We start from the raw sequence: 72,089 nt of genomic DNA on the forward strand, positions 1-72,089 counted from the left end.
TGCCTCTTTTCTGAAAAATTACAATGAATAAAATATCTATAAGAATTTCATCATGTTAATTGCTACATTGTTTTAAATTAAAAATAAATAGAAAAACACATTAAAAGTGCAAAGTTAGCAGCATAATTTTATTCTTTTTAGATTTAACATAGAATATTAAATCACTATAATTTGAAATACTTTGAACCTAAACTATATATTTTCAAGTGAATTTTTTATATAAATTGTGCCCTGTCAGCATGGTTTTTCAAAATTCATTTATGCCATGCATACATGTTATCTAACTGAAAAGTAGTAACATACAATTGTCTTTTATTCCACAATGATTTAAGGACTTTCTAATCTTGAGTCATATTTTTTTGACACTGTTCGATTGTGTTTTGGTCTCTTTATTGTTGCCCAACTGTTGATGTGACCGTGATGGATCATTGATATATATATATATATATATATCCCACATCTCCTTTGATCATGTGCATTTACATCCGACTGCAGATTTTTTGTATTTTCTACATAATTATTTTATGTTAAAATTCAATATGTCAGGAAAACATAACAAAACAATCTATCTGTATGCATATTTTTTCATGCTAACATGGGATAAACTTTTTTAAAGTATTTTATAAAGCTCAAATTTTTTTTTATAGATGTAGTATTATCAAGTAAGTTGTCATAAACATTTCTGTGTTAACATGGTTAACTGCATTGTATGTACATGTCTACTAATTTAGTCTAAACATTTCTTTTTATTCAAATTCAAAATAAATAATCAAAATATTTGTATTTACTGAACATGACCATGCAAATGTGACATTAAAATAGGTAATAATCAGGATGTTAACACTGAATAAGTATTATAAATAATCAGAAATTCTTATATACATGATGTAGCTAATATACAAATTAAGACACAATAGTTTATTGCCTTGGGGATGAAATTTAATCTGTCATTAAATATATTATAAAGGTATTTTGAAGATGATTTTTATAATGATGTTCACAAATTATCATGATTATAATTGTCCTCTTCAAAATAATGATAATTTTATCAAAACAAATTATAATCTAGGAAAAATATGAAACCACAAGATAATATATATATATATACTATCATTTTTGATATAAAAATGCATTTTTTAAAAGTTATCTGAATATTGATTTCTTAAAAACAATTTGGATAAAAGACTTAATTAAAAAAGAAAGTGTTGTCTGAGCTGCAAAGCATTATTTAATGCAAACTGTAAGAAGTATAAAGTATACAGGGTAGCACAAAAGATGTAAAATTTATTAAACTCAAGGATTTAAAACATTAACTAGGAGGGTTAAGCCTTGGAACAGTATATTTACATCACAAAGGTTTATTCATTATATGCACTGGACAAAGGGAAAATCAATAGCATTTATATAGTAACAGTGCATTTATTTATTTATTTTACTTTTTCATTCCTTAAACTTTTCTTTGTCATGTTAACTTTGTAGTATCAATATGTTTCATATTAACATGAACAAAAGAAATAACTTGTTGTGTTTAAGAGAGGAATAACTACATGTATGTCCATGTTGTCTGACTTTAAAGAATTGATGACATAAAATGTGGTGTGAGCCTCAATAAGACAGTAACCCTTCAATGAAAGTACACAGTCACATTTAAAAATCATTAATGTAGGGAAAAAGACAACACCATATATACATGATAAATAGAATGTAGACCCCTTAAAAGATTTATTTCTCTTGTTAATAGGGACTTGAAAATAGAATTGTATAAGTGCTAAATTTTTTTTGGTCAATCAATTGAGGATTGCTAATTTTATCTAGGTAAATACAGTTATTGTTATTGACTTTCTTAGTGTACAATGTATATACATGTAGTATTACATTTGTATATATATATTTATTATTAGTTAAAAATTTACTGTACTTCAGTTTACATCTATATCATGTATATTTTTTTTGTAGAATCATACTCAGTATGTATTGGTTTGACCATGATTCCCACTTAGAATATGAAGCCTGCTACATGTGCACTTTGATGCATAGGAAATATAGATGTCACCGAGTCACTCTTAGAGCGGCAAATTGTGAAACAATGGATTAATCCATTATTTTCTGCTAGTTATCTATTGTTTTTGGAAATATAAATGAACATGATGAATAGGGCGTGCAGCATTATTCCATGATGATGATGTGATATTCTGATTCAATTGGACGAGAAGAAAATTGTACCTTGTAAAAATAGGAAACTTACTAATTGTATTAAGGTTCATGTGGACCCTATGGCTAAAATGGCCGTATTTTCACCTCCAAATTTACTCTGAGTACAGACAAACCTGTGCATCTGTAAAAATTTTCAGGCATAGCATGCCCTAGATCAATAAATTTCAAATATGTTTTGTGTTTTAGAAAAATAAAAACTTACCAGGATTTTGCCGTGCACTTTTTTTCATTCCTCCAGAAGGTGCTAAAATAAACTAAGTTGGGAAACAGGTTTGAGAACTTCCCCACAGGTAATTATTGAAGTGAGCTGTTTTGTTTGACATGGACATGAGATGGACAATAGATACCTGACAATAGTTGGTTATTTAAACTGTGTACCTGAGTGGACCATATCAAGGTAAACTCAACTGTTTGTTAATTTTATCATCTTCTGCAGGGACGAAAAAAAGTGTACGGTAAAATTCAGTTAAGTTATGAATTTTCTAAATCATACAATGCATTTAAATTCTATTTATCTAGGGCATGCTAAACCTTAAAACTTCTCAAAATGCACAGGTTTGCCTGTACTCAGATTAAATTTTGAGGTGAAAATACGGCCATTTTAGCCATAGGGTCCACATGAACCTTAAAGGAGGACCACATTACTGGATGATTAAATACCTTGGATAATCATGATAATTATTAATTGCTATATCAATAGTGAATTTGGAATAACAAAATTTCGTAGTTGCAGTGCATATTAATAGTGCAATCATACATGTACATTGTTTCTGAATTCCTTGAATACCCTGGCTAATTATTCATTTGAAATAGCAAATTGGAATTTATGAAAATTCATAGTTTCAGTGAATACTAATAATAATAGTGCATCATATCTGAATTCATGAATACCTTTAATTAGTGGATAATCAGTGATTTTAATATAATAACAATATGGATAATGTGAATTTCTAGTTTCAGTGAAATTTATAAAGCAGTACATGTATATCGAATCTGAAATTTGTGTTGGCATTGCAATTGTTAACTATCGCCAGCATGTCCAGATTGTGTAAAAAGATCTTAACCACCCATGAGGGTCTCGTGCAGTCCGTGTCAATTGTTTAGTGTCAAATGACTGCTTGCTGTACTTAAATTAAGTCTGAATTAGAATTAAATAAAAATCTTAATTAGTGGCCAAGTATTTGAAACAAATAAACCATGCATGTACTTTAAAGTGTAATTTTATTATCCCTCCTGCAACAAAAATTGAAGTAAATGTATGCAAGAAATATGTATTACAATCTGGCCGTGGCTACAGTGTAACCTTTTGTATTTAAGCTTCAGCAGATACATTTTAGAAGCTTAAAGACCTGGATACTTCTTTATGTTATGAAGTTTCTGTTAGTGACTTGTCCATTGCACTTTACCTAGTTTTCATGGTACACTACATGTACATGTAACTATTTGAAAAAAAAATATTACTGTTTGAACAGTCACAGTGAAATTCACTAGAAGTCTTACATGTATAATATGTATATTAATTGAGTTATTGGATACATTTATTTGGTATACATGTATATATAGGTATCTTGAATGGTCTGCATTGTACATGTCTCATTGTCTGTCAGACAGGGTTGGCCTGATCTTGACTTCATTTCATGGATCAGTGTAAATTAAGGTTACTTCAGTTACATGTAATTTGTCAATATTGTTTCACACAAATGTCAAATACTACAATGTACAAGCAGTAGGAATAGTAGGTCAACTATATTTGGTGTATGAAATGAGTGTACGGTGAATATGTCTAATTGCAAGACTAACATCGGACTTTGATCTCAATGAAAATGTCATGGTTCATTGAACAATGCTTACACTACTGGGCGAAAAAACGTCTGTCCATACCAGTAACAGTCGTTCTAAGACTGATAATGTTTGTTAAAGTTGTAACAGTTGTTAAATTTCACTGCTGCAGTTTTTTTGTAACTGTCCCAACTTTAAAAGTGTTTGTCTACAACATAAATCGACTGTAACAACGCAAGAAATAACTGTCACCGTTATTAAAGGACTGATACAACTATTTCAAAGTTGTAACAGTTGATTTACAACTGTCCCAACTCGAAAAACGTTGCAACAGTCATAAATAAACAGATTAAACGCCTAAAGGGTTGTCACAGTCGTAATAAAACTGATGCAACCATTTGAAAGTTGTAACAGTCATTTAATTACTGTACCAACACGGAAAACGTTGAAACAGTCACAAATAAACTGTTTAAACGCAGAAAAAGTTGTAACAGTTAAAATATGATAGCTACAACCATTGTATAGGCATAGCTAATTTATAAGCGTAGCAACTTCCAAACATTGATCTTCATGTACACTTAAAAGTCACGGATACAAAATGTCTAACAGTCAGGGATATAGGTTCAATTATTTGTAAAAAAAAATTACTGTGTGAAATATAAGGTTGTGACAAAGAGAAACAACTATCACTCCAATGTAATACATTAATTTTAGATAGATATTGATTTAAAAAAAAAGTATTTTGAAATATTTGCCGCTGAACACATTTTTGTATTCCTCGGTTAATTAGTGAATGTGCTGAATTTATATATTTTTTTAACACTTCCTCGCCCTTATCTCTTCGAACCAATAAAATCGGAACCAGCACTAGATACCTGCAATTTCACTAGATAAAAGATATATCTACTAACAGAAAAATCGAAAAACGTTACCCAATATATTTGTTACCAAATGTATCTTTATAACTGAATTAAAAGTTGACAACTTTTATATCATCTAAATAACAATTTAATTATTTTTCTATTAAATTAGTTAGGTGTAAAATCATTCATGCATACACGGTTGTTTTCAATACCCGTAGTTTTACGAATCATCACTTCATAATAACGCTGAATATACATGATATACTCTAAACCTAGCGGGGAACTCCTAATACACACACTTGTCAAACTTATCCCCATATAAAACTTCTTTATATTTTTTTGAGGGCTTATTTCACACACTAATTTTTGGGGGGCTACATTTCTTGTAAAATTATAAATATTGCCGTATAATCATTTTGATTTCTATACATGTAAAAAAAAAAAATCAGACATTTAACACATCTTTTGCAGCTATGGAAAACAAATCTTAAATCTATCTGAATTTAATTTATTTTATTTTACCGTATTTTATTTTTGAATAGGTCAATATTAACTCGACTTTGTATTGTACATTGTACGGAATGGTCTATTTGAAGTTCAATTGTAATTGATACACATGATACAGGTAAATAGCACGTCAGCATTCATGATTGAGGTAAAAAAATATTATCACTCGCGAGAAAAATTCATATTTTCACCGGATTTTTCGCAAAGAATTTACCATACATACTTTATGTAAATACTAGTAGATGGACGTACTGTTCAAGACCGGACAAAATAACTAGCGCAAGTGAAAGTTCAAATGTTCAAGACATGAAAACTCGCATTGTTTAAGACAGGGAAATCAAATCTTAATTCTTTTATTTTTTCACATCACTTTTTAGAACTTGATGTATTCTTTAGACTCCGGTCTTATTAAATTCTAAAGACTGACATCGGATTCTCTTGTGTGGTTTCAGTTGATCAGATGTACTAACGTTTATCCAAAATATTTTCCCATTTCAATTGTTCAAATTCAAATTATTTAATCCCATAAATGCTTGTACAATAATGACATATTATTCAATCAGTAAAGAAAACTAACAATGTTACTAGATAGATAGATAGATAATTATGTACAGACAATATTTTGGGTCCCTTTATATTTTTTTGTTCGGTGTGAGCCGAGGCTCCATGTTGAAGGCCAAAGAGCGGATCCAGCCATTTTAAAAGTTGTTACTAACCCAGGACAAAGGGGGGTTCCAATTACATGTACCCATTCAAATGCCTTGATCGTCCAAAAAAGGGGGGTTCAAACCCCCGGAACCCCCCCCCTGGATCCGCGCCTGAGGCTATACATTGACCTATAATGGTTTAGTGCGTTATACATGTATGACTTTGTAATGCTTATTGTGTTTATGGAAAACAATGGGAAAATGTTGCTTAACATCTTGGGATATATATTAAGAAGGCATTTATTCAAAAGCAGATAGAATTGATTTGTAGAAAAACATGAATATTAAAGGGCAGATGATCAACTATTATGGTACAAGTCTTTGATTAACCACAATATTATATTTGTCATCACTGACGTATCAATGTTGCTTTTGTATACATGGTATAAAAATCCAACTTGGGTTTCTCATCTGAACTTGTTTACACAGTGTTACATTATCTAATATAGCTAGGCCTGTTATAGGTTTTTCATTATCAGACTTATGGGGAACTCATTTTGCTCATTGTTGAAGGATGTACAGTTACTAACAATTACATCACTTCACTTGAAGTTCCTCCATCGTTCAATTTTCATCCATGGAGATCCCTGTCTTGGTTTACGGTTGATGGTTGTCTTATTGAAATTCATACCACATCTTCTTATTCTGGATATCATACAGTATACATGTTATACCAATGTCCCAGGTTAGTGGGAGGGTTGGGAACTCGCTAACATGTTTAACCCCGCCACATTATTTATGTATGTGCCTGTCCCAAGTCAGTAGCCTGTAATTCAGTGGTTGTCGTTTGTTTATGTGTTACATATTTGTTTTTCGTTCATTTTTTTAAATAAATAAGGCCGTTAGTTTTCTCGTTTGAATTGTTTTACATTGTCTTATCAGGGCCTTTTATAGCTGACTATGTGGTATGGGCTTTCCTCATTGTTGAAGGCCGTACGGTTACCTTAAATTGTTAATGTTTGTGTCATTTTGGTCTTTTGTGGATAGTTGTCTCATTGGCAATCATACCACATCTTCTTTTTTATATGTTATACAAGGCTAAAATACCTAGTATTATCAAATGAATTATAACAATTGTTAATAGTTGTCAGACTTTTGTTATCAAAAAGCAGCTACTGTACATGTGTATAATCAAGATGTAGACATGATCACTGGTGTCAGATGTAAACAAGAGTGACTGTGCAAATGCTGAAATGTCATCTCTGCTTTGCCTACATGTATGAAGGTTTTACTACATGTACAAGTATCACACAAACTTTCAATTTTCATTAACCTTTGAAAATGAAGTTGCAGTCAAATTAACCATGCCAGACAGATGATGTACACCCTACAAACTGAATATAAACCCATGATACCCAAAATTTAGTGATTTATACTGTGAAATAGATTTAACATTTTTAACATCCAAACCATGAAAACTAACTTATGAATATCCAATAATATGTCAAAAATAGTGATCCTATACATGTCTTGCATGTACATGTAGTTTATACTGTAGCATCTGAGAAACATTTGGAAATAGATCAAACCACAAAAACTAAGCATTGTTCAATGAACCATGACATTTTCATTGGGGTCAAAGTCTGATGTAAGTCTTGCAATTAGACATATTCACCTTACACTCATTTCATAAACCAAATATAGTTGACCTACTTTTCCTACTGCTTGTAGTATTTTTAAACATGTGTGAGAAACAAACTTGACAAATTACATGTAACTGAAGTAACCTTAATCACTGATCCATGAAATGAAGTCAGGATCAGGCCAACCCTGCCTGACAGACACTGAGGCATGTACACCTTTCAAAATACCATAATAATTAATCCAGTAACTCAATTAATATACATACGTTATACATTTAAGACTTCAAGTGTATTTCACTGTGACTGTTCAAACAGTAATATTTTTTTGTAAACAGTTACATGTACATGTAGTGTACCATGAAAATTAGGTGAAGTGCAATGAACAAATCAATAACAGAAACTTCATAACATTTTAAAGGAAGTATCCAGGCATTTCAGCTTCTAAAATGTATCTGGTGAAGCTCAAATACAAAACGGTACGCTGTAGCCACTGCCAGATTGTAATACATATTTCTTGGCTTGCATGCATGTACTTCAACTTTTGTTGCAGGAGGGATAATAAAATTATACTTTAATGTACGTGCATGTTTTATTTGTTTCAAAAACCATGAACACTTGGCCACTAACATGACTAATCATGCTAATTAAGATTTTTATTTAATTCTAATTCAGACATTAATAATTTAAGTACAGCAAGCAGTCATTTGACTCTTAACAATTGACACGGACTGCACGAGACCCTCATAGTTGGATAAGATCTTTTTACACACCCTGGACATGCTGGCGGTAGTTAACAATTGCAATGCCAACATAAACTTCAGATGTGATATACATGTACTGTTTTGTTAATTTCACTGAAACTAGAAATTCACATTATCCATATTGTTATTATATTAAAATGACTGATTATCAACTAATTAAAAGTATTCATGAATTCAGATATGATGCACTATTATTAGTAGTATTCACTGAAACTATGCATTTTCATTATTCCAAATTGCTATTTCAAATGAATAGTTATCCTGGGTATTCATGGAATTCAGAAATAATGTACATGTATGATTGCACTATTAATATTCACTGCAACTACGAAATTTTGTTATTCCAAATTCACAATTGATTATGATAATCCAAGGTAATTAGTCCTCCAGTAATGTGGTCCTCCTTTAATACAATTTGTAATTTTCCTATTTGTACAAGGCACAATTTTCTTCTTGTCCAATTTAATCAGAACATCACATTATCATCATGGAATAATGCTGCACGCCATATTCATAATTTCCAAAAACAATAGATAACTAGCATTAAATAATGAATTAATCCATTGTTTCACAATTTGCAGCTATACAGCGACTCAGTGACATCTATATTTTCTATGCATCAAAGTGCACATGTACTAGCAGGTCAAACCAATACATATTCAGTATGATTCTACAAAATAAAATATACATTTAGACTCAAGTGCAGTAAATGTTTAACTAATAATAAATATATAATACTACATGTATATACATTGTGCAATAATAAGAAAGTTAATTACAATAACTGTATTTACCTAGATAAAAGTAGCACTTCTCATTTGATTGACCAAAAAATTCTAGCACTAATACAATTCTATTTTCAAGTCCCTATTAACAAGAAAAATAAATCTTTTAAGGGGGTCTAAATTCTATATAGTGTTGTCTTTTTTCCTGCATTAATGATTTGTTAAGTGTGATTGTGTACTTTCATTGAAGGGTTACTGTCTCATTGAGGCTCACACCATACTTTTTTTCATCAATTCTTTAAAGTCAGACATCATGGAGATAGTTGTTCCTCTCTAAAACACAACAGGTTATTTCTTTTGTTTATTTTAATTATGTTTATGATTTAATATGAAATATATTGATACTACAAACATGACAAAGAAAAGTTTAAGGAACGAAAAAATAAAATAAATAAATGCCCTGTTACTATATACATGTAGATGATATTGACTTTACCTTTGTCCAGTGCATATAATGAATAAACCTTTGTGATGTAAAAATATTGTTCCAAGACTTAACCATCCCAGTTAATGTTTTAAATCCTTGAGTTTAATAATTTTTACATCTTTTGTGTTACCCTGAATACTTTTTACTTATTCATTTGTTATAACAGCTTGCATTAAATAATGCTTTGCAGCTCACTTTTTTATTTAATTTAGTTATTTACCCAATTTTATTTTAATAAATCAATATTCAGATTACTTTTAAAATTTGCATTTTAATATCCAAAATAATATATATCCTGCTGTTTCATATTTTTCTTAAATTATAATTTGTTTTGAAAAAGTTATCAAAATTTTGAAGAGGACAATTTTAATCATGATAATTTGTGAACATTATTATAAAATTGTATCATTATACCAACATGACCAATGACAGATTAATGACAGATTAAATATCATCCCCCAGGGCAATAAACTATTGTGTCTTAATTTGTATATTAGCTAGATCATGTATATAAGAATTTCTGATTATTACCTATCGCATATCCAGTGTTAACATCCTGATTATTACCTATTTTAATGTCACATTTGCATGGTCATATTCAGTAAATACAAATATTTTAATTGTTAATTTTGAGTTTGAATTAAAAAAATTTGTTTTAGACTAAATTTGTAGATACAACACATACAATGCAGATCTTTAACACAGTAAATTTTATGAGAACTTACTGGATAATACTATATCTATAAAAAATATTTTGAGCTTCATAAAATACTTTAAAAAAGTTTATACCATGTTAACATAAAAAAATATGCATACAGATAGATTTTTTTGTTATGTTTTCCTGACATATTGAATGTTTACATAAAAGAATTATCATGATTATGTAAAAAATGCAAAAAATCTGCAGTCGTATGTGAATGCACATAATCAAAGGAGATGTGGGATATATCAATGATGCATCAACCCAACAGTTTAATCATGTTAATAGGCAACAATAAAGTAACCAAAACACAATTGAATGCGTGTCGAAAAATATATATGAATTATGATTAGAAGGTCCTTAATCATTGCGGAATAAATATAATGACCATTGAATGTTACTACTTGTAAGTTAGATAACATGTATGGCACAAATGAATTTTGAAAAACAATGCTAACAGGGCACAATTTATATAAAAATTTCACATGAAAATATATAGTTTGGGTTCAAAGTATTAACAAATTATAGTGATTTTATATAAATTCTATGTTAAATCTAAAAAGAATAAAATTATGATGCTAGCTTTGCTCTTTTAATATGTGTTTTTTAAACAATATAGTACATGATAAAACAATTACTAATTGAATTAGCACAATTTGTTTAATCAACTGTGTTTAAATGGCAACTGATTATGACTCTGTGCCTTGTTTCAGGAACATTAATTTAATAATATTGTTTTATTTTGATGATTAATGCTATTTTAAACCATTTTTAAAATATTTATTCACTTTCAATGCCTGGCATATGCATGCTATTATCAAATATATTAATGTTTTGTTGTCCATGATTTGAGAATTATTTAAAATCTAAATGAAAATGGACACTTGCTAAATAAGTCACTATTTAATCTTAAAGTTAATAATTTTCTTAACATTTTATGATCAAATCATATGTGTTTGTACTATGCATGTTTTTTTTTATCGAAATCGTGACGTCACAATGCATTCTAAATAGAACAAAAACTATCAGCTGATAAAGCAAAACTAGGGAAATACTAGTAATCCAGCATAAGCATGATAAGAAACACATTTATATGGATACGTACATGTAAAGATCGGTTGGTTGTTGGTTATAAAATGTCCAGTGACAAGTATTTCATGCAAATTTATGACCCGAGTTAGCAATACATTAACATACAATATGTACACTACATGATGTATAGGTCAGCATGGTCAGTGGCAGATCCAGAACTTTTCATAAGGGACAGGGCCCCTGACTGCCCTTAGGGGCACGGATCCAGTCATGCTTGAGTGATTCCCTATATAATCGACCAAATTATTCCCACAAAAAAGGGGAAGATATAGAGTAACCTTTTATGAATTCCACTCAGGGTGATGTATGCAAAATAATTAAGGGAATAAATGACATACACATGATAATTAGGGGGGGGGGGGTACGGTGTCCTTCATGACTTTCAATGATTTATTATGAAGCACAACTTTAACATTGAAGCTTAAAGGTGGCTCAAAGCTTATATTTTCCCTGGAACATGCAACTATGCACGAGTGTGGTAATATAGAACGTCGATTCATAGCTATATATAGCCTATCGGAGTATCTCAATATAGATTTCGTAGGATCAGTGGCGGATCCAGCAATTCTAAAAAGGTGGGGGGTCCAACCCAGAACGAAACAGGGGGAGGGGGGGTCCAACTATATGTCCCCATTTAAATGCATTGAGCGGCCAAAACAAAGGAGGTTCGAACCCTTGGAACCCCCCCCCCCCCCCCTTTTTGGATCCGCCAATGAGAACACATTGTAAGGTCTGTAAGCCGACAAATGTGCACATTTTCACTTCAAAATTATGAATCCATGATTATTCGATAGACATGCTTTAAAATATTGATAATTTCTACTCACCGATTGTATTTTCCAGCTCAGATTATTGAACATGTGGTCTAACATCTGTAGTTACCTGTGTAAAAATATAGTTTGCCGACCTGAGGTCCCGGTTTTTTTGTTTTTTTGCCGACAAGAAATTAAAGTGGATAAATCGTTTACGGTGAAGAATTTTTTTCCGTTTTTAATGAAACTTGACAGATTTTACTAATTATTTTTTTAATCATCGGAAATGTCCCTCTTGGTGTAATTCGAATTAAAACGGGTTTATTATGCTGTACAATATTGGTAACTTAGTCATAATCTTTAAATTTATTTCAGGTACACCCTTGTACATTTTTCTATTGCGCAGAATTTATCAAATATGAATTTGAATGAATCCATAATTATCATCTTCTCATTCTTCTGCAATAATATTAAAACTCTATTTTAAACGAAAGCTTCTGGTTTTTAAAACCAGTTATGAACGAAAATGTTATAAAACAGATATTATAAAATAAAAAGTAAGGATATCAAAAGGATTATTTAAAGTCAAACGCACATGACTGTCAAAAATGAACGGACAATGCTACGGCAATAAATGGAAAACGACAAAAGACAAACAACGATCGCAAAATAAGTGAATAAACAGCAAAACAAGTTTACAATCGCACGATAGACGATAATAGTATAAGTAATGGACTATTTCACAACAAAATCAAATCTTGAGAGCCGGGTGAGACGTGATTTTTTTTTTACACTGATGGACTACCGTTACGCTAAAATATTTGTATTAAAACATTTACCGACTGTATCAACCTATGAAGTGTTTGGTTTAAACATTTAACGACTGTGTCAACCTTTTATAAGTTGTACTAAACATTTAATGACTGTGCCAACCTTTAGAAAGTTGTAACAAACATTTAACGACTGTCCCAACTCTAAAAACGTTGTGACAAACATTTTTTGGCTGCATCAACGTCTGAAAAGTTGACACAAACAAATTTTAACTGTCCCAACTATTAAAAGGTTGGGACGGACATAATGCAACTGCCACAACTATTAGAAAGACTGTAATAAATATATTTTGACTGTGACAACACCGTAAACCACTGCAACAGTTCTGAAATGACTGATGGTAGCATTTTTTGACTTTCACAACCCGTAGAAAAGTTGGGACAGACATAAATGAACTGTTGCAACGAAATATGACAGATTTGACAGTCATTATTTGTCTTTTACAGACTAAGACAGTCGTACAACGACTGTTACTGGTATGGACAGTTGTTTTTTCGTCCAGTAGTGTTAGTTTTTGTGGTTTGATCTACATGTATTTCCAAATGTTTCTCAGATGTCAATGGTTATCGATAATTGATAATGGAAAGTTTGTATGATACTTGTACATGTAGTAAAACCTTCATACATGTAGGCAAAGCAGACATGACATTTCAGCATGTGCACAGTCGCTCTTCTTTACATCTGACGCCATTGATCATGTCTACCATGTTGATTAAACAAATGAAGCAGCTGCTTTTTAATAACAAAAGTCTGACAACTATTAACAGCTGTTATAATTCATTTGATAATACTAGGTATTGTAGTCTTGTATAACATGTATAATGTACGATAACCAGAATAAGGAGATGTGGTATGAGTTTCAATAAGAGGACCATCAACCGTAGACCAAGTGATGTAATTGTAAGAAACTGCACATCTTTCAACAATAAGCAAAGTCAGTAACGCATAAGTGTGATAATGAAAAACCTATAACAGGTCTAGCCATATTGGATGATGTAACTCAATGTAAACAAGTTTAGATAAGAAACCCAAGTTTGATTTTTATACAAAAGCACCATTGACACACCAGTGATGACACATATACATGTATTGTGGTTAACCAAAGACTTTTTTCTACAAATCCATTCTATCTGCTTTTGAATAAATGCCTTCTAAATATATATCCTAAGAATATAAGCAACATTTACCGATTGTTTTCCATAAACACAATAAGCATTACAAAGTCATACATGTATTATGCACTATTAGTGAGTTGTGTGCTATAATTCAATTATAATATTTATGTTTGGAAGCATATTTGTGGGGTTTTAATTTGCTATGGTTATAAAAACTTCCAGCGAAACAAAATAATAAACTGGTGAAATTGAGTAAACTGCAGTGCTATTTGAAAGTGACATTTACACATTGTATATACAACTCGTCACATTGTATATATATACGTTTATTACACTGATACACCATTAGTCTGACACCCCTATGGTCTGACGCCCATTAGTCCGACACCCAAATAGTCTGACACGAAATAATTGAACACTATTTTAAATAAATAGTCTATTTCAAGAGGTTAATCAAATTATTTTGAATTGATCTTCATGAGAGTCTCAAAATAGCCTATGCATTAATTACTTACAATATTATAATTTTGTTTATTGTCCAGTAGCAAATATTACATGCATGTTCAGAACAAGAACAATTTAGTAATAAATACACTTGGTAGGTTCTTTAATAGTTGCCATCCGGGATGAAAAGAGTCATTGAATCTTTCACTGAGACTGGACAATGAAAGTAACTTCTATTCTGAATACGGTCAGAATTTTGCCATTCAGCATGTTCAGCAGGCAGAGAGGCAGGATATAAAGTCACCAATATTAATGTGACTATTTTAAACTTTCCATTACTGTACTGTCATAGATATAGGAAGATGTGGTGTGTGTGTCTATGAGACAACTCTCCATTCAAATAACAATTTATAAAAGTAAATCATTATAGGTCAATGTACGACCTTCAACACGGAGCCTCGGCTCACACTGAACAAAAAACTATGAAGGGACCCAAAATATTATCTGTACATCTCGTAAAATTATTAGTTTTTTTTACTGATTGAAAAATATATCACTATTGGACAAGCATTTATATGATTAAATAATTTGAATTTGAAAATTGAAATGGGGAAAAATATTTTGGATAAACGTTAGTACGGCATATGATCAACTGAAACCACATAAGAAAATCCGATGTCAGTCTATAGAATTTAATAAGACCAGACGTCTAAAGAATACAACAAGTTCTAAACCGTGATGTGAATAAATAAAAGAAGATTTGATTTCCCTGTCTGAAACAATGCAAGTTTTCTTGTTTTGAACATTTGAACTTTCACTGGCGCTAGTTATTTTGTCGGGTCTTGTACAGTACGTCGATCTACTAGTATCAATTAATACTTTTTTTACAAAATGTGTTTGGTAAATTGGTTGCGAAAAATCCGGTGAAAATATGAAGTTTTCTCGCGAGTGATAATATTTTTTACCTCAATCATGAATGCTGAAATGTATTTACATGTATCATGTGTATCAATTACATTTGAACTTTAAATAGATCATTCGGTTCAATATACAGTAAAAAGTCGAGTTGATATCGAAATATTCAAAAATAAAATACGGTAATATAAAATAAATCAAATCAAATTTAGATAGATTTAAGATTTTTTTACATAGCTGCAAACGATGTGTTAAATGTTGAACATAGCTTTGATTTTTTTTATGACTTTTGTATAGAAATCAAAATAGTTAATACGGCAATATTTATAAGCTTACTAGAAAAAAATGTAACCCCAAATAAAAGCTCAGAATAGGTGTGTGAAATCAGCCCTCAAGAAAATATTAAACAGTTTAATATGGGGATAAGTTTGACAAGTGTGTGTATTAGGAGTTCCCCGCTAGGTTTAGAGTATATCATGTATATTGACCGTTATTATGAAGTAGTGTGATTCGTAAAACTACGGGTATTGAAAACAACCTTGTATGCATGAATGATTTCACACCTAACTTATTTAAAAAGAAAATAATTAAATATGTTATTTAGATAATATTGAAAAATTGTCATCTGTTAATACAGTTATAAAGATACATTTGGTTACAAATATATTGGGTAACGTTTTTCGATTTTTCTGTTAGTAGTTATCTATTATCTAGTAAAATTGCAGGTATCTAGTGCTGGTTCCGATTTTATTTGTTCGAAGAGATTAGAGGCGAGGGAGTGTCAAAAAATATAAATTCAGCACATTCACTAAATAACCGAGGAATACAAAAATGTGTTCAGCGACAAATATTTCAGAATACTATTGTTTTTTTTTAATCAATATGTATCTAAAATTAATGTATTAAACATTTGTTAAATGGAAGTGATAGTTGTTTCTCTTTGTCACAACCTTATATTTCACACGGTAAAATTGTTTTACAAATAATTTAACCGTCAGACATTTTGTATCCGTGACTTTAAAGTGTACATGAAGATCAATGTTTGGAAGTTGCTACGCTTATAAATTAGCTATGACCAAACAATGGTTGTAGCTATCATATTTTAACTGTTACAACCTTTTCTGCGTTTAAACAGTTTATTTATGACTGTTTCAACGTTTTCCGTGTTGGGACAGTTATAAAATAACTGTTACAACTTTCAAATGGTTGCATCAGTTTTATTACGACTGTGGCAACCATTTAGGCGTTTAATCAGTTTATTTATGACTGTTGCAACGCTTTTCGAGTTGGGACAGTTGTAAATCAACTGTTACAACTTTGAAATAGTTGTGTTAGTCCTTTAATGACTGTGACAGTTATTTCTTGCGTTGTTGCAGTCGATTTATGTTAAACACTTGTAAAGTTGGGACAGTTACAAAATAACTGCAGCAGTGAAATTTAACAACTGTTACAACTTTAACAAACATTATCAGTCTTAGTACGACTGTTACTGGTATGGACAGTTGTTTTTTCGTCCAGTAGTGATATCTACAAACATGTATTCTGTACCATGATAACAGATTTCGAATTAAATAACACGCATAGCAGATTGGGCCTCGTTGGTAACGCAAGGTATCCTGAAATACATTTATGTTCTAGTAGATATATCAATACATTTACTCACTGGCAATTGAAACGGATATCAAAGAACATTTTAACCATCTGAAATCTCCAAGAAAACATTTTAATTCGTGTGTTAATAACTCTATTGATTTTTTTGTTTTTTTATTCTAACTATTAAACATGATTATCTAAGATAATTAAATATCGTATATCATTGTGTATTCCCATAATGGAATAGTACTGTTTTGTTATTGTTTTATGGTGTCAGCTTATTATATATTTAATTTGTTTGCTGTAATTTTTTTTATGCTTAGTTTAGTACGTCAGGTGTCAACGTTCTGTTAAGAAGTATATGGCTCTTTTGGGATCTGTTTGTCACGTTTCTTTGCAGATATATTTACAGAAACTAATTGCAGTAACTTTTCTCCAATAAATATCAACGTACTTTAATTTTGTTTAGTACACTCCTAACTAGGATTTGTGAATGTCCATACAGTTAACAATGGTTGAATTAGTGTTTTTGTTACTAAAACAATATATTTAAACGCTTTTACGGCGTGCGATATGAGTATCACATATCGAACAGCTGGTGACTGGTCAATTATATTAATATCGTCTTCAACAATTGATATGTGGTCATTGACCATACGTATGGTGTGATTAACTTATATAATCATTTTCATCAGAAGCAAATCTATTCATCAATGCATATTACTGTTCGGGACCACATGTATGGTTTGATATCATTATCTTATATAATCCTCTTTATTAGAATTAGATCTATTCATCAATGCAATAAATCTATTCATCAATGTTAGTCACTGTTCTGGGCCATATGCAAGGTGTGATATCATTATCTTATATAAGTCTATTTATCAGAAATAGAATGATTGATCCATGTAAGTAACTGCTCTAGAAACTCTTTCGTAGATTTTATAAATACATGTAGCACGTATTAAAGCGCTTTGGTGACGAAATTGAAAATCATGTTGGTGAATCGTAACTTCACTTTATAAGCGTTAGAAAATTTAGGGGCGCACGTGAAATGAACATAACTCGAATAATTAGTGAAGGAATAACGGTAGTAATAAAAGTAATACACGATCAAATGTCAAAATAATTTTATAAAAGCGTCAATAGTTCAAATCTTCGCAACTAAAAAGATTAAAAAAAAAAGAAATTAAGGAAACAAATACACACACTGATATTCAATGATCGAAGTCCAAAACTAAATACAACTTTGAAAATAGTCATAGCTATGTTTGAGGGAGACATATTCTAAATCTAATTCTAAATGATTTCAAAATGTTATGAAATCAGCTTTTAATATAAACGAGACCAAGTGGCACCGGAATAAAAAAAATATAGGTCACCGTACGGCCCTCAATAATAAACAAAGACCATACCCCAAAGTCAGCTATAAAAGGCCCCGAAAACGCAAATGCGGAAGACTTCAAAAAAGAAAACTAACGGCCTTATGTTTGTACAATAAATGAACGAAAAACAATTTTGTAACACATCAACAAACGACAACGAATGAATTACAGGCTCCTGACTACGGTCAGGCGCATACGGAATACAAATATTTAGTATATACCATGGTGACATATTTCAAATTAAATGCATGTTATACATATAGCAGACTGAGCCTCGCTGTATACGCAAGGTATCCAACAACACTTGTTTTAATAGATATATCAAAAACAATATTCACTGACCATTTAAACGGATAATTAAGAACATCTTAATCATTTGAAATCTCTAAGAGCACATTTGCACCTTATTTGATACCTTATTAATTTGTTTCTGTTTTTTAATCCGACTATTAAACAAGATTATCTAAGATAATTTAATGTCACATATCATTGACTATTCCCATAATGATAGGATATTGCTTTGTCATTATTTTATGGTGAGCTTATCATGTTATTTTTTGTTATATTTCTTTTTTAAATGCTAAGTTCAATATGTCAGATGTCAACATTCAGTTTATAAAGTGTATAGCGCACGTGAAATGAACATAACTCGAATAATTAGTGAAGGGATAACGGTAGTAATAAAAGTAATACACGATCAAATGTCAAAATAGTTTTATGAAGGCGTCAATAATTCAAATCTCCGCAACTTTAAAGATAAAAAATAAATTAAAGAAACAAATATACACACTGAAATTCAATGATCGAAGTCCAAACCTTAATACAACCTTTGAAAATAATCAGAGATATGTTTAAGGGAGACATATTCTTTAATTCTAAATGATTTCAAAATGTTATGAAATCAATCAACTTTTAATATCAAAAATGTTCCCAATTAAGTTATGTATATACTCATGATAGAGATATTGTTATTTGAAATCTACAAATGTCGCAGTAAAATGCTTAAATTTTTGTATAATAAAGCAAGATCAAATACAAGTACACACATTTGTTTATCATAGAGAAGATTCTGAAATTTTAAAACCTAAAACTGTTTTCATCCTGGTATACTATAAATATTAATTCTAAACATGAAGATGTGGTATAAATGCCAATGAAAAACTCTCCACACGAGACCTAGTGACACAGAAATAAAAAAAAATATAGGTCACCGTACGGCCCTCAATAATAAACAAAGCCCCTACCCCAAAGTCAGCTATAAAAGGCCCCGAGAACACAAATGTGAAAGACTTCAATATAGAAAACTAACGACCTAATATGAAATATGATTCTCTTAGATAAGTTAATGTCACATATCATTGTATATTCCAATAATGCTAGGATATTGCTTTGTCATTGTTTTATGGTGTCAGCTTATTATATATTTAATTGTTTTGCTGTTTTTTTTTTTTTGTTTTTTTTTTGTAATGCTAAGTTTAATGTGTCAGATGTCAACATTCGGTTAAGAAGTGTATGGCTCTTTTGGGAACTGTTAAGTCTGGAAAATCGGTTTGCATATGTCGGACGTTTAATCTTATTACTTTTTGTCATGTTTCTGTGCAGATAAATTTACAGAAACAAATTGCAGTAATTTTCTCCAAAAAATCTCAACTTAAATTATTCTTTTTTTTAGAAATTTACTCCTAAATAGTATTTGTGAAAGTCAATGCAGTTGAAGTGCTATAACAATAGTTGAATTATTGTTTTTGTTAGTACAGATTGCTATTTAAACGTTAAGAAGGCGTGCTATTTGAGTATAATATATCAAATAACTGGTGACGGTGGTCATTTGTATTAATATTGTCCTCAACAATTGATATGTGGTGATTGACCATATGCATGGTGTTATATAATTAATTTATATAATCCTAATTAACAGAAATAAATCAATGCAATAGGTATATTCATCAACGCATTAAGAAATTGTAGACCCTAACTCAAATATGTAGTAAAGGGATAACTATAGTAATGCAAGTAATAAATGCTCAAATACCAAAATAATTAAATAAAGGCGACACTATGCCAAATATCCGCAACCCATAAGAAACGAAACTAGTCAAGGCAACAATCAGAAACTCATGAAATCGCATTAGCTCGAAAGGAAACCGGGACCGAGAGCTTGCTTCTACATATAGTAATATATTGCTAGACATGTGCATCGCCTACCTTGTAAACTGCCATTAGTACATGTACACCATGTCATCTTAAACTAATGTTTCCTGATTTTGATAACCAAACCTGTTTGCAGTTTCTACCAAGACAAAGAATTGCCGATAATTTCTGAAACAGTGTCTGTGTATAAAAGTAGGCTTATTATACTTGGTCCCTGTTTCTTATTTACCTTATTTTACAAGCTTGCAAATGTATATTTGCGTTGCAAATTATAATTCGAATAACTTCATATCACTGAACAATTTTAGAGTAAATATAAATAATACATATTTTGAATATATTGAATAAATTGATATACTCATGGTATTGGCCTAAATTGGGGGTTCGAAATAGTGGGTGTATGAAATGTCTATAATTCACCAAAGGAGGTCTATAATGTAGTCGGAAGTAAACATATCAATGATGAACAAAAAATAATAATAACACGATACCACGCAATGTCGTTTTCAGTTTTTTTTTCTACTAATGAGTTTGAATGTATTTGATGCCTGTCTTTTAAAATGAGAGCAATAGCAAAACGAAATTATTCACAAAAAAAAAGCACCGATAATAAACTAAGATGCTATCAACTTTGATTGATCGGGTGAATGTCCAGACATGTACTAATTATTTCTATTTGTCGATATCAAATTTTACCGGATTGTAGCTGAACGTATTGAGCGTATCGTTGCTTATTTGTGTATATTGTCTACCAAATCATTAAGAGCGTTAGCCCCTTAAATTTAATCACGTTAGACAATTGTTTTTCAAATGAAGCTTTACCTAACGTTAACACCGGACGTGATGAGTTATAATATTTTCTTTGCGTCAATACTTTTTATTGGTATTTTTTGATAGTTTTCTCGTCACTAAACATTTGGGTCTGGTTCTTGTGTACATGATTCTTTTTATATTGTGATCTGCAACACCTGTTTCATGTTGCTTATTATAGTCACCTACATATTGTTCAGGTAAGGGATGGTGATTGGGGTAGTATAAGGTGTTAAAGCAGATCAGTTAGTTATTTTGTACTGATATATAATAATGAGTATTCCATTGCTTATTGTTAAAAACCTTAGTTTTTGTAGTATAGAGTATTATTGTTTATATCTGTGTCATCTAGTCATTTGGTTGTCTCATGTGCATGCATATCTTGTTAATTTTAATAAAGACGTCATATTCTTCGCCTGTATTATTAATTACTTTCTTCTTGTTGCTAATTAACTATCAAATAATATATACACAGACATTTATACATTATCAGACTGACTATACAAGCTTGTACAAATGGAGACAAATCTCAGGAATCTGCTCACACAATGTTATATTCCTCATTGTGTATACTGCAAATATTAGCGAGTAGAATATGTTAAAACTAACTGAACGTAAAGCAGTGTTTAGTTTTATTTACTGATAGTCTAACGGTCAAAGAATCTATATCTTGCAGGTAGACTCTTATTATTTAAGTGACCAAGCTTCGTTTCTGTTTCACGTACACATATGTGTTTATTTTTCCTGGATATAAGAAAAAAATATGACACGTGCTATCTTATAACGTAATTAGAAACTGTTGCCATTTTCCCACATTAAGAACCGTTATCTACATTAAGTGACATTCTTTGTTGGTTTAAATACCACAATTATATGAACTGTAAACATTTTGACCAGATAGTATAACAAATGCCAAAAAGAGTAATTTTGAACGGTCATTTCTGCTTCTCCATCAAAAAGTAATAACTTACATTTTTAAAAAAGAAAATTTTAAGAAAGTCAGAAAATTTAAGCTAATAATTATCGTATGGATGCACGTAATATCCCAATAAACAAATTGTGAGCTTGCAAATCAAATGCATCCGGTATATTTAGCAACTGACAGGTTTTGTTTGCATTTGTCATGACCATGTACGTCTGCTCGTTGAGTATCAACATCATGCGATATCATATAAATTCCGTTGTAGCAAGATATGTGTCATCAATTACATAATTACGAACCTGTCAAATTCAATTTAGAAGAGTCATTACTTTAACTTAGTTTACCATATATATCTTGCTTATAAATGGTAGCTTTGCATTTAGATAAACGAACAGTTGACTTGATAATTCTGCTAGGTTGGCATGTAATATCCTGGTGAACTATTTGTGGACTTTAACTCCTAAACTATCCAGTATTTTTAGCTACAAACAGGTGTTATTTCCATTTGTCATGACTATGTACGTGTGCTCATTTAATAATTGACATTGGTGGTTCTCATTGGGACATCACACAATAGAAAAAAAAACCACAGCATTATATAATTATTTGAAACTGTTGTCAGATAAATATCTTCTTCCTTGGTGTCTAAGTTGTCATATTATACACTTGCGAAATAGAATAGAACACCACACTAACATCGGTTATGTCATTATCTTATGACTAACTGTGTATACTATATCTAATAAGGCTTTAACAATAATAGGTTACTCTTTGAATCAAGAGACCATCAACTTATTTCCGTTTCAGAAAGCTTTGTGTCATCAATGACGCCGATAATATCTTATAGGTTATTTTTATGACATACTTATGAACATTTAAATTGAATTTCGAAGCGGTATCATTTTAACCTAGTTCATAATATATCGATCTTGTTTATTAATGTCAACTTTAAGATAAGGATAATGCATCTACAAATTAACGACCACATTGTGAGGTGTATGTGACATCACATACATAATACACATAATACAGAGTAATGAACGGAAATAAGCTTTGTTGAATTATCTTCAAATGAACTCTTCTGCAGTACCGATGTTGTTTACTATATGGTCAAGTAACAGTGCGGTAAATTTTAAATATTTAATTATTAATAAGTGATTGGTTTGTTTGATGTCAAAGACTTAATTGGACGGTTTGAAATTATATGATTTCTTTTTTGTTGAGAAAATGACGACCTAATTTATGTACAAGTGTTTAAAAAATGAACGAAAAACAAATATGTAACACATCAACAAACGACCACCACTGAATAACAAGCTCTTGACTTGGGACATGCACATACAGTGTCTCACAAATGCAATGCATGTAATACGCATACCAGGCTGAGGTCGTTGTAAACGCGAGGTACAATAATTTTTTTCTTTATATATACAAATGTATATCAATAATTTTACTCACTGGCCATTGCAATTAATAATAAAGTACATTTTAACCACCTAAAATATCAAAAAGAACATTTTCTGTTCTTTTTTTATTTTTTCATATCTTGATTTATTTATTTAGGTTTCTATTCTGACTATTAAACATTGTTTTTCCAAGATAAGTTAATGTCAAATGTCATGTTGTATTCCCATAATATAATAGTAACACTTTAGATATGCTGTATGGTGACACCTTGTCATCTATTCTAATTTTGTGCTGTACTTCTTTTTCATAAATGCTTAGTTTAATGTGTCAGATGTCAACATTCGGTTTATAAAAGTTTGAGATTTGTAGAGGCTTAAAAATCGGTTTGAATAATTCTTACGTTTTTACCTTATTACTGATAGTCACTTTTTTCAGAAAGATTAACAGGAACAAATGACATCAAATTTTCTCAAATAAATATCAACGTACATTAATAAATTTTAAAGAAAATGAACTCCTAAATAGTATTTATCAAACTCCATACAGTTGAAGTACTATATTAAGAGTTGTATGCTTTTGTCAATACAATTTCTATTTAAACGTTAAGAAAGCGTACGATATGAGTATAATATATCAAACAGCTGGTGACTCTGAAGATTTGTATGAATATTGCCTTCAACAATTGATATGCAGTCATTAAGCATACGTATGGTGTGATATACTTATCTAATATAACTCTATTTATCAGAATAAGATCTGTTCATCAGTGCAATAGGTATATTCATCAACGCAAGTCACTGTTCTAGACCAAATGTATTGAGGGATATAATTATCTAATATAATCCTTTTCATCAGAAGTAAATCTATTCATCAGTGTAAGTCACTGTTATGGGCTACGTGTATATTTCTGTTCTAGAAACTCTTTCGTATTGTTATAAATAGCACGTATTTAAGATCGTATGTGACGAAACTGAAAATCAAGGTGGTTCATCATAACTATGATGTTTTTAGCATTAAGACATTTTGGAACCTAACTCAAACATGTAGTAAAGGGATAACTGTAGTTATCAAAGTCAAAAATGATCTAATACCAAAATAATTAAATGAAGGCGACAATATTTCAAATATCCGCCATCCATAACATACGAAACAAACCAAGGCAACACTCAGAGACTCAGGAAATCGCATCAGCTCGTAAAGAAACCCGGACCGAGAGCTTACTTCGACATATAAGAATATATTGCTATGCATGTGCATCGTCAAACTTGTAAACTGTCATTCGTACATGTACAGCATGTCATCCTTAACTATTATTTTCTGATTTTGATAACCAAACCTTTTTGCAATTTCTAACAAGAAAACGATCTGCCGATAATTTCTGAAATGTCTCTGTAGAAAAGTATGCTTATTATATTTATTGATCCATGTTTCGTATTTACCTTATTTTACAAGCTTGCAAATGTATATTTGCGTTGCAAGTTATAATTCGAACAACTTCATATCACTAAATAATTTTAGAGTAAAAGTAAATCATACATAATTTGAATATATTGAATACATAAATATATTCATGGTATTGGCCTAAATGGGGGTTCGAAATGGCGAGTGTATGAAATGACTATGATTCACTAAAGGAGGTCTATTAAATAGTCGGAAGTAAACATCAAAAATGAAAAAAAATAAAAATAAAAATAACACGATACCATGCAATGTCGTTTATAATTTTCTTTTACTAATGAGTTAGAATGTATCTGATGGATCTTTCGACTCTCTTTTAAAATGACAGGAATAGCACCACGAAAGTATTCACCATAAAAAAACTAAGGGCCATCAACTTGAATTGATCGGGGGATTGTCCAGACATGTACTTATTATTTGTATTTGTTGATATCAAATTTTACCGGATTGTATCGGAACGTATAGAGCGTATCCGTGCTTATTTATGAAACATACATGTCGTTATTGTCTTGCAATCATTACCAGGTTCTACACATAAACAGAGTAAGCCACTTAAATTGAATCACTGTAGACACTTGTTTTCCAAATAAAGCCTTACTTAAAGTTTACACCCAGACGTGATGAGTAGAACATTTTTTGGGGTCAATACTTTTAATTGGTATTTGTTGATACTTTTCTCGTTACTCAACATTGGTGTCTGGTTCTTATTCTTATTTTTGTGACATAATTATTAACATCTAAATTGAACTTCGAAGCAGTAATATTTGAACCTAGTTCATAACATAGATCTTGTTTATTAATGACAATTTTGCATTTAGATAAGGATAATGCATCTACAAATTTACGACCACATTGTGAGGTGTATACGACATCATATACATGTACATAATACACATAATACAGAGTAATGAACGGAAATAAGCTTTGTTGAATTATCTTCAAATGAACTCTTCTACAGTACCGATGTCGTTTTCTCTATGGTCAAGGGAGTAACAGTGCGGTAAATTTTAAATATTTAATTATTAATAAGTGATTGGTATATTTGAAGTCAAAGCCTTAATTGGATGATTTGAAATTATATGATTTATTTTTTGTTGAGAAAAATGACGGCCCAATTTATGTATAAATGTAAAAAAGAATAACGAAAAACAAATATGTAACACATCAACAAACGACCACCACTGAATAACAGGCTCTTGACTTGGACATGCACATACATTATCCACAAATTAAATGCATGTACTACGCATATCAGGCTGAGCTCGTTGTATACGCGAGGTACAATGAATTATTTCTTTACATATACAAATTAATATCAATAACTTTACTCACTGGCCATTGAAATCGATAATAAAGAACATTTTAACCACCTGAAATATGGAAGAGAACATTTCCATTCTTTTTTTTTTAATATCTTGATTTATCTATTTAGTTTTTTATTCTGACTATTAAACAATGTTTTTCTAAGAGTATTTAATGTATTATATCATGTTGTATTTCCATAATATACGAGTAATGCTTTAGATTTGCTTTATGGTCACACATTATCATCTATCTTATTTTTGGGTTGTATTTCTTTTTCATTAATGTGTCAGATGTCAACATTAGGTTTACAAAAGTGTGAGATTTGTATAGGGTTAAAAATCGGTTTGAATACTTTTTACATTTTTATCTTATAACTGATAGTCACTTTTGTCCGAAAGACTAACAGGAACAAATGACATCAACTTTTCTCAAAAATATCTCAACGTACAATTAAAGGATTTAAAGAAAGTGCACTCCTAAATAGTATTTATCAAAGTCCATACAGTTAAAGTGCTATAACAAGAGTTCAATTATTGGTTATATAAATCAAATGACTTTGCAGCTGGTGACTGCGGTCATTTGTATTAATATCGCCTTCAACAATTGATATTTGGTCATTAACCATACGTATGGTGTGATATAATTAACTTATATAATCCTATTTATCAGAATAAGATCTGTTCATCAATGTAAGAGATCTATTCATCACCGCGACTCACTGTTCTAGACCATATGTATGGTGTGATATCATTATCGAGTATAATTTTTTTCATCAGAAGTAAATCTATTCTTTAATGTAAGTAACTGTTTTCGAAACTCTTTCGTAGATGTTATAAATAGCACGTATTAAAGCGTTTGGTGACGAAATTGAAAATCATGTTGGTGAATCGTAACTTCACTTTATACGCGTTAACAAATTGAGGAGCGCACGTGAAATGAACATAATTCGAATTATTAATGAAGGGATAAAGGCATTAATAAAAGTAATACACGATCAAATGTCAAAATAATTTTAAAAAGGCGTCAATATTTCATATCTCCGCAACTAAAAAGATAGAAAAATAAAATAATAAGGAAACAAATAGACACAATGATCGAAGTCCAAAGTTTAATACAACTTTCGAAAATAATCAGAGCTATGTTTGAGGGAGACATATTCTAAATTTAATTGTAAATGATTTCAAAATGTTATGAAATCAGCTTTTAATATAAAAAATGTTCCCAATTAAATTATTGATGCACTCTTGATTTAGATATTGTTATTTGAAATCCACACATGTCGCAGTAAAATGTTTAAATTTTATACAATAAATCAGGATCAAATACATGTACACAACATTGTTTATCATAGAGAAGATTCTGAAATTTTTAAAACCTAAAACTATCTTAATCCTGGTATATTATATATAATAATTCTAAACATAAGATATGGCATAATTGCCAATTAATAACTCTCCAAACGAGACAAAGTGGCAAAGAAATAATGAACTATAGTTCACCTTACGGCCATTAATAATAAACAAAATCCATACCCATACGTCAGCTATAAAAGGCCCCGAAAACACAAATGTGAAAGACTTTAAATTTAACAACTAACGGCCTAATGTTTGTACAATAAATAAACGAAAAACAATTATGTAACACATCAACAAACGACAACAAATGATATACAGGCTCGGCTCCTGACATCGGTCACACACAGTATACAAATATTTATTTTGTACCATAATGACAGATTTCCAATCAAATGCATGTTATACACATAGCAGACTAAGCCTCACTGTATACGCAAGGTATTCAACAACTTTTTTTTAATAGATATATCAAAAACTATGCTTACTGACCATTTAAACATCTTAATCATTTGAAATCTCTAAGAGAACATTTGCATTAGTTTTAAAACCCTATTGATTTTTTTCTGTTTTTTAATCCTACTATTAGACATGATTATCTCAGATAATTTAATGTCCCATAGTATTGTCTATTCCTAGAATATTGCTGTTTCATTGTTTTATGGTGTCATCATGTTAGTTTGTGTTATATTTCTTTTTTAAATGCTAAGTTCAATATATCAGATGTCAACATTCATTTTATAAAGTGTATGGCTCTTTCAGTCGGACAACCGGAAGTCCCTTTTAGGGCAAAATGTGATCCGTCTCTAACCAGTGACCTTTCGCCGTTTGAGATTTATTTCGTGCACTTTGTAAGGAAAAGAAGGTAGCCCCGAAATGTAACCTTTCATCTTTTAGCTACGACTGAAGACTACTCATTCCGTTATTTTCCAGAGCATTTTTTGCCGAGGACATGCAATAAAAATGTGACAATAGCCAGTTCCATGCTCAGAGCTCGAAATAGGTACAAAAAAATGTTATCTCATGAAACTCAATGACAATACACATATGGAAACTACAGAATCTGGGCGATAATGTAAGATATGTTTCTATGTGTCTCTCGCATGGACAAAAAAGGGTTTTAATGGGTGTAAAATATGTGTTGACATTTTACGATTTTATTTCCTTCGTTATTTTCTTATTTGAAAACGTTTTGTTGTGAATCTTTAATGCCTATTAAATCTTGATTTACAGATTCGGATTTTATAAAGTTTTATAAAAATATTTTGAAAAAATATAACAAAAAAACATATTTTCTGAAGCCATTGCGTTCTATTCTTCCGGGGCGGACTCAGCGTACAGACGTTAATCCTTTTTTTGCAGCGAAATCAAGAAAATTTGAAAGAATTATAAGTTTAAACATAACAGAATTGTATAAAATTTGAAAAACTTTTCACATTTTCAAATATCTTCTACTTTTTAGGGCTATTTTGTCGATTATTTACCCGGGTATTAAATTTTGATAGAAGAAGATTCGAGAAAAATATAGCTGTTTCTTTAAATCTTTATAAATCTTACATAATGTCAGTGTTCACAAATGGAGAAGAATTTCTACTGCTATCAAGCCCCTAAACAAATATGTATACTAGTTCAATGATAATGAACGCCACACTAAACTGTAATTTGTACGCAAGAAACTAAAATTAAAAAATATACAAGACTAACATGACTAACAAAGGCCTGAGGCTCCTGACTTGTGACAGGCGCAAAAATGCATACATGTTTTGAGTATTGGCTAACTTGGACAAGACATCTAATAGAAAAAAACACAATAAAAAGCAAGATACAACTATGCAATGAAACAAAGGTTTACAAATGAATCCATAAGTAAACAATGTAAATAGGATGAGATTTTATCATTGTTAAAGTCAGAACTTCTTTTCCATAGACTCAAGGAGAAAAAAAAATGGTAAAAGAAAAAAATTCCTACCTACCCTAATGTATTTTTTTCAAAGATGTGATAGGAAACATATATTATTTTATTTGGTCTCATTTTACACCCATATAACCCTCCTGTTGCAGAGAGTACCACGTCCGGTGCTTGTTAATGACCCCTCTCAACAAGCTTAATTTGAGTGGTCCATAAGTGGCCGGTTTTTATATTATCATACTACATGTACTATGTCGTATTGTTATCCCAATGTCTCAGGCTTGAGTGAAGGTTGGCGCCAGTTTAACCATCAAACCCACTGCATTTATTACATGCACCTGAGCCTGTGGTTCATTTGTTGGTATGTTGCAAAGATGTTTCTTGTTTTGTAAATAGATTAAATCGTTGGTTTTCCTGTTTGAATTGTGTTAGTTTTAGTAATTTGGGGCAATTAATAGCTTACTGTTCGATTTGAGCTAATGCTCCGTGTAGAAGGCCGTGCTTTGACCTATAATTATTAACTTTTCATACATTGTGACTTCGAAGGAGAGTTTGTCTCATTGACACTCATACCACATCTTCTTATTTATATGTAGGTGAGTTTTGTTTTGTCAGGAACCCATGGTTTCTCTTCTATATAAGAAGAAGAAAAAGAAGCATCGAAGAAGAGGTGACATTTTCTAAATATGTTCATTCCACATGTTCTAAGTGTTTTTTGGCATCTTACATCATGTACATGTCTAACTTGCTCATGGGTCATAGTTTATGGTGACTTAATTATAAATATCAGTTTATCTGGCAGCCCGTTTCATTTTGTGTAATCCTTTTTCATGTTTTTACATTGAAAATCATAAAGGTTTATAACTTAAACCATGCAGGGACCTTACAACTTTAATTGATAACCCAAACCTTTTGCGATCTCCACCAAGACAATGAACTGCCGAGAATTTATACACTGGTGTCTGTGTGTGGTAAACTAGGCTTGTTATACTTATTGATCAATGTTTCTTATAAACCTTATTTTACAGGCTTACGCATGCATATTTGCGTTGCAAGTCAGGTTTCGAATGCCTGCGATCTTCATACCACAAAAGACTTAACAAGTTAAGACTAAAAAGAAATCATACATGTTTTGAATGGTTTTATTGAAATAAATATATTCATGGTATTGGTTTAAATTCACAAATAAAATATTGCGTGGTATACATGTCTTTATGGCTAGCCCACTGATAGTTATAAAACGTTGATGATGGAATATACATGGACCCGTATATCTGCGATGTCAGATGATCTGGTTCTCCTGTAGCCCAGTCGGTATAAGTAACTGTAGAGTTGTCTACCCATTTCCATTTCCCGTTAACTAGATGTGCACCAATGTAGAAACCCCACAAGTCACCTTGAATTGATTTAACGAAACGTATTAGTTCAATTCATATGATAAGAAAATATAATTAGAACTATATGAAGACAGTTGAAGTTGGAGAAATACATCACCAATGTATAAACGATGTACTATTTGAGTAATTTTATGAAACGGAAAAGCAGAAAAGCGGAATATAATATATTCTTATTATATTGGGACTATAAAAGAGAGACCGATTGAATTCATTTTAATGCTAAGTTCTAACTACTTGTGACTTTGAATATTTGAAAATAAATCAATAGCTATAAGAAGAAGTGGTAAAAGTGCCTATGACACAACTATACATTCTTTCAAGTATTATCTCAAGTATTTATATGAAAAAAGGAGTTAAATAGTTAAATAATATCTGTATAGCGAGACTAGAAAGAAAAACGTTTGAACTTTTTTTTATGCCAACAAAAGGATGTAACATCTTTGAAGCATTTACCTGTTCTTACAAAACAAAAGTCACTATTATTTATTATTTTCAACATTAATATATATTTATGCCAATACATATCAAGAACATTAATGTAGTGCAAGTATCCGTTACAACAGTATATGTAAAGTAAATATGAGTTATGATTGATTGTGTGTATATGTTTGCAATTGTATACACTTTTCGGAACTTAACATCAATTTTTGAATTTATTGGCGGTAAAATGGAAAACCATTGTCAGCACTATTATTTCTCTATCTAATGCAAAACTAGCATCAGACAAAAATAGAAACATGTTTTAACTGTGCTGGACTTTGTCTTACAACTGTGAGATTCTGCAGCACGACTACATCTCAACTAGATGAGCGTATGAAGTACTTAAACTAGGTAATTGGGAAAATGTTACTTACTTGGTAAAAGATGCTGAGCAACTAACTGTTTAAGATGCTGTACTATAAGATTGTTCTCTGCTGCGTCATTTATTATAACAAGGTCACTGCCGTGGTCTAAACAGAACTTTTTTGCCGGCTCCCAATACAGTGATGATTTTGAAAAATAATAACAAGATGCTCCATAATATATATACTCAGGAAGACAACCTACAATGCATCAACAAAACATTAACAAACTAAGTTTAATTCTTTTTGTTAGATTTTGACACTGTAACCTTTTTAAATAGGAAAATCATTGTAAATCTGTATAAATTATATAGCATGATACAGATATCTCCCAGTTGATACGATTTCTTATCACGACTCACTTTATTTAGAGTTTGTCTGAAAAGGAAGCTATTAAACCAAGAGTTCCAAGTTGTAAAGTTGAAGTCCTTCCTTCGTAATCATGGTAATTATTTTCATTCCCCGTCACTAGTTACGACTGTTATTGAATATCAGTTTTAAAGATTATAACATATATGTTTCTAATGTTGTAGCTATAAGCCCTTCCCGTTTTTCGAATTTGATCTACCGAACAAGAATAAGTACTAGGTTTGTAATAACATGAGCAACACGACGGGTGTGTTTTGGAGGTGGATATGCTTACCCTACCGGAGCACCTTAAATAACCTTGGTAGAGTTCGTGCTACTCAGTCTATCCTTTTCTATGTGGTGTTGCGTGATCTATTGTTGTTTTTTTTTCTCTCTCTTTTTTAGCAATGTCCTTTTTAAATCTTTGTTATGAAGCGCCCTTATACAAAACGAGAAATACCAGTACCAAAAAACAGTTATAAGACGGTTTTTGTTCTGTATAAAGACCTTGTACAATATGTATACATACCATGATTAGTGGCATTGTTTGCTGACGTTGTATTCGATAACATAGTTGTTGACACAGGTGTTGTAACTGGTGTTGTAACAGCCGTAGTTGTTGTTGGACTTGTAGATGCCATAGTTGACATTCCGGTCGTGGACATTTGAGAAGAACTTGAACTCAATACAGTTGTGGACATCGGTGTTGGAGTTGTAGATGTGATTGTCGTTCCAGAAGTTGTAGAAGCGGCAGTTGATGTTGTTGAAGGGATTATTGTTGATGTAGAAACAGGTGTTACTGTTGTGGTGGCGGTTGTTGCAATAGTTGTGACATTTGGAACTGTACAACCAAGATTACAAAGATCTCCTTTGCAGCAACGGAAGCACAACGAGAATCCTCTTTTATTCATTTCACTTACAGCATCAACATGATCAAGACTTCGTCCAAACGTGTGTGATAAACCACTTAGTCTGTCACAAAGCTGGAATTTTTATGTTAAAGTGTAATGGTATTTTTTTTTAAATGAACTGTAAACCAATGTATTTTTTTCGCAAATTTCGCGAGCAGAATTAAAACTTAAATATCAATCGTTGCGAAAATATCTTCTTTACCTAACTACATTGAGATATTAGACAATTGCGAAATTAAATATTCGCTATGTATTTTAGCTGAATGAGAAATAAATTATCCGACAAAGTAAGTTGGTTTACAGTAGTGTAGACAAAATAAAATAATATTAACTTAGGATATGCTTTGTAATTTTGATTCGTTGACACTAGTTTTGATTGTTTTTATTAACTTGAAAATACAGATCTACTTTAAAAAAAGTTTGTTTTCTAATTTGAATTGTTTTACATTGTCATTTCGGGGCCTTTTATAGCTGACTATGCAGTATTGGCTTTGCTCATTGTTGAAGGCCGTACGGTGACCTATATTTGTTAATGTCTGTGTCATGTTGGTCTCTTGCGGCAAGTTGTCTCATTGGCAATCATACCACATCTTCTTTTTCATATTGTCTAGAGAAGTATTCCAAAACATAAATATCTTAAAAAGACTATTCGTTTACCAGATGTTGCATAGTCATTTAAGAAACAAATAATTGTCAACTATATATGAAAAAAGGAAACTATCAACATAATTAAATCTATAACAATGATAATACACATACAGAGATGAGGTATAACTACAGACGAAACAAATTGCCACGAAAGAATAATAATACAGTCTGGAATATGTTATACAACGTCTTTGAAGATTTATTTAAAATGATACATACTGCCTTTGCACCACATTTTGCTGTATACGTTACATCAAACAGAGGATGTGGGGTCTTCAGTACCTCGCAAAGCTGCAACGGAAAAAGATAAAAGACTTGTATCCCAAGAAGGCAACAAAATAATTTCAACGTCACAATTGTTTTTCGTTAAAGTTAAATCCAGTCATATTACCGAGACGGTTGACAACGTCCTAAAATATCATATTATTTCAAAACAACACAGCAACAACAAAAACATAAGGTTATCTAACTAACATTTAGATAAAACAATGTCCTACACAGCTACTTTTGCATTGGTACTATTTCTGTACTAACAAAATGCAGTACTGGAAATTTACTTTTAATATTTAGTACTATTTCTTTACTTTAAAACTATTGTAATATTTAGGTACTTCTAATTTACAGTACTTGATTTGTACTAAATATTTTGGTACAGAAATAATACAATATTCCATGTTTTAAATTCATTACTTTAAGAGATTTGATATAGAAAAACTTTCAAAATGCTGGAAATGTAACGGTAGTAACACAAAATATGTAGTACCTAAATTTCAAGTACGAATAAAGTACTGTAAAATACAGGTACCTAAATATTACAATAAATTTAGAGTAACAAAATAGTACTGAATTTTAAAAGTAGATTTCCAGTACTACAAATTTTTAGTACAGAAATAGTACCTATGCAAAAGTAGCTGTGTATTAGTGCAACCACAAAAAACCTTAAAGGACGACTGCGTTTTGTATAGATTGGTTACTTGAATCAGAGTTTCAACTCTTGTGATTCATTAATTTAGTGTTATGTTGGCGGAACACGTGACTTGTGTATCAATTTAAAAGTGTTGTTTCTTTGATGATTTTTTTACAACAATGATACCTCATGATTCAAAAAATACTTTTTAATTGTCTTTTCGAAAACGGTAGGGTTGTGGAAAAGTTGTATACTTAGTTGTAAGGTTTTTACGAATCAACGGCGCTTATTTAACATTAAGAGGGTTAACTACCGAGTCAAAAAGTCAGCAGTCGTGTCCAGACAATCAATCTCATTCATTTACTCGTTTGCAATAGGTTTACTTAAATACTACATTTACTTAGGTTTTATAATGTAATTTGTAATTCTTTCAAAATTATATTTGGAGATCTGTTATTTTTTATATATTCGTTGAATAAGTGTTCTATGCTATTTTGATAAAATCCACAAAAACGCCCTACAGTTAACAAAAGTATGTACAAGCATAATACCATACCTCATCACGGCTACAAAGATTAACTTGATTGCATTGGTCTGGTTTCTTCATCAAAGCACAAGCATAACATATTGGTCCTCTTTGGTCTTTAGCTGGTAGAGCTGTAACAACAAAAAATAAATGTAATGATGTAAAGCAACGGTATTTATAGACTGCTTTTTGTTGCTCTTTTTGTGTCGATTCTGTGGGACATGTCCCCGTGATTGTGGTGTTTCCCCTTATATTGTAGCCATAGCGTTGTCAGTTTATTTTCGATCTATCAGTTTGACTGTCACTCTGGTATATTTCGCCCTCTTTAATTGGTTTTGAACACGTGAGAGGAATATATACTGTTTTTACGTGTGTCCTTTTTCTTAAAGTTGAAGTTTATTCTATAATATCTATCCCTTCAATGTACATGTCAGAACTGTTTATAGCCGAACAAGGCCTTTCTCTTTCAATGCGCTATCACCGTGAGACGTTGTATTCGTATATAAAATCGGTTACATATCATTTGAAAAGATTTTTTCTCTCACAATGCAAGATACATTGTGAGCATCATGCTAAAATAAGAAAAGTAAAACTATCTTTGTCGGAGTAATTAGAATTATAATAAGATAAAACCTACGATCTGCGCCACAACCACCATAATTGCAGTGATCATCGCTACAACAAGTGTCACATACTATTGTCTCAAATGAATTTTGACGTCTAGCTACAGCGCGTTTCCCTGGTGGACTCGCAAGACATCGCTGCAACATAAAAAAAGTTATTATGTTTATATAAATCATTAATATTGAGATAAATAGAATAAGCATAAGCATGTTTGAGAAGGGTAAGTTCTAAATGATTGTTATTCTTTTTCTTACCTTAATTGTTGCACATGTTCAAATCCTTATATTCCATGCGTGTCATTCATGTGTAATACCTTACTTAACTCCGTGTTGTATGTGTAAATGCACGTATACAATAGTATCAGATTTGAATACACAGTTCATGTTATCAGTGTGCATGTTGGTTTTAAAACGCCTTAGTAAATATCATGGATGCATTTAGATCAATACAAAGTGAATCAAAAAACACATGTCGCATTTGCATATCTTCTAGTAGACATGTATCTCTCTACGTTTTAACACGCATGTTCCAAAATAACTTTTGATAACATCACGTAGGACATGTATTCGCCCTTAGTATAATGTCATTACTGCTGTTTAATCTTATCCATTCATTCTTATAATTACGAAAAATACATTTCTTTTAATGAAGACATTTCTGTAGGATGTCAGTTATCCACAAAAATAATATTGATCATAGACTAGTAGAGACAACGCTCTATTTCTACATTTCTGATAATTATTATAGTATCATGGTATGAACAAAAAATAAGATGAAGTATGAATGAGACCAAATGAGACTGAAACTAAGAACAATATACGTACGTTGTTAAAACAATATATACCTGTTTGTCTCTACATCCGGTATTGAAGTATGCATTGCCATCGTCTGTTATAATTCTTTCAGCATAACATTCCTAAAATAAAAAATAAAAACAATTATATATGAATATGAAATAACACATAAACACTTAAATATGAATATAATTTTCAGTTATGTATCACCGTAAAACACATGGTTTGTTTGAATGGAGTGAATTTGTATTATACTTAAATATGATTATAAAATTGAGTTATGTATAACAGAAAAACACATGGTGTGTTTTAATAAAATAAATTTGTATTATTTTAATCTCTAATATAATCACTTTTTAATTTTCAAATTTGTGTTCTACATTTTTAGAAAGGACGAGGACGATGACATATTCGAACGACAACGGATACACAACCTACATATAATCTTTCTTATATATGCTGTATTTTAACTACACGCATGATACCAGATTTAGATTGATAACATTGGTTGCAATGCATTTTATAGATTTCCCAGTGTAATAAAAACCGATAATTGCACATGTGAAATAAACGTGATTATCTCACTCCTCTGCCTTTTAACAACAATAGGCTTTGTCAAGGCATCGATAAAAAAGTTATGAATGCGCAGAAAAAGATATAGCTTCTCAGATTTTGTACTTTAATTTCATAATTATATCATTTGCAAACGTAATAAAAAGAATAACTCATCAAAGAATTCAAATATCAGACAATATTCAACTCGTGACCGAACAACACTGATAAATAATTGTATGCACTACGCAAATTCGTAAATTAATGTGCTGTTTGGTCACTCGTTGAATATTTTTGTCTATTTGAATTTGTCGATCAGTTATTCTATAAATATTGGATATATATTCTTGAACGAGATTGTAGAAAAAAGTAAAAAGTAAAATCCGAAAACACTGTTTCGTGTGAGTAACACCGAACAAAATGAAAAACGAAAGAATATGAATAGAGAATTGTTTAATTAATTGACGAAAAAAAATAACTATTATCAAATGAATCATTGATAGGAGTTAAACTTAATATAGAATATATAGAAACAAAGTCAAAGACCTGAAATGTAATCCTCGATTAACACATAGGGCTCCGATATTATATATAATATAAATATTAAATAGAAATGCCTTCGAGTAATAAATGAACACTCCATTAACAAATGTGTAAGATGTAAAACGATTTGATTTTATAAATCCATAGCAGTATTGAACGCATGAGTCTAATGCTAAGAAAACCATTAAATGTTACAGAACACCTAACGTGTTTATTTACAGACACAAATGTTATACCTCGTGATCTCCACATTTGACAACAGTTTTACAATCTCGCGGGAACGGGATCTGGTCACAGTGAAAACATGTAAGAGCAGTCCCTATAAAGAAAAGAATACGTTTAGCAACATTCGGAAAATATTGCAATTGCATATCTCATATTAGAGAAGCAAGAAAATGCACAAAGATATTAAGAAATGAGTACGTACGTTAATAAGACCAAAAAGTAAAAATCTCCGATAACAATTTTATCTTTAACTGTTTAAGCTTTTTTAATCTACATTTGTATAAATAAGCGTTGTATTACAGCAATTGTAGTTTTGAAAACATAGTGGTTAGACCAATATTTATTAAATCACAGATTCATAAATTTCAATTTACAAATCAATGCACTTTGAAACTATTCAGTCAATCCATGTACAGATCTGTCAGACAAAAACAATGGCTGATTTTGACATTTCAGCTAAAGTTAAGTTTAACGAAGAACTTTAAAGTTATATTTTTATTTCCATTTCTTTTATTTCACACTCCTTTAATTTGATTAACGTTTTATTGTATTTGTAGGTGTTGATAACTTTTAGTTGTGTCTTGAAGGTGTCAATCAATTTTGATTGTGTCTTTATTGTAGGTGTCATCAATTTAAGTTGTGGCATTCTTGTAGCTGTCGATACATTTTAGTTGTGTCTTTCTTGTAGGAGTTAATCAATGTTAGTTGTGTCTTGTAGGTGCTTATCAATTTTAGTTGTTTTTGAAGGTGTTCATCAATTTCAGTTGTGTCTTGCAGGTGTTCATCAATTTTGAATTCGCGTCAAATTTGCTGGTATTAGATGTCCAGCGTACAATACACTGCAAAGTGTGAATTGTTCAAAGATGATAATTATAGCGACATACCTATGCAAAAGTTGTTAACAAATCTGGTCACACGTAGGGAAACAAACCATTACTCTTTCATTATAACACTCCGACAAGACTTATTAACAAATTGCATGCATTTGTATGCATGTTGCTACTTTAAGATTAACATATACCTACACAACAATATAATTTATCAAAACTACAATAAATAATAAAAGTGTTGTGATTGTTGAGAGACACCAAGTATTCAGAGACTTAATGAAGAGACCGAAACACTTCATGTTCAGTACTTCATTAGGCTAAAAGCAGGAAACATACTATATATAAAATATTACTGAATTACATGTACCAAAGATGATAAATACAATGAATAAATAATGCCCTACCTGTGGGAAACCAAGATGCTGCTACGAGCACAACACAACCTAAAACAATTACAACAATGTAAGGAATTAAAACATCTACGAGCAAATGAATTTGAAATAGGAAAATTATCGGTGAAATAACAACAAGTGCGAAGTGTTACATGTGCATGTATGGCAGATACAGTCAGAATGTCTGATAAGATGGTTTCTTACACATTTTTTGAATGTTTTTTAGTTGCTATCATCTATGTTCGTCTTTACCTAACAGTTCAGTTCCGGGATACGGTTTTCAGACGAATATGTCATGTGATATCAAACACCCCGTGACAAAAATGTATGCATAGAAATTTCAAACACATGTTGAGCAAACGGGTGAAAAAATTGTATCCGTTATACTGCACTGAAATTAAAATCTAAAAGGATGGTCACCCTCCCTCAGTCATACGACAATTACGATTATGTACTTACGGAACATTAATTATTTCTATAAAACCCTACATTATGACATTTATGAAAGTGCTGGAAACTTTCAATAGAGCAGGGATACAGGAGCGACTTCTATCTGGTAAAAGGCGTGGGAAATTGACGATCTTTTCCGGTGAAAGACATGATTCCATAAATGACCTACTTTTGTAGACCCTATGTTCACTACAGTTTTATTTTGCTATTTGACACACTATTTTTTTTATTTCTGGTGTAGCTATCTGTTTGTGTATTTTGTACACCACATAATATGGCATTGATATAAGAAAGCAAGTGGTGTAGTTTATACTTTCCTTTTGAATATTAAAAGACGTTAAAACGAGAGGGTTGTCAATTATATCATATCTATATCACAAATGAGTTCATTTTTTGCAATATTATGTAACTTCAATCCAATTCTTTTGTCTTCGACTGTGACATCACTGAAAAGACTTTGCATTATTTTGTATTTATATCTGCTATCTCCTTCAAGTTTTCTGTCGCTCAGTTTTTGAATTCTTAAAATGTGTTGTATACTATGGTTTGTCGTTTAGTAGGATTTCTTGTCATATTTTCACTGAACTATGTATTAGGTATTTTCTACAGATTGTCCTTCGGATTTGGAAAAAATATGTTTTTCTAAAATTGTATTATTTTTAAATTTCACTCAGTTCACGTAGAAGTATTTCATAAATTTTGATAACCTTAAAATATCCATATAGCTCGATCGATTATTCTATTATTCAAAAGCAGAATTTATAGAAAGGGATGAGTTAACATCAGTTTTAGTTTGCAACCCGGATTTGGTTTTTTTACTTAATCGATTTATGAATTTCGAACAGCGGTATACTACTGTTACCTTTATTCAACAATAACGATTCTTAGAAATACGATAAAAAAAATCTAAATTAATGAGTTTGTATTTGATTGTGCCATGTGATTAGTGATTTTCCGATTGAATTTTCCTCGGAGTTCAGTATTTTTTGTGATTTTACTTTTTACATTATCTTTGTGAAAAAAACAAACTCCTTTCTTCCTTTTGAATTGAACATGTTGAGGAACTTGTATTTTATGTATTTTATTTACAAATCATGGCATTTCTGTAAGCCTTTTAATTTAAGGCATGTTATATTTATTAGCTGGCTTTTTTTTCGAAAGCTAGAGTTTGGATCAAAAGTTTTGAAGAAAAAAACACGTGACCTTCGAAGGTAATATATTTATGGTACCATCCAAATGTACAAGGGCAATCAGATTAAATAGAAACACTTAACACCAATATATATATAAATTATTAAAAGCATGAGAAACTTTGTACAACACGACGGGTGTCACATGTGAAGCAGGATATGCTTACACTTTCGGAGCGTCTAAGATCCCGCAAGTGTTTGTTGGGGTTCGTGTTGCTTAGTCTTCAGTTTTCTATGATGTTTTTGTGTCCTATTGTTTTTCTGGTTGTCTTCTTTTAAGCCATGACGTTGTCAGTTTATTTTCGACTAATGAGTTTGAATTTCCCTCTGGTATCTTTCGCCCCTTTTCTTTTAACAAAAACAAATATAACCAAGTTCGTTCAAGTTATAATCATTTAACAAAGATCTATATCATTCTTGAATAATAAGAATATAACTTATAAATTTTAAATATTTTTAAAAGATTAAATGTAGATAATTTTTGGTGGTTTTTAAATGTTTTAAAATTGGCATTTTAAGGGGAGGTAACTCTAAAACAGTGGATTTCTGAAGGAATCAATATGGAATTTTCCTATTTTTGTATTTTAGCTGGAAAAAACGTACGGTGACCCTGTCTTTTCTTTTGATATTCTCAAGGAATTGTATGAAACTATGTTTTCCCAATTTTTGTGTTAAGTTTCTAATCACAAAATGGTTATTTTCCTGTTTAATTCATACAAAATGTTCCATTTTGTCACAAACTGTAGATTGAGAAAATGCGTGGTGATTTATCGTTTTTATAATATTTTTGACAATATGTCAAAAGATACTACGTTTTGTCAAAGTATGAACAAATTTCTTCATTTTTATTTTACTCCTATACTACCTTAACTGAGAGATAGTTCATACTACTGAATAACAACATAACACCATGGTCAAAACAGGAAAAACAGGAACGACAGACAGCAATAAACAGAGCATTACACTTGAAGGTGGGGGAATACTTTGAGTAAATCGGTTAATAACATGCACTATGTAAGGACGTGATTAAATTAATTAAAAAGCACCAAAACACTTAGATGCAATAACAACAATATATTACTAAAATGAATATATATAATTCAATGCACGATGACCTTTATACAACACGACGGGTGCCACATGAGAAGCAGGATGTGCTTAAACTTCTGGAACATCCAAAATTCCTTCGGTGTTTGGTAAGTATCGTGTTGCTTAGTCTGTAGTTTTCTATGTTGTGTTTTGTGTCCTATGTTTTTCCATTTTTCTGTATGTCTTTTTCTCTTGAATCCATGACGTTGTCTGTTTATTTTCGACTTACATGTATGAGTTGGAATGTCCCTCTAGTATATTTTGCCCCTTCTTCTTTTCACAGAAATTATATACAACCAAGCACGTATAATCCGTTCAATTCAACACAGATCTATGTCATTCTTTATCGTTATATATAATTTTAACGAGGCTTACAATATACGTCGGAACAAAATTTGCTGACAACACAAGAATTAATTGAATGTTCCAAGTAAAATGACAAAATATATTCGTTCAAAGATAAATACCTTAGGTCAACTTCATTGTTGATTATGGTCGTTATCATTAATCCCCAATGACCACGATACATACTTCGGTCAAGATGTCTATACATAATTCTTGAATCAAAGCAACATTTAGAGTTTAGAGGAAGTCGTACTGTTACAAGAACAATTGAATTATGACCTAAATTGATGACCGAATAGAGGGATAGTTCATCCTACTGAAACATGACATACCACCAAGGGCAAAACAGGAAAGACGGACAACATTAAACAAAGCATTAAACTTGGCTAAAAACTTTGAGTAAATCGGTTAATACCAGACATTAAATTCATTAAAAAAACCAAAACAATACGATTCAAGAACAACAAAATATAACTTTTATAAATATATATAATTTAATGCGTGAGGAACTTTATACAATGCGACTGATACAATGCATGCAGCAGAATATGCTTACACTTTCAGTGCACCTGAGATATCTAAGGTTTTTGGTGGGTTTGTGTTGTGTAGTCTATAGTTTTCTAGCGTTTTGTTCTCTACTATGTGTCTGGTGTCTTTTTTAAAGCCATAATATTGTCATTTTGTTTTCGTCTTATGAGTTATATTTTATTCTTGTATCGTTAGCCCCTCTTGTATGGCTAAACGTGGTGTATTAATAATACCAAATCTGTATGATCCGTACAATTCAACACAGATCTTAGTCATATTTAATAGTTGAATATAATTGTATCGAAGCTTACAGTATACATCGACACAACAATGACCGACAACATAAGAATTGCTGGAATTTTAAGTAAAATGATAAAATATATTTATTGATAGATAAATACCTTAGGGCAATACTATTGCTGATTATGGTCATTATTATTAATCCCTAATGACCAGAAGACATACTTCGGTCAAGGTGTCTATACATAATTATTCAGTCAAATTAAAATTCACAGAACAGAGAAAGTCGTACTATTACATAAACAATTAAATTGAAGACTGAAATATAAAAAAGAAGATGTGGTATGAGTGCCAATGATACAAATCTCCACAAGAGACCAACATAACACAGCAGATAACAACTATAGGTCACCGTACAGCCTTCAACATTGAGAAAAACCCATACTGCATAGTCAGCGATAACAATGGTTGACAACATTATAGTTGCACGAACTTTCAGAGTAAAATGATAAAATATATTCATTTATAGATAAATACCTTAGGACAACCACAATGCTGATTATGGTCATCATGATGAATCCCTTATGACCACTAGACATACTTCGGTCAAGATTTCTATTCACTATTCTTCAATCAAATTAACATTTAGAGTATAGTGGAAGTTGAACTGTTACATGAACAATGGCATTCTGACATACATTGACGACCGAATAGATGATATAACGGGACAAGGATATAAATAACATTTACATAACATCATGGCAGAAAAGACAATAAAGAACAAAGCATTACCCTTTGTGGAAAAACTTAAAGTAAATCGGTAATGAACATACATTATAAAAGGACGTCAATAAATTCATAAAAAAACAACAAAAAAACATTACGATGGCAGAATAACAAAATATAATAAATATTATTGCCAATCTTTAAAGTTAGTTCTTGTCATTGATTGGTGTAATTTTTTTTTTCTCGATCATGCATATAAAAAAAGCAATTAACAAACTTACGTTAATATTTCATATTGTAATACTAATGTGACGTAATAAAGCCATTGCGCACATACAAACACTAAATCATGTGTATAATTTCAATTTTTGGTCTACTTACCTAGTACCAACAACATATTGTAGTTCAAATATTTCTATTGTCAATGAACATAGATAAGATAAGGCATATCGTCATTAACACCAATATGAAGAAATGTCCAATGCTATACTTTCAAGGTTAAACAAAGGCGTACTTAGACGACCTACTTGTCCTAGTATTGATTCCAATCACAATGATAATAAGAGGTGTTCATAGGTAATTGTTATAATTTCGTCGGTCAAAGATATAAGATATAAGTACCGTACAATTATTGTATCTAGCTAATGAAATTGACGAAGGGGTAAATTACGGTCTTCAATATTGAGAAAAACCCATACCGCATAGTCAGCTATAACAATGATTGACAACATTATAGTTGCACGAACTGTCATAGTAAAATGATAAAATATATTCAATTATAAACAAATACCTTAAGACAACCACATTGCTAACAACACAGATAACAACTATAGGTCACCGTATAATATATAAGAACAACACCATATATTTTTTTTTAAAAGAATGTCTGTATTTCAATTTTTACCTTTTTTTCCCCTAGAATAATAAATATTCAGCACAAAGACCTAAATTGTTTTTCATATCGTATGAATGTCAAAAAACATTTCCAATAACAATAACTCATATCTATTAAACATTTGAAAAGTTTAATTTGATAAAAATTTGAAAAAAAGTTTATCAATTATTTGTTGGTAAATGTATATGTAATGTCTTGTCTTTCATTCAACTTGAAATGAATAAATCATTGGTTATTGATTTTAATGATAAAATGCAAAAAAAATACACCTTCCGCGGGTATGACAATTAAGATAATTAGAATTCGTGCAAACTAAAAATGTTCATATGACAGGTTGCGTAAATATAATGTTTTATGCTGTCAATGTTCTTTGTATAGTAATTACAGTTTTCTCATTGCAGATTATTTCTTATTTACCTGTTTGTGTAATTTTCTAAAGGTAAATACTGTAGTTTCAAGGAATCTGAGAAAATGTAGTTGACTGCATATTTTTTTAAAGTGTTGGTTATCATATTTTATGACAGTATTCCATGATAGTAAGGCTATGTCTTTCTCCTATTTTAAAATAAAATGATATTACACAGATTGGCCAGTTAAACACGTTTCGTTAATGTTCCCATAAAAAACAAGTTTAATCTACCATTTTTTACATTAAAAAATACCTGAAACAAGTCAGGATCATGACAGTTGTTATCAATTCGTTTGGTGTGTTTTACTTTTGATTATGGACTTTCTTTTTTGAATAAACGTACATGTATATATGCACTTTTGATTTTAAGCATTGTATTACATCAGAATAACATTATATCTACTCTGAATCAACTTTTTGACGTCAAACAACTCTCAGATTAGAATTGTTGCGTCTAATGTTTTGAATTATTGTGTCATCACAGTTTACGGGAACCTATGGGACTTTGCGTAGTGGCGCAAAAATTTGCATACAAGTGTAAATACGTCTATTTTCCTCACAATGTAGTATTTTTGTGGTTTTACGTTATATCTTATTTGAGGAAATGTGCTTATCTCAACACTGAACTTGTTTGTATCTTGTTGCATTCAAGTCATTAAGTTATTTACAACTGTGTTAAGGTTGTGTATCCTGTTTTGCCTACTTACTTGAAACATTTTGTACAAAGGATTATTGTCAGTTGTAAAGATGTAAACTAATTGTCAGATTATTTGACATTTTTTCATCAGCACTGATTTGCAAAACTATAATCTTATAAAAAGTCAATCGAAACATTCAATGTGACAATGTGTCTTGACAATACTGCTTGACTGACCCAGTCAACAAAAAGTGATATATTATGAAATTTGTCACTAGACTGAGGAATGTGTGCCTTTAAATGATCCCATATAAATAGTTATTGTTATATTAACATGATCAATGTCATACAGTATTTCAGCTTGGTAGGGCATCAAAAGTTTTAATATTCATAGCAATTTGTAATGCAGAAAAGTTGTGGTAATTGTTTGACAGATTTCAAATATTGAAATAAAAAAATTTGAAAGATTCATTGAGATTTTTAAACGCATGAAATGTTAAAATATACAAATTGACGATGTAAATGTTCCAAATGTCCCCAAATATGACCAACCGAATTACTAATCGTAGGTTTTGTATATACATTAACAACACAAAGAGTGCCACACGTGGGTCAGGATTTGCATTCCCTTTCGGAACTCCTGGGATAACTTTGAGTTATTGATGGTATTTGTGTTGCTCAGTTTTTGATTTCCGTTGTTTATTTTCGTGCACAGTTGTTTGTCGTTATGTGTTTTTATTTTTTTCCATGTCGCTGTCGTTTATTTTTGAAATATGATTTTGAATGTCCCTTCGATTTCTTTCGCCTGTCTTTTAAAATCATATCTTAACAATATTCAGATAAGTGAGTTCTCAACCTTCCATTGGTTCAACTCCATTTATTCAATGACAAATGTACTGAAGGTGAAAGATAAACACATAAGTATGCAATATTGCCTAGGCATACAATGAAACCAATCACTTGCAAATGATAAGACAAATATGTCTGTAAGTGTATATAATTTTCATCAATATTATCTTATGATAGTTTCTTAGTTGTAATAATATATGTTAAAGTCGTAGGTTGTACTTTATTTTAAGTACATATATGACCTTGACAATATAATTATGAGGTATTAAAATAGTTAACATTTATCTTAAAATAAAAAGAATAATTATAATTTAAAAGCCAGTTGTTCATGAACAATTGAAAAGTCTTTCCTTTTTTTCTTTTATTGATAGCCTTCTTAGTTCAAAAATATATGGTTGCTAAGGACTTTTATGTTCATAACAAATGGCTGTTTTAGACAAAAATCATTCCTAAGGATAAAAATATTACTTCCAGTATTAAAAATGTCATATGTACTATTCATAGTCTTTCAAGTTAAAAAAATAAGTGATTGCTAAGGACTTATATGTCATTGTTAGGGACAAAAATGTCATTTACAGTATTAAAAATTTTTATATTTATATTATTCATAGCCTTCTAAGTTCAAAAATATATTGTTGCTAAGGTTATTTATGTCGTTGCTAGGGACTTTTACCTCTGACTTTGACCTAATTTTATAGATCTTATTATGCTGAACATTTTTGCATTCAAAGTTTTTTTCTATCTCTAACCTCTTTTGAGTTATAAGCGAAAAATCATCATTTCGGACCCGAAAAACAGTTTTCGTGCCCTAGGTCCATAATAGTTGGTCCAATAATTTTAAACCCACATAACAAATGTAGATCTGAACAAGACACACATTTTCTCCGTTATATTTTATCAGCCATCTTTTACGGTTATTGTGTAAATCAAATAACAAGCTAAGGTCAAAATCTTGGTCATGACCTTGACCATTGACCTTAGGTCTATTTTTGTTAGTCACGTAAATTGATGATTATTGGTGAAGATCCTGGGTGGATACAACTTACGGTTTCTGAGTTTTAGTGGCCAACCGACATCGGTTAATTTTCGAAGGGGCATAACCCTACCAATGAGTCGTTGAATCTTTTCGATCCAATGTAACGAAGAACCAGGGTCTGTTCCTGAAAAGATTCCACCCCTGGAAACAGCGTCCTCTTCCAAAGTCCGTTTTTTTTTCTGTTAATTTCCATTATTGTCGCGTTTCTGCATACTATAAACATACGTATCTATATTATGAATATTAAAGTGTATTTAATTTTCTATTAACTATTAATTCTATAAAGTTTTTTCCTTCATGGCGATCACTGCTATATTATATAGAGAGTCTCTATATATTATAGTAGTATATTATTCAAAGTATACATGAGGATGATGCAGATAAACGTGAAAATAGTAGTCTTGTCCCCGTCCGATTACTTATGAAAATTAAGTGTAAGTTAAAACCGAGGTATAATATTAGTGGTTCTTACGATAAAACCACGATATGGACAACGCTCTGATTGGCTTATTTATTTATCATTTTGTTTTTATTTGTCATACGATTGGATATCAATGTTAAAACCGATAGTCATGTCTCACTTTAAAGTCGGTTTGATGACGGAAACTCACTGCTTGATTGTTTAGAGAGTGTATCTAAAAAAAATAAAGTTATTTGTGGAAAACTTTTAGTGCATACTACATTGAATATAAGTTTTAATTAAATCCCGTCTGGATAATATCCGTTGAGGAGGTGTTCCATAATTGGAAGGAAATACATATAGAAGAAGAAGAAGAGTCTCTATATATTATAATAGTATATTAATCATAGTATACATGCAGATAAATGCAAAAATAAGTGTCCTTTCCCCGTCCAAGAACTTATGAAATTATGTGTAAGTTAAAACCGAAGTATAATAGTAGTGGTTCTTACGATATAAAAACCACGATATGGACAACGGTCTGATTGGCTTGTTTACTTTTCATTTTTGTAACTATAATACGATGTGTTCTCAATGTTAAAACTGGCAGTCATGTGTGACATGAAAGTCTGTTTGATGACGGAAGCAATGCGACTATGCATGGTACCTGTAGGACACAGAGGCATGATGATTAATTTATTGTGGGAGGAAGAGAAGCGACACACAGAATGAGGTCTTCTCGTTTAATAGTATAGATGTATATTGAAACGTTATTATGTTTCTTTTTGTGGATTGTAAATTAAGTTTGCTGACTATATCAAGATAGCATATTATGCAGCTTAACTACTACAAAAATATTTTTACACTATTAAAGTATTGTTAAAGATTCTTACATCAAACATGGAAAATACTTTGTTTAAACTAAATGGTATTATGATTGCTTAAAACTGTATATAAATGTAAACTTAGTTGGCATTGTGTTAAAATAAATTACAACCTATATCAATGAAGTGCTGTATTATGTCGTTTTGTTTTTCATAAATGTGTATAGGAAAAAAAGATATGAGCATATAATTACGCCAATGGTTGATTATTAATCGTGAAAAGTTCTACTTTAATAGAAAGGAATTAATGAATACGGGTATTGCTTTGAAGACAGTTTTGATTATAGTTTTTGATTAATTTATCCGTTTTCGACTTTAATTACACATTATATATATCTATGTATTAGCAATTGATTAAGTTGATGAGTTATTCATTTTAAATTATTTGTTTAGTTCTTTCTAAGTTTGTACTGTTACATCACTATCGAAAGTAAGTTTAGAGTTGAGATCCTGCTTACATAATCAACCTCGCAACATTCTGTATGCATGTGCCTGTCCAGAGCATGTAATGCAGTGGTTGTCGTGTGTTGCATTAATTAGTCGTTAGTTTTAGCGTTTGAATCGTGTTACATTTTTCTTTTCGGGGACTTATTTTAGCTGACCATGTTCATTAACATCTGACTGTGTATTAGGTAGAGAGAAATGATATAATTGGCAATGAGATAACCATCTAGAAAGATTCAAATGAGAAGATACTTATAAAAGTATGTTGCATTGTTAATATTATATACATTTTTACTACTTAAATATAGTTTCCATAACTATTTAAACGTTAAATTTGGATGAATAGTAGAAATACAATTCCTGTACCGAAACCTTTCACAATGAATATCAATTTTTATTGGGTTATATAAAAAAAAAACGAACACATGACACACAAGTCTTTGTAAAATTAGATTAAATTGCATTATCTTTAAATTTTAAAGTTTTTTATGCATGTTATGCAATGAATTTTTTTTTGTCATGGCTTTCAAGCTTAGTATAACATAAATGACATGTTAATGAATAAGTCGACAGTTCTGAGATTCAACATAATAAAATCAGGATAACGTTGTCAGTATCTATATGAAAAAGGAAAAGAAAAAATATTAGATACTTATCGCAACTCTGTTTTTTTTCTCCTTAACAAATGGAAATATTAATACATATGTCATTTTTTATTAATCCTGAACAGTTGTATAAGTCCCCTATGGTGTCAAAAGCTCAATAGTCAGTGATTCAGTCCTGACATGATTCATAAACAACCTTTCCCAAATTGACCATTATGAATTAAATGTTCCTTAGAAATTAGGTTCTCAAATCTCTGGGGTAAAGTGGACTTTACTTTTATAATTTATGACTATGATGGATAGTTGTCTAAATGACATTTATACCACATCTGCTTAAATCTATTAACATGGATTCAGCTTGTTTCGTTTATATCTTCCCAGTCTATAAGTGAATATCTGTAGTATGTGTTCACATTTGAATTATAATGTATTCGAAAAACCATCATACGACGTATAAAATAACCATAGTTTACCAATCCATGCATTAAATTATTTGAAATTATCCTAAGATCATAAACTACCCTTCCTTTCATTCAGTAGCTTACATATATCATGTATATTATCATTATTTAATGTTATTTTCTTAGTTGTATTTATATATGGATAAATCATTTGTTGTTCTTTATATTATACACATTTGTGTATTGCATATCTTTGACCTAACCGTTTCTTACAATCAAATTATCTGGCAGAAAAGGAGTTAACATTTATCTGAAGATGAAATGAATAATATATAAATACATGTAAATATTATAGATGTCGTGACTAAATAAAAAATATAATTTTCTTTAAATATCATTATGTATACGATCTCAACATTAATAGTAAAGATGGCTTTATAAAATAAATAGATAATATCATATGGCTTTTTCAATATCGCATCCATATCAACCCGAGACACCAATATAATCCCAAGAGCTCTGCTCGAGGGATTATATTGGTTGAGGGTTGATACGATGTGCGATATTGAAAATGCAATATCATATACACTTTATTATATACATACACCTCAAGTAGATGTTTTTCATGTGACATGACGTCATACAGATAAGGTGTGATAAAGCTTTTGCAACCGTGCTGATATCGATATCTTCACGGGTGGCTGATACAACACGCTTGCCATTGATTGTATTACACATACAATTTACATTTATAAACTTTTATATTATAACGTTATTATGTTTCTTTTTGGAAAAAAATCTGCTGACTATAGTATGCTAGAATGTTATTTGTCTCAACAACGACAAAATATATTTACAGTATAATAATATTGTAAAAGATTCTACGTCTTATATCACATATGAACATGTTTTGATTAAACTCAATGGTATTTAGGAATCCTTAAAACAATCAATATATAAATGTACAGTATAATAGTTACTCTTTTGCAAACTAAGTTGCCATTGTTTAACAATATTACAAGCTATTAAAATGAATTGTTGTATTTAGTCGTGTTCCTTCATAAATGTTTCTAAGAAAAATAGATATAATGAGCATAGTTATAATAATAATGGTTGACTATTGGTCGTAACTAGTGCATCTTCAAAATATCTCCAAAGTTTTTCTTGTTTGACAGTTTGTGACTACAATTCGACAAATCAAACCTCTGACCTTAGAATTGAGGCAATTGACGTCTCATGTTCAGGCATAATTAAATGTTAAAAAATTTCAAACCGATAATCACATTAGTTAAGAACTGTAAGGTATTCTTGTAGTCGCACTATCTGGGCATGAATAAATAGTAGACTGTATAGGGTTCTGGATAGTTTTATTAGTCAATGAAGCATCAAAAGAAACCCTGTAATATAATATCACATTTAATAACAACGTATATAAATCAATTCTTTTAAAACATGTATTACAGCAGTTTGATAAATTTACGTAATATGTACATGTGTACTCACAAATAGTTAACCAATTTACTGTAAAATACGTCACAGTTTATGAAATTACCAAAATGTGCAAATAACCTTATCTAATCAAAATATAACTTTCTGTGACATTCGAAACAGACTTTAGCTTGTCAGAAAAGCAAAATAGAAACATAGTTTCTCATTCAACAAAACATTATAATATAGGAATAAGCCGTTAAAACTATAAACAAACAGTCAAAGTAAAATAGGAATTAATTAAGCAAATAGCAAAAAGAAGTTAACTAATAAAGCTAAGCTAAGCTAAACCAGGGCAAAATAACTAAGCTAATAATATAAATATCTACATCGTATGCAGAACTCTGTCAAATACCTGTATAACAAATACTAAATTATAGTAACTATGCACAGACTTATATACATGTAGTACTTAAAATCTCTCTATCGGAGACAAGAATATTATAAAGACTCTGAGAAGTATTTATCAAGTTAACATTTTACTCATTTACTCTCGGACTCATTATGCTCAAATATTCGGCATTCAATACGTTTATATTTATCCTATTTATTTCCAGGCCTAAATCATGTAGCACAAATGTACATCAATAATTTGCCTGTTATAAAAGTTACGTTAACCTTTTAAATAATTTACAACATTCGTTCACCAATCACTTGATACACATTCTTACTACGATGTCATGCTAAAATGGAAAGTGAATTACTGATTAATCCGGTAATAAAATTACAATGAAAATAGGATTAAGACAGAATATATACAGAGATAAGTAAGCAAACTGACCTGAAATAATCGTCGAATTCCTTCAATACAAATAGTACAAAATAAGAAACAGCAAATAAAGTACATGTATACGAATAATGGCAACAGTAGTATACCGCTGTTCAAAACTCATAAATCTATTGACAAAAAACAAAATCGGGGTAACAAACTAACACTGAGGGAAACGCATTAAATATTAGAGGAGAACAACGACACAACATTAAAATGTAACACACACAGCAACGGACTAAGCATTAGACAAAATCCGATGAGAAAACCAATATAACATCAAAACCAAATACATGAATTTGGGATAGAAAAGTACCGTGATACGTCTTATAGTTATGTGAATTCACACTCAAATATAGGAGGAAACAAACGACACAACGTAAAAATGTTACATACACAGAAACGAACTATGATATAACAATGGCCATTTTCCTGACTTGGTACAGGACATTTTTAAAGAAAAAAATGGTGGGTTGAACCTGGTTTTGTTTTTAATTTTGTTATGTTTCTGTATATCGCATAGCTTAATAAATAACCAGTTTTACTTGTTAACTATCATATATACAATATGTCATATCTCAACTAGACGTAAGTACACTATTCAAATTGAGTCAATTGATGTTTTAGCATGTAAAAATAATAAATAAACGTTTACACTCATATCAATTAGATAAATGAAACAATATCACCAGTATTCATGGACATCGTACGTAAATGTTAGAATTTATGATGAGTTGACATATCAGTTAATATGCATTGATCTGCCTCCTCTATGACATTGCAAACCGTTTATATATTTCACATTATTGTGTTCCTATTAATTTACCTTATAAAGATTGATATACCACATACGTATGATGTAAATGATGAAAACTCTACTAAATATAACCGTCAAGGGGGTGTGCGTAAATCTTCAACATTTATTGATACGACGAGATTGTGGATAGGTAGACTTTTATTTGTATATTCTTTATTTTGTGATGCCATCTTTCTTCTCCATTCGTTTGATTTTGAAATTTGATAAAATATTCCTTTGAGTTCAGTAGTTTTATACTTTAACTTTTTTTCTCTATTCTTTATATAGTTTCTCTGTTATTGTCTATTCTTCATATTCTAACAAGAATTAATATCTATTCTTTATGCATTCAGTCTTCTGTTCTCGGTCGTACAATTTGCACATTGCTCTCCATTTTTCGTTGATCCGTTAACCATATTTTCAAACTGATGATATTCACATGATGTAGTCAGCAATGTACGTGAAAAAACGTAAACTTACTTTTATTCATTTAATTTTCGGGCTCAAATTTCAAGTGTTCATCGTAGACAAACAATTAACATCCGCGATTTGTAGTTTCCTCTTTCAATTGACCCTTAATTAAAATGACATAGTCTTCAGATATAGATATCCATATGAGATCGAAGAAAAAGGCATTGAAATGTTTCATATGATATGCCTCAAGATGTCGTCTTTTGAAATAAAACATTTAATTGGTAATTTGGTAAGAAAGTCGTTTGACGCAAGTTTGCTACGATATTGCCATCAAGTGTACACGATGAATGCTTCACCGTTTATTTATATACTAATACATACCCTGTTGTAAAGTATGAACAATGGTGTAACTATGATAATATGGTTACTTGAATATATTATTTGTACTGATATTTGCTCAATAAAATATTAAAATAAATTATCGAATTGTTTATATTTTTACATAAGTTGGGCCGTTAGTTTTCTCGTTTGAATTGTTTTACATTGTCATTTCGGAGCCTTTTATAGCGGCAGGGACATTGCTCGTTGTTGAGGCCGTACGGTAACCTATAGTTGTTAACTTCTGTGTTATTTTTGGTCTCTTGTGGAGAGTTGTCTAATTGGAAATCATACCACATCTTCTTTTTTATTGTTATTACAAACATGTATATAATAATGAATCCTTACAATGGTATAGCGCTGCTGATACTTATTATGTATATCAAAGGACTCGTGATATATGCTGTGAATTCATTATTATTTGTTTCATGTCGATTTCTAGTGTTTTCATGGATACAGGTCAACCTAGAATTTGAATGATCAACGTATGAAAAAATATAAAGGCTCGTATGCAGACTTTGTCAAAACCACGAAATCTGTTATCCATAAAAAACAACTTTTCTTCAATCCACGAAAATTCGTATCCACGACAATAAATTACTCAACAGTAATCATCAATCAATTGATTAAGTGGTATGTATCTTGCACAAAAGGAGAGTGAGGTGAAGGAAAACAATATATATGAAAAGATGTGAATGTTCATCCCTTACATAAATCAGTATGTGCACAGAAAATACACAAACATACCGGTCAGCTTTTATACTGTTCTTCATCTCAGGTAGGCATTCACTGTTGACGGTAAAGGTAGATCTTACCACCAACAAAACAGGAAATAAATGCACTACAACAAAATTAGCCATAAAAGTCAAAGTAGAATAATTAATTATCAGGTACTAAAAAGATAAAAAAACATAAGAAAATAGAAAAATATTGGTTTAAATAAATTCAAAATGGTATGGTATATGTCCAGGGTTTCCCCTGGGTCAAATATTTTTTTCGCCACCTCTTTCGCCAAAACAATATATTTTTCGCCACTTTATTATTTTTTTTCGTCAAGTAACATATCGTTTCAAATTTACCTTTTTTACCCCCCCCCCCTTTTTAAATAAGATGATTTTGCCCCATTGTGTCTATGATTATTCTCTCAAACTTATTTTAGAGTCTATATTTTAATGAATAAACACTTAACATTTACTTTACAACATTTTTTTTTAACTTAAAAGGGAAAAATAATCATTGTATTTTAAACATTTTTTCTGAATGAGGAGGTAACTATACTTTTAATAATAAAGCAGATATAAGTCCTGGAATATAAAAAAATCATGGACATGTTTTGATTATATAATACCAGTATACATGTAGTTGGTAGGGAAAGTTTCTTTAAAAGAAAAATACTGATGTGCCCTTTTGTACTAAGAAGCGGTTTTTTACAACAAAACAAAATCTTTTATCCCATGAAATTGATTCCTCATTTCATGTGAAGTCATTACATTGAAGGGTTACTCTCATTCGAGGGGTTGTTCCCAACCTTTTAGATAAATTTGTTTCATAACGACAGTTTTCTTTTCTTGACCATCGTAAATGAAAAAGTTGAAACGTAAAACTATGCTTGAAACACGTGTGTCACTCAAACAACTTTAAAGTAGTCTCCCTAATCAATTACCTATATTAAAGTCAAAGGATAATTAAAGTTTTAAACCGGAGATTTTTCTTGCTTTTGAACATGTTTCGTCACAACAGCTTTCTTTTCTAAACTATCTTTAAAAAGAAAAGGAGACGTCAAAAATTTGCTTCAGTCTCGTGCGTTGCAAAGTGGTAAATAAATTTTGTATTTGACATTTAGCGGAAGCCATTTAACTATATCGTTTTGTCAAACAACTCAATCAACACCTTTATTAATTAGTCCTTTGTTGTCGATAGCCATAAAATGCAATCAGCTAATTATTGATTTTCTATCCAAATCGTAATGAGGTCAAGGTGAATTCCGAGTATTGTCTGATCGGAAAAAATCCGAGAAACTCGAAAAAAAGTAAATAGAAAAGATGGAGGAAAATAACTTGCTATATATTTTTCTTTCGCCAAATTCTTTCGCAAATGACGAATTTTTATTTCCACAATTATTATTTTTTCGCAAATTGCGAAAATGGCGACCACCAGCGGAAACCCTGTATATGTCATATCAAAGATAAAGCTTAACAGCATATCAGAATAAGAAAAAGTAAAAAAACAAAATCCAATAAATAATGCAACAACTTTAATGTTGTCAGACCGATGACCTACATACTTTGAATTCGTACTTATAAGTTGTCACCTACGAACATAACTTAACGCCTTGGGAATTTGATTGACATAATCTCAATAAATAGATAATATCTTTATGCAGTGTTTTGATATGCTCTCTCTAGAGATTCGTTTGTAGATCAACTAGAGTTTACCCACAATGAAACATGATTTATTTCCCAAAAGGAAAACTCATAAAGTGTCGCACATGATACACGAATAGTCTTAGTATGAGTTGAGTATGACGTCCATTATCACTGTACTAGTATACATATTTTTAAGGGTCAGCTGAAGGACGCTTACGACTGCGGGAGTTTCTCGCTACATTAAAGACCCATTGGTGGCCTTCGGCTGTTGTCTACTCTATGATCGGGTTTTCGTCGCTTTGACACATTCCACATTTCCTTTCTCAATTTTATTTGACTTTTTTCTTTGTGTACATTGTCCTTAGAAGTTGTCACCTACGAATATCAATTAACGCCGTAGGAATTTGATTGACATTATCTGAATCATGGATATATATTATGTAGTACTAAATATTCAGTTTATATATTCTACACATCTCAATAATTCAGCATTAAAATGATCAATAAAACTGAGTCTGACATCAATATTAGGCAGTTTGAAAATTGGATACTTTAGATAATATCGTTTTGCACTGTTTTGATATACTTCGAGAGATTTGTTTGTAGATCAACTAGAGTTTACCCAAAATGAAACATAATTTGTTTTCCAAAAGAAAAACTCATAAAGTGTCGCACAAGATACACAAATAGTCTTAGTATGAGTTTAGTATGACGTCCAATATCACTGTACTAGTATACTTATGTTTTAAGGGGTCAGCTGAAGGACGCTTACGGCTGCAGGAATTCTCGCTACATTGAAGACCGGCTGCAAAATCGGCTGTTGTCTCCTCTATGGTCGGGTTTTTGTCGCTTTGACACATTCCCCATTTCCTTTCTCAATTTTATTTGACTTTTTTCTTTGTTTACATTGTCGTTATTTGTCATCAGCAACGACTTTCGCTTATTGGTTTGTAAATGATCTGATCGTTTGAATAGGTTCAAATTATGTCAAGTCCTTACACTTTGAAAACTGTTTAGACAGTATTGGTTTCTCTGATTACCGGCGGTTGAACTTTTGTTAGTCAGTGTCATATGTACTTTAAATAGCAAATAAATAGATCGGATATCGGTTATATGTACCAAGAAAACAATCAAGTGTTAAGTAGAGCTTATTGCATTATAAGCGTCCATAGTTTAAGTGTATTTGTTAATATGAGAGGAAAGCATGTTGTGTATTATGAGTAATTGAGTGAAAAGACATCATCAATATTTTTTTTAAGTAACATTTAAAAGACTAACATTAGGCCTTTTGGAGTTTTAATGGTGTAAAAAAGTATATTATAAACATTCTCCGGATGCATAATTTTCTCGCTGTGTTGAAAACCTCTTTTCCACATGTTTCAGTTTTTTTTAAACTTTTGATTTTATTATTTGATAAAAGATATTCTGCTTTGAATTCTCCAGCTACATCTCATTAGTAATTAACATACACGTATCGTGAACCCCTGACATACACGTATCGTGAACCCCTGACATACACGTATCGTGAACCCCTGACATACACGTATCGTGAACCCCTGACACACACGTATCGTGAACCCCTGAAATACACGTATCGTGAACCCCTGACATACACGTATCGTGAACCTTTACCATACATGTGTTTTTGCTAATATGAAGCATTATTTATTTTAATTTATACAAATGTTGACCCTTGTTTAAATGTATAACGTGAAAGTTTAGTAAAACATTCACTAATTGCATAAAATATATCAATGCAAATTGAAGAAACAACAAATTAGGAAATTCAACAAGAAAGGCAATCTAAACGTGTGTGTCAAACGAATAAAGTTTCGTGCTATACATAAAATTAAGAATGGAAACGAAAATGTATAAAAGAGATGACAGCATGAATAAAGAGCATAAAACAGCCGATAGGTAACAATGGGTCTTGAAAATACAGCAGGAATCCGGCTGCTGCTGGTCCCTTTAAAATATGTATACTAAACTCTGAAACATATAAATGAACCAACATTTAAAAACAATAAAAGGATCAGAGGTCTGCACATGGGACAAACGCAAAAATGCAGTTAAATTAACAGTTTATAATATTGCTTACTCTCTATACTTATTCGGTAGTTTCCAAATCACGTCCATACACTTGGATGTTATAATAAGGTCACGTGGTGTCTGAGCAGGTAATGCCAATAATATTTTAATTTTTAAAAAATTCAAAACATTATTACACTTTTGCAGAAACATCAAAGTATTTATTGTCCATTTCCCTATATTGCAACTTCCAATACCCAAAATGTGTTTTTAGACTATTGTGTTTAAGGAGATAAGATTCCTGGAAATTTATTTACTCTGAACAATTATATGAATTATGTTGAATCTTATTTCTCAATACGAAACTAAATCTAAAACTCAGTGATCACGTATGAGGTTCTCGTTTATTTTATTTTTTTTTATTCATCCATATGTGTACTCAAACCATGTTGTTTTCATCTACGGAGTTTGCTCAACTACTTAACAGAACGATTTATCATGGCATGTTATTTTATGCAATCTTATCACGTCGGTTATTGCTTGAGGATAATTTGATTTTATACCAGTAAAAGTATTGAAAGATCAAATCTAACATTTCCAATTGACGAACATGAATTTCTCAAATATCAATCTAAGTAGTATAAAACGGATCCATTCAACAGATCCTTATATTACATGTTTTCTGTCAAATGTAATTAAATTCTCAATCGTATCTCAACGTTTGTATTTCCACTAATTTCAATAACGTGAACAAATCATCTTCAATCTATTACCTTTTCATTTATTTTGACAACAATTTTGACCTGTATTGAAAATGCGAAGTTATCCTTTACTTGAGATCAATTGAAATATCGAGAAATTGCAATGGCGTAACATTTATGTAATATTATACTACTATTTTAATTAGCACTAATATGTCTTGTCCTTTCGTTTGTAATTTCTATCTTGAATATTTAAGTGCATATCAAATTAACTTACACTCAGAAGTCTTATTTGTTCGATAAGAACACATATTCAATTTACTGAAGTAGAAATATCATATCATGATCTTTCATACCAAAAAGCACATGCGATTTTTGCCGACTTCTAAAAGAAATAACAGATGAAAATTGTTATACCAGCCTTGATGCTTACGGCTTGTAGATTTCAAAACAACACAACTGAATTTGTTAAGATGGCATTATAATTCATCGTCGTAACGATTTCATTGTTGCAATGTTCTCATTATGGAAGTGGAAATAGGCTCTAAACTTTATCTTTCAAAAAATTGATTCATAAAAATAGACATTTATTAAGAAAACAAATGAATTTAAACATAAATGAATTTAAAAACAAGCATTTAGTTATAACTACTCTTTAATGTGGTGCATGGTTATATGCTCTTACTTGTTTTTTTTTTTTAAATTGATATGATTATTAAACTGGAAAAATATCTGAAGTGTAGGTAAATTTTGAATTTGGAAACTATCGAATAAGTAAAGAGAGTAACCAATGTTATAAACTGTTAATTTAACTGCATTTTCGCGTCTGTCCCATGTGCGGACCTCGGACCCTTGCTACTGTTTTTAAAAATTGGTCCATTTATATGTTTCAGAGTTTAGTATACATATTTTAAAGGGACCAGCTGAATGCGGATTCTTGCTGCCTTGAAGACCCATTGTTCCCTATCGGCTGTGTTATGCTCTTTATTCATGCGGTCATCTCTTTGATACTTTTTCGTTTCCATTCTTAATTTTATGTACAGCACGAAAACCTTATTCGTTTGACATACACGTTTAGATTGCCTTTCTTCTTGAATTTCCTAAGTTGTTGTTTCTTCAATTTGCATTGATATAGTTTATGCAATAAGTTAATGCTTTACTAAACTTTCACGTTATACATTTAAACAAGGGTCAACATTTGCATGATTTGTATAAAGTATATTATAAACATTCTCCGGATGCATAATTTTCTGGCTTTGTCTTTTCCATATGTTTTAATTTTTTTAAACTTTTGATTTTACCATTTACTAAAGGATTTTCCGTTTTAAATTCTCCTGCTACATCTCATTAGTATTTAACATACACGTATCGTGAACCCCTGACAAATACATCGTGAACCCCTGACATACACGTATCGTGAACACCTGACATACACGTATCGTGAACCCCGGACATACACGTATCATGAACCCCTGACACACATGTATCGTGAACCCCTTACGTTGACGTATCGTGATTCCATGACATACACCTATCATGAACCCCTGACATACATGTGTTATTTTGCTGGTATGAAGCATTATATATTTTAATTTTTACACCCCTAAAACTCCAAAAAGACGTATTTTAAATCTTTTAAATGTTACTTTAGAAAATATAAATGATGTCCTTTCACTCAATTACTCATAATGCACAGCATGCTTTCCTCTCATATTAACAAATAAACTTAAACTATGGAACCTTATAATGCAATAAGCTCTACTTAGCACTTGATTATTTTCTTGGTACATATAACCGATATCCGATTTATTTATTTGCTATCTTTACAATAAAGTACATATGACACTGACTAACAAAAGTTCAACCGCCGGTAATCAACGAAACCAATACCGTCTAAACAGTTTTCAAAGTGTAAGGACCTGACATAATTTGAACCTATTCAAACGATCAGATCACTTACAAGCCAATAAGCAAAAATCGTTGCGGATGACAAATAACGACAATGTAAACAAAAAAAAAAAGTCAAATAAAATTGAGAAAAGGGGAATATGTCAAAGCGACAAAACCCGACCATAGAGCAGATAACACCCGAAGGCAACCAATGGCTCTTCAATGTAGTGAGAAACTCCCGCACCCGTAAGCGTCCTTCAGCTGGCCCCTTACAAAATATGTATACTAGTACAGTGATAATGGACGTCATACTAAACTCATACTAAGACTATTTGTGTATCTTGTGCGACACTTTATGAGTTTTCCTTTTTGGAAATTAATCATGTTTCATTTTCGGTAAACTCTAGTTGATCTACAAACGAATCTCCCGAGGGAGCATATCAAAACACTGCATACAGATATTATCTAAAGTATCCAATTTCAGACTGCCTAATATTGATATTGATGTCAGACTAATTTTTATTGATACTGCTTTATTGAGATGTGTAGAATATATAAACTGCATGTTTAGTACTACATAATATATATCCATGATTCAGATTACGTCAATCAAATTCCCACGGCGTTACGTGATGTTCGTAGGTGACAACTTATTAGTACGAATTCAATGTATGCAGGTCATCGGTCTGACAACAGTAAAGTTGTTGCATTATTTATTGGCTTTTGGCTATTGACTTTCGACTTTTCTTATTCTAAGATGCAATTAAGCTTTATCTTTGATATGACATATACCATACAATTTTGAATTTATTTAAACCAATATTTTTATTTTTTTACTTTTTTAATATCTTTTCAGTAGCTGATAATTGTTATGCTATTTTGACTATTTTGGCTGATTTTGTTGTAGTGCATTTCTTTCCTGTTTTGTTGGTGGTAGTCTATCTTTATCTTCAACAGTAAATGCCTAACTGTGACTTTGAGATGAAGAACAGGGAAAAGTGCTTACCAGTTATATTTATGTATTTTCTGTGCACATACTGATTTATGTTAGGGATTGACATTCATATCCTTTCATATACATTGTTTTCCTTCACCTCACTCTCCTTTTGTGCAAGACACATACCACTAAATCAATTGATTGATGATTACTGTGGAGTATTTTATTGTCGTGGATACGAATTTTCGGGGATTGAAGAAACGTTTTTTTTTATGGATAACAGATTTCGTGGTTTTGACAAAGTGTGCATACGAGCCTTTATATTTTTTTCGTACGTTGATCATTTAAATTCTAGGTTCAGCTGTATCCATGAAAACACCAGAAATCGACATGAAACAGATAATAATGAATCCACAGCATATATAACGAGTCCTTTGATATATATAATAAGTATCAACAGCGCTATACCATTGTGAGGATTCATTATTATATACATGTTTGTAATAACAATAGATGTAGTATGATTGCTCTCAATGATGACAACTCTCCAAAAGAGACCAAAAATAACACAGAAGTTAACAACTATAGGTTACCGTACGGCCTCATCAATGAACAATGTCCATTCCGCTATAAAAGGCTCTAAAATGACTCAAACGTGAAAACTAACGGCCCAACTTATGTAAAAATACAATTCGATAATTTATTTTAATTTGTATTGAGCAAATATCAAAACAAATAATATATTAAAGTAACAATATTATCACAGTTACATCATTGTACATAATCTACAACATGGTATGTATTAGAATATAAATAAACGGTGAAGCATTCATCATGTACACTTTATGGCAATATCGTAGCAAACTTGCGTCAAACGCCTTTCTTACCAAATTACCAATTAATTTTATATTTTCAAAAGACGATATTTTGAGGCATATCATATGAAACATTTTAATGCCCTTTTCTTCGATCTCATATGGGTATCTATATCTGAAGACTATGTCATTTGAATTAAGGGTCAATTGAACGAGGAAAATACAAACCACGGATGTTAATTGTTGTTCTACGACGAACACTTGAAATTTGAGCCCGAAAACCAAATGAATAAAAGTAGTTTTACGTGTTTTCAAGTATATTGCTGACTACATCATGTGAATATCATAAGTTGGAGAATATTGTTAACGGATCAACAAAAAATGGAGAGCAATGTGCAAATTTTAGGATCGAGAACAGAAGACTGAATGCATAAAGAATAGATATTAATTCTTATTAGAATATGAAGAATAGACAATAACAGAAAAAATATATCAAGAATATAGAAGAAAGTTAAAGTACAGAACTACTGAACTCTGCGAAAATATGAAAGGCTACCAATCCACAATCTCATCGTATCAATAAATGTTGAAGATTTACGCACACCACCTTGACGGTTATATTTAGTAGAGTTTTCCTCATTAACATTATACTTATGTGGTATATTAATCTTTATAAGGTAAATTAATAGGAACATTATAATGTGAATTATATAAACGGTTTGCAATGTCATAGAGGAGGTAGATCAATGCTTATTAAGTAATATGTCAGTTCATCATCAATTCTAACATTTTCGTACGATGTCTATAAATATTGGTGATATCGCTTCGTTTGTCTAATTGATATGAAGTTTACTGTTTAATTAATATTTGTACATGCTATAAGATCAATTGACTCAATTTGAATAGTGCATTAACGTTTAGTTGAGATATCACATATTGTATATATGATAGTTGACACGTAAAAGTAGTCATTTATAAAGCTATGAGACATCTAACAAAGGTAAAGGTATTCGCAAAACTATAATAGTCGACTGATAGTTTTTTCAGCTTTGCTGATAAAAGTAAATCAAGAAACAATTTTGAAAGCATCACATGTTCAAAGTTTTATCTTGACAACAAAAAGCTGCAGCACAAAATAGAAATAAGAATGCACTGTCCCTCGAGCCCATGCATTGTATATTAGAATTGTATATCATCAGCCTATCATTACAATATCTGATTTTGACGTAGGAATTTTTGTCGCTTATTTTTAGATTATGAAAACATAAAAAAAGAAAAAAAGATTTCTCCAAAGAGAATTGAAATAGAAAACATGTAATACAATATTATCACAATAAATGTTAATGTGAACGTGCGAATCGTCATTGGCTGATTTCAACAATTCTCTTTAACAAGACGTATGTCATGTTTGTAACCACTAAAAATCCAATTTACTGCGAACATCGTTTTATCTTGATTGCACTCTTCGACATTCCGCCAGAAAAAGATTTAACGATTTTCTACCAAATAGGACAATTCTTTATCGAGTCATCGAGTTTGTATACTTTCAAAACAAATCAATTACAAATATATTTGTTCTTTTATTCTGATACTTGTAATGATATTCACATTCACGTCGGAAGAAAAACTAAAACAGATTTTGAACGAACCTCAAAGAACACATTTTGATTGAATTTATATAGAATGTGCTTAAAATACTTTTTGATTGACGTATGAATATCGTATTCATTAATCAACAGGATGAATGCATTTCAAACACAGTATATAAGTATTCATCAAATATTTGAAAGGCTCAAAGGCATAAATGCATAAATATCAAATACATTATTGAATCATTTAAATGTATTAAGAGACATACGTAATACACGTAGTCTAGCTTATAAAAAAAGGTTAAATTTTTAAGAAGTTACTGCACTGAATTCTTGATTGAGATAAATTCTGTATATCTATTGATTTCAAAATGTCGACCGATGCAGATTTAAAGTCAAGTATATGAAATATATGGGTGCGGGAGGGAGACATATCGGCTATTCATCTCTGTCTCTTTTGTCAGTTTATCTTTTGTCGAATTTGAATTGTCAGTCCGTAAAATTAGACTGTTATTTAATTTTGTGTTTGCATATCAATTATTCATGAATCTCATAACAATTTGTCATTAACTATCTACACCTACTATATATTACTGGAATGTTAAAATTTCCTTTATATCTGACATACGATGATCAATATCATTTGACATATGCTCTGTAAGTTATATGGTTAATGCTGTATTCAACCCGTAAAATTGTCAGTAAGCCTCATTATTAATGTTTAGCCATAAGGTTTAGTAGTACTTGTTTTATCACAACTAACGCCAAAACATAGAACTAACAGACACTTTTGAGCCAAAATGTTTCAATTGGTTTTAATGAACAGAATTCGTGTGTTGAGAGAAATCCTACTTTTTTCCATTACGATACCCGTAGTATTCGTCCAATTAAGTTATGGTAATTGACAGCATTGCTGTCATTTGGAAATTGTACGTACTATAAGTACTCACTGAACGAACATTATTAATCCTGCATAAATACAATTAGAAAATACTTGATCAATTTTAAAAGGACAGGGATACAGGCGATCTAGTTATTAAAGATGCACATAATTGTTGAACATTTCCGGTAAAGGACATAATTCAAAAGTGATATATTCATTTTTTACAGAAGGACATCAAACCCACGACACAGCAAGTTTAGTGTTAGCATTCCGAGACGATTGCCTAAACTCATAAGAGGCTTGTCTTTTAAGAGTAAACAAAAACTTGACTTCCCTTCTGAAATAAGTCCCTGTAATACTATACAAAAAGAAATTTATACAATAATTCATATAGAATATAGTCCTTGATATGTATAGAATTCCTTGCCAATATTCAATGTCTTCTAATGACACACTATCTGTCTGTGAAATATACTTGTTATATATAAAATTTCTACACCATATTGTAAAATACGGAACATTGAATGCAATAAAAAAGAAAGACACTGCTAATAATATAAGTGTAAATTCTAATTTGATAATGCTTTCTTCTGTTCTAATAATGTTTGCAGATTTAACACTTTGTATAGTGTTTGTTCTAACTGTGTAGTGTTGCTGACGTTTATTTGTGTACACTAATTTTCGCACAATGAGAATATTAAGTATCGTGATAATTAAAAACGGAACTAATGTTATCGTCACAGCAAAAGCAGAATCAAGTACGAATGATGGAAAATCGTATCTTTTGTTACTGGTACAATATTGAGTTCCATCAGCACTGTAATAGACTCCGCTGAGAACAGGTTTGTACAGAACCAAAATACATGATAATAAACATATCACAGTAATTATTCGCCTTGTACTACTTTTTGTACAGATGTGACGTCGGCGTAATGGATGACAGACGCCAATATATCGTTCAACTGTAAAGGCTACTACAAGCCATGAGGAAAGAAATCGTGAGACGTACGATAAATACATTAATATCTGACAAAATCCGTTATATTCAAGAAACGCCATTTTTGTTTCTGGGTATATATACACAATTCCTCTTCTAAGCCACTCCACTGTTACGTAAAAGATCAGAGTTGATAAATCTGACGCTGAAAGAGCAGCTAGATAGGCACTTGCACACATTCCACGCATATTTTTTGACATAAAAACATTCAAAGAAAGAGAATTGCCGAGTATTCCAATGATCAAAATTACAGGAGTCAAATAGACATAGAAAAGTCGACCATCTCTGTAGGTTACTGGCTCTGACGGCTTTTGGAAGTTGTCACAAGTCGAGTTCTGACCGTTGTTATTCAACATGTTAAACAACAAGTCGTAAATATCACCACTTGAACATTCTGTCTGGGTCATGTTATCCTGAAATTAAAGGATGCAATTAGATAAAACACGATGTTTAATGTATGCGTTTACCACATGTATTTTTTTAATAGCATGAGCTACACGACGGATTGAAATGATATTTATATAAAACTTAACTATCATCAAGGCATGTTCGACTCGTACATTTTTTTTTTTGTGATTGAATAATGCACGTTTTTTTTTTTTGTTTTTTTTTTTTGCGTTGTAAACTACTAGATAATATGTCAAGAGGAATATGTTTAGTCCAATTGACAGCAAACTTCAAAATACGAAATAAAAATATTCTCTTCAAGCTTCTGTTTCTCGATACCTTTAAGTAGAAACACTGTTTGTGTTCGATTCAATACCTTGAATACTGTGCATGATAACAGTTACAAATTTACACTTTCAGGTAGAAATAAAGAGTTTCTAAGTTTTCGACTCCATACCTTGAAGACTGTGCATGATAAAAGTTACAAATAAACACATGTATGTAGAAATAAAGAGTTTCTAAGTTGTCCAATCTATACCTAGAAGACTGTGCATGATAAAAGTTACAAATATCCCCTTGAGGTAGAAATGAAAAGCTTTGAGGTTTTGAATCCTTTCCTTGGCATTAAATCATTGCCTTATCATAATAGTGTTATACAACACAAGGTAATATTGATTGAGTTTGGATGTTAAAAGCAATTTTCATCATTTAGGATGTGTTTGTAAAAGATAGTCTACAGTATGCGTTTAAAGAGTTGTGTTCATTACAACAAATAGGGATAAAGTCACTAACAGTGTAACTTTTCATTTACGGAACTGTGAACATTAAGCAGTATATAAAGCAACAGTCTTAATGCTGGGATTTTAAATTAAAATGGTGTTTATTTTGGGATGTGAACTAACACTTTCCATAAGTCTAACATGCAAAATATTTCTTTTGATTGAACTTTAAGTGTTTCATATATTGATATTACATTTTTCGCGAAGAGATTTACGAACTTAGTTGTGGTGAAATGTTCATATTCATTTTTCATAGTTGTCTCTATGACATATTCCCGCATTTTATTCTCAATTTTATAACACGAAAAAAAACAAAACAAACATAAAACAAGCTTGAAGTCAAATTCTATAACGCCTAACATGTAAGCGTTAAACAATTACCCTTTCTTTTTATCGTTTCATATTGTAGAAACAAAAGGTTAAGCATGTCTTATCAACAGATTGTGTTGACACTTTCATTCATAGTTATTACTCTTATCTAGCAATACTTATGATTTATCATTATATCACCTTTATCAACAAAATTATACGATGAAATATATCAAAGTTATCGTTTGCTTTCCAACTTATTCGATTAAAGGTTATTATCAGTTATTGAAAGAAAAAAACTAATTCTTTTTTATCGTATAATTAGAGCATTTAATTAACGTTAACCCACAATGGTGATATTGAACCTTGAGCTAATGATACAGCTAATACGAAAAATACCAAGTCATAATATGATATTATAGCGTATTTGTTCGTGTCTCTGATATTGACAACTTGTACTGTTGCCAAAAGAAATGACTCTTATAATTACGTATATCTACTCTAACACCAAGTTTGAGCTTATTTGATATATGAAAGGAAAGTGGTTGATTATCAGAACATTATTTGTATTATTGTTAAAACCTAAACCTGTGTATGTTTATATTACAAAGGAAACACATAATAGAGTTAGGTATTTATTCGCAAAATTATAATTCGTTTTGTTGATTTGTAATATAAAAATCACGAATCTTTTTTGCCTTGACATGGTTTTTGCATTGTCGCTAGGTCATTGTCATAAATAAATTTATTACAAACCTCGCATTTTTTTTTAAAATACTAAGGATTCTCTTTCTCAGGAATAAATGATTCCATGTCTACTTTCCAACGCGTTTTAGAAGTTAAGGCCCTGAATGCTACTCAATTTTGTATTTTATTAAGCCTCGTTAATTTGAAAACTATATCATTTCCCTTTTTAAAAGTTATATTTAGCTTGATAATATTTGAACATTTGTGTACCTAATTCAATGACCATTTTAGTGATGGATTTAAAAAAAAGTATACAAGGCAAATGTCACGTTCCAAAGCATTGTTACACAAATTCAAAGCATGCTTATATCGAAAAGATATTCCGAATGTTGTTACAAAAACCACTTGCGTTTTTTTTTATTGAATCAAACACCTCCCGGTATCTTTCAAGGATAGAAGTGTCCAATATATTCCGAAATTTCATCTTAATATCAAACAAGTCAACCTAATCTAGCTTTTAACGAAAATTAAATACATCAAGGTATTTGTTTTTGCATACTTGAGCTTTTTGAGGTAAAAATAACGCTTGTAATCAAACATCCATAAAATTTAACCTTGGCGTCAAAACTGGAGCGTAAACTTTAAATCTGATGCCGTAGGTACCTAACAACAGATAACTTTGCGTAGTGTCCATAGGTGGCCAGTTGCCATGATTTATCTTTGTCCTTCTCTGTATGTGTTACATATCTTAATAATGAGGTTTAATATAAAAACAAAAGACAAATATCTATAACACGAAATCAGTACATGCATAACAAAGAAAAAAAAAGAATATTATAAAAGCAAAGTTGATCTTCATTTAAAAGTCACAATGAGGCCTCCAACACGGAGCACCTCTCTAAAAGTTGGAGACAGCCCCTAGCCCCCAGGTTGAGTGAAATTATTTGCAAAAATAATGTCGATAAACTTTGTAAGATGCAACACTATATAATCGGCCCCAATGAAAAGAACATACTCGAAAGTAGTGCATGTTTAGTCCTCTAAAGATTGATATTAGTATACTTACAGTGGTAAAAGAACTTGAAAGTGCCTCAATATCCTGCAGACTAAGTCCGTTTTCTCCCATAGTTGGATGCATATATAATTAAACAATATATTATTATCAATTAAAACTGACCGATCACATTATGATATTATTAAATCATACATATTTGTTATTCCGTGTTTTGAAATCATAGCTCACAATGTCGATACTGTTAACACTAATGATATAAGCGTAAACCTTGTCACTTCTATAGCAAAACAAATCGACTAATAATTTGCTAGTGAGACGCTGATGATATTGCATTTGTTATAGTTTTAAAATCGTATTGACGAGGCTTAGTAATCATTAACATTTCAACAAGTAGTCTTACACAAATAGATTGGCATTTATGGTAGGATCAGAAAATGTCTGTCATTATATAGACACGCCTTTATACTTAGATATGATTCCTTGAATGAAAGAGAAATAGTGCCAAGAACATTAAACTAGCATTGTAAAGACGGCAAATGTTTTTTTTTTCATATATTTGCTTTGTTATGAGAGTTGAAAAGATTTATGAGGAATACGACAGTTGTTATCCATTCATTAAATGTATTTCAGCTTTTGAGTTTGCAATCTGATTATGGACTTTCGTTTAAAATTTTATTTGGAGTTAGGTATTTTTGCTATTTTACCACTTCATAAATGTTACATTCAGCGTAAAGACATGAGTTTGATAGCTGTTCTTTCGCTTTATCATGTTCATAGCCAATTTTTTTCTTGTACTTTTTTCTAGTATTTTCTAAATGTTATATTTCGTACATAAATTACAGTATATCATAAGCCTTCCAAGGTTGGTTGGTATACATATACATGTTTATTGACTGCATATGTTCAAATTTGTCATATATTGTATTTCATGTTATTTTACACAATGTGTAGTTTAAAATAAAAAAATCTATCTTCATATATATATATATTACAAGATTGGTATCTACTGATTCATTTGAAGGGTTTACTATACAGTTTTGATTAAACGGTGATTTGTTGAAAAATATGTACATTCCAGTTTTGTTTCACCTAGTTAACTCAAATGTATAATAGAAATAATACTTTCATCTGCTACTTTTAGAATTCAAGGTGTCACAATTAAAAATGTTGGTTTCTAGGACATGTATTTTCTCTGAACAGACATACTGGAGTGTTGTTTGTTTTAAAAGACAATCATAAACAGATTTTTGTAAAACAATATGGTTATCAATTCACCTTTTCGGAATCTAAAGGACTATATGTGTACACCAAAATGAAAAAAAAAAAAACGTTACGCCAATGGTCAAATTTCTATTGTTAATCTTGACTGAAACCAATTACAACGTTTTGGTTTACGTTTTTGCAAATATTACTCAGAATGCATTAGATTCTGAAACGTCAAATTCACATATTAAGTAAGCTCATGAAAGTGTGACAATAATTGGAAAATGATTCTATTTTTCGCTTAAGTCTAAAAAAAAGGCTATCTTTGCTGTATATTTTGCAATTACAATTCTTTATACAAATTGACAAAAATAATCTTGATAAGTTATCATTTAAAAAGGAGGGATCAGTGTACTGATCTTCAACATATCGATATTATATGCTATTAAAAAATGCATCTTTTTCCAAATTGTCGCATTTTGACGTTGTGAATCGATTTTTTGCCCTTTGAATACGAACTTCGACCATTTTGATGAATCTTAAATCGACCGGAGTTTCAAGTGGGGCTCGTGGTGCTCAATCTTTAATATTCTGTATTTAACTGTTAACTGTTGTCTGTCGTTTTTGTCTTTTTTTTACTTCTTTGTTTTTGGTTTTTTTTTTTGGCATTGCGTTTTCAGTTAATGTTTTTCTCGAGTTTTAATGTACCTTTGATATCTTTCAATAAGTAGTTTTTTCTTCTTAATCTTGACCTGTCTGCTTTGCTATGTTTTTAATGATATTGTGTCTACGATTTTCAAAGACAAAACATAGAACAAAAAATCAAAAGTTTCATATTGATTTGAAATTGTATAACATAAAAACAGGGATTGTAATGAAAAAATATCTTTGAAGTAGGATTTTCTTCCGATATTTAGATTTACATAAAACTTTATTTCTTGTTATCATCGAAAAGGCGGTATTAATTCTCAATGTGTTTGTAGAGGTAAATGAATAAGTATGAATAAACGGAGATAATTAAAAAGAGCATAACAAACGAGACAATGACCCAACGATATAAATATCCAAAACATTTACTGTGATAAGTATTCGAACGATTTTCGGATTTCTGGTCTTGCCGTCAGATTTGTATTCATAAGGTATAACGAAATTATTTATACTTTCTTAACTTTGTTGGCAAATGTCTGGTTTTGCAGCAGTGTTCTTATGTTAGTTGTGATTCTT

The 72,089-nt window shown here is 30.8% G+C and overlaps 2 protein-coding genes and 1 long non-coding RNA gene across 3 annotated transcripts; all 3 read right to left on the bottom strand.

The window, feature by feature from the left end:
* Window positions 1-8,223: 8,223 nt before the first annotated feature.
* LOC143054405 (uncharacterized) lies at window positions 8,224-12,593 on the bottom strand. Its single transcript, XR_012971660.1, has 2 exons — window positions 12,246-12,593; window positions 8,224-9,084 (listed from the first exon to the last, which is right to left on the bottom strand). It is a non-coding gene; the product is annotated as an uncharacterized LOC143054405 (long non-coding RNA).
* An 18,300-nt stretch (window positions 12,594-30,893) lies between these two features.
* Window positions 30,894-44,362, bottom strand: LOC143054406 (uncharacterized). Its single transcript, XM_076227420.1, has 10 exons — window positions 44,256-44,362; window positions 39,319-39,357; window positions 38,096-38,178; window positions 36,815-36,886; window positions 35,984-36,107; window positions 35,377-35,477; window positions 34,133-34,204; window positions 32,884-33,337; window positions 32,019-32,207; window positions 30,894-31,163 (listed from the first exon to the last, which is right to left on the bottom strand). The coding sequence occupies exons 1-10, from the start codon at window positions 44,269-44,271 to the stop codon at window positions 30,928-30,930; spliced, it is 1,386 nt and encodes a 461-aa protein (XP_076083535.1). The 5' UTR covers window positions 44,272-44,362; the 3' UTR covers window positions 30,894-30,927.
* A 20,581-nt stretch (window positions 44,363-64,943) lies between these two features.
* On the bottom strand, window positions 64,944-66,884 carry LOC143055626 (thyrotropin-releasing hormone receptor-like). The gene has a single exon (XM_076228792.1). It carries the CDS (start codon window positions 66,839-66,841, stop codon window positions 65,723-65,725), a length of 1,119 nt encoding a protein of 372 aa, XP_076084907.1. The 5' UTR covers window positions 66,842-66,884; the 3' UTR covers window positions 64,944-65,722.
* Window positions 66,885-72,089: the final 5,205 nt, after the last annotated feature.

Source organism: Mytilus galloprovincialis, chromosome 12 (assembly GCF_965363235.1).
Source record: "Mytilus galloprovincialis chromosome 12, xbMytGall1.hap1.1, whole genome shotgun sequence".
Classification (NCBI taxonomy): Eukaryota; Metazoa; Mollusca; class Bivalvia; order Mytilida; family Mytilidae; genus Mytilus; species Mytilus galloprovincialis.

Bases quoted from the DNA above. Each gene is read 5' to 3' on its own strand.
- LOC143054406 (XM_076227420.1), bottom strand. The intron at 33,338-34,132 runs GTATGTATCATT...TAAAAATTCCAG, and splicing joins CAAAATGTGGTGCAAAGGCA to CTTTGTGACAGACTAAGTGG. The intron at 32,208-32,883 runs GTATGTATACAT...GATGCATTGTAG, and splicing joins AAACAATGCCACTAATCATG to GTTGTCTTCCTGAGTATATA.
- LOC143055626 (XM_076228792.1), bottom strand. From the start codon at position 66,841: ATGTTGAATAACAACGGTCAGAACTCGACTTGTGACAACTTCCAAAAG.